The following is a 72,089-nucleotide window of genomic DNA, read 5'->3' as shown; positions in this document are numbered from 1 at the left end:
GCTCCCCGTAAATTTTCAGGACGTTTGGAGAAATTTGATTTCTGCACAAAAATAACACCAAGGCAATTCTGCTGAAAACAGCGTAAGTCTAGGTTAGTTCCATTCAAATCATGCAAATTATAGTCCAAAACAAGGGCAAAAGAGTTTGGAAAACTAGATACGTTGGAGACGTATCAACTCCCCCAAGCTTAAAACCTTCCTTGTCCTCAAGCAACTCAGTTGATAAACTGAGAGAGAAAGAAAAACTTTGACAAACTCTGTTTGATCTTGTTGTTGCAACTATGTCTAACTCATAACCAGAATTTCAGCAAGATCACAAGTTAACCACATAAGCAAATTACACAAAGGTCTCACGGTAAACTAATATCAATGGCATAATCAGCTAACGAGCAAATAATAATGAGTTTCAAATACCAACACTTCAATCAAAACAAGCATGAAGCAATATGAATAGGTGGTATCTCGCTAGCTCTTTCTGAGACCGCAAAACATATATGCAGAGCACTTTCAAAGATCAAGGGCTGACTAAACATTGTAATTCATAGCAACGAAGATCCAGTCATAGTCATTTTGGGTGGCATGCTTTCATTGTCAACGCAATGACCAAGAGTTCTCAATATCTTCCATGCTACTCATGCTATAGGAGGTTCCCAAACAGAAAAGTAAACTTTTAACTCCCCCACCACCAATCAATCACACTCCATGGCTAGCCGAATCCTCGGGTACCGTCCATACTAACATCAATCCGGGGGGAGTCTTGTTTTACAGTTATGTTTTCGATTTAAGCATGGAACTGGGCATCCCAAATACCGGCCCCTTTCTCGGGACTGACTGTGAATAAACACATGTCGAGGATAACACTCCTAGCATGGAAGATACCAATAGCCCTCTATCACCACATGAGCAGTTCGGGCATGCAAAGCAGATTTATTTCTTGAAGGTTTAGAGAATGGCACATGCAAATTTACTTGGAACGGCAGGTAGATACCGCAAATAGGTAGGTATGGTGGACACTCATGGAAAAACTGTTTGGTTCATGGAAGTGGATGCACAAGTAGCATTCCCGCTTAGTACAAGTGAAGGCTAGCAAAAGACTGGGAAGCGACCAACTAGAGAGCGACAACAGTCATCAAGATGCAATGAGTTTGGCTAACATTAATCACAAGCATGAACAGGATATAAATCACCATGAATACGAACATCATAGAGGCTATGTTGATTTTGTTTCAACTACATGCATGAACATGCGCCAAGTCAAGCCACTTGAAACATTCAAAGGAGAATACCATCCTATCATACTACATCACAGTCATCTCAAAATCTATGTTGGCAATCAAGACAAACCATTATAAGCTCTCAGCTAAATAAGCATGGCATCATAAACTATGATCTCTAAGTTGTCATTGCAAACATGGTTCTCTCACAACAAAGCTCAATCTGGGTCGACAAGCTAGTCATATTTACAAAAACAAAATAGATAGAGTTCATACCAGCTTTTCAGTCTCAGTCACTTCATCATATATCCTCATTGTTGCCTTTCATTTGCACGATCGAACGATGAAAATGATAATAAGCGCATTGGACTAAGCTGAATCTGCAGGCAAACACAAAGGAGAAGACAAAATAATATGGCTAAACAGGTAAGCATGTAAGAACCACTAAACATTGTAACCAATATCTTCTACCTTGACACAAAGAAAAAGAAAGCTATTTACACGGGAAAGCTCCCAACAAGCAAAAGAAGAAAGCAAAATCCTTTTGGGTTTTCTCAAAAGGACACAAAACAAGAAAACAAAAATAAACTAGCATGGATAATACAGTGGCAAAGTGTAAACACCGGCTAACAAAGTGAAAGCATAAGCATGAATGTAAAGTCGGTGAGAACACATACTCCCCCAAGCTTAGGCTTTTGGCCTAGCTTGGTCTACTCCCATGGTGGGTCCTGGCGATACCCAAAGTCATAATGGGTGTTATACGGGAGTGCTGCAGCCACTACCTGAATAGCTGCCTCACGAAGTCGAGCAGCCGTCGCCTCCCTCTCATATTCCTCAGCCTCTCCTATGTTTATGTAGTATCTTCGTTTAACCTGAAAGTCAAAGAAAGCAAGAGCAGGAAGGGTAATATGGAAAACACGATGCCGGTTAAATATCAAGCGGTATAGGAGGTATCCATGATCTCTCTCAAGGAACTGGTAGCGTGTTAGAGTGACACGATCAAGGTAGGCTGTACGGAGAGGAGGGTATTCTGGATGGATGGATACCCCAAGAAAATTTGCTAAGCGTGTAGCATAAACTCCACCAAAGAAGTCCCACTCACTTTCATTTTTATTCAGCCTCCTTGATATAATAGCTCCCATATTGAAGCTCATGTCACCTGTTACTGCGCTCTTAAGGATACTAAGGTCGGAAGAGCATAGGTGACAATGTGCACCCTTGCCGTTAATGCACCTACCAATGAAGAGGGCAAGGTAGTGCAAGGCAGGGAAATGGATGCTTCCTATGGTGGCTTGCGTGATATCTCTAGTTTCTCCCACAGTTATACTGGAGACAAAGTCTCTGACCGAAGACTTAGGATGATCAATAACACTACCTCCATCGGGTATCTTGCAAATCCTATTGAAATCCTCCAGACCCACGGTATAGGACTTATCGTACAGATCAAACAGTATGGATGATTCATGGCCAGCTAAACATTTAAATCTGCGCACGAAAGAGGTAGTGAGCATAGCATACTGTTCACATTTATCTGAGAGGAATTCTTCTAACCCGGCATTGAGGACAAGTGCATCAAACTCATCCTTGAAGCCTGCTTCGATCATGAACTCATCGGAAGGCCATTCACATGGTTGCACCGGTGCGTCCCTTAGTTGAAAAGGTTCGGGCTCCCGAAAGGAGAGACGAGGACCCTTCTTACTTGAGGAACCACCATGAAACTTCCTATTGAACATAATTTCCTTATGCTGAAATTTTTGAAGTTCAAGAGAAAAGTGAATGAGAACCAATCATACCTTGTAGCAACTGCTCCTACTAGTGCCTAGAGACCGTATCACGCGCTAAAACTACTTGGGACCAGCTAAAATCAACTTTTCTAGCTCAAGAACAGGGTCACCAAGGTCGCAAGAATTCGCGAAGGATAAAGCATTAGAACAAAAACTAATTGGACGAATGGAGGAGTCACTTACCAAGGAGTAATTTCCCCAAAACGGTTCGAAGAACGGTGCTTTGAGCAAAGAGATCAAAAATCACAGCCTAATGAGCAAGAACACGAGTTTGAGCTGCGAAACAATTTTTTCTGGAGGTGGAAGAAGAGGCTGAGAGCTGGAGTGAGTGGAGGGGGTGCCTGTGGGCCCCACAAGCTTGCACCCCGCCACCAGGGGGTAGGTGGTGGTGGCAGGGCTTGTGGCCCACTGGTCAGGCCCCCTGACCAGCTCTCAGGCCCAGAAATTTTCAAAAATTCCAGAAAAAATCATACTAAATTTTCAGGACCATCAGAGAAGTTTTATTTTCGAGGTATTTTTCTCCGGGACGCTAAAACAGAAAACAGGAAAAGCTAAACTAATTCTATCATTTTTCTTCTAAGCAACAGAAAAAGAGAACTCAAAACAGAGGTATGTGACTCTCTGCTTCATCCGTTTCATGGTCATAGGAAGAAATTCGTCAATGGGGTTGATCAAATCCTTATGACAAACCTTCTGGAATCGCAAGAGAGAACGGAGAATTTTTGAATAGCCACTAAGCCACCTCAATGTGGATATGTATCTCCCCAACAAGCAAATCATACTTCATCTTGACATGAGGAATAGGGCATTCAAAGCTCCCAATAAGATTCGATGAAGTCTTTTCGATAGCATTGATGCAATGTACTGGATATCGTTCCTTCGGAAAGTGCACTGTGTGCTCATTACCGTTGATATGGAAAGTGACATTTCCTTTGTTGCAATCTATAACAGCCCCCGCAATGTTTAAAAAAGTTCTTCCGAGGATGATAGCCATTGCATCGTCCTCGGGAATATCCAAGATAACAAAGTCTGTTAAGATAGTGGTATTAGCAACCACAACTGGCACATCCTCGCAAATGCCGATAGGGAAAGCAATTGATTTGTCGGCCATTTGCAGAGAAATTTCAGTGGGTGTCAACTTATCCAACTCAAGTCTAAGATAAAGAGAGAGTGGCATAACACTAACACCAGCTCCAAGGTCACATAAGACATTTCTTACGTAGTTTCCTTTAATGGAGCAAGGTATAGTGGGCACTCCGGGATCGCCAAGTTTCTTAGGAGTTCCACCTTTGAAAGTATAATTCGCAAGGATGGTGGAGATCTCAAGATCTGGTATCTTCTATTTATTAGTCATGATATCTTTCATGTACTTGGCATACGGAGACATCTTGAGTATATCAGTTAACCGCATGTGCAGACAGACGGGTCTTATCATCACAACGAAGCTCAAAATCCTCATCATCCTTTTTCTTGGATGGCTTAGGAGGAAAGGGCATAGGTCTCTGAACCCATGGCTCTCTTTCTTTACCATGCTTCCTAGCAGTGAAGTCATTCTTGTCGTATCTCTTAGGTTGCGGGTTATCAGGATTACCCATAGGTTCAATCTCCACATCCTCATCATTGCTAGGTTGAGCATCATTATGAACATCACTTTCCATATTGTCACCAGGTTCATGTTCATCACCTGATTGTATTTCTGCATCAGACGCAGAAATATCATTAGGTTCTTCAAGTGTGACAGTATTTGGTGAACTGGCGTGCAGGTTTCTATCATCCTTCTTCTTCTCCTTAGGATGACTAGGGGTAGCAGCATTGATTCCTTGAGAATCTTGATCAATTCTCTTAGGATGACCTTCAGGATACAAAGGTTCCTGAGTCATTTTGCCTCCTCTAGTAATGACTTTGACAGAGTTGTCATTTAATTCATTGAGCAGGTCATTCCGAGCTTTAAGTACTTGTTCTACCTGAGTAGTAATCATAGAGGCATGTTTACTCAGAAGCTTCAGATCATTGACATTTCTGTCTACACAAGCAATTAGATGGCTAAGCATACGAGCACTTTGTTCCAAATGTCTGCTAACATAATCATTGAAACTCTGTTGTTTGGCAACAAAGTTGTCAAATTCATCAAAGCATAGGCTATAAGGTTTATCAAAAGGAATATCACTCTCCTCAAACCTACGCAGAGAATTCACTTCTACTACCTGTATCGGGTTATCGAGACCGTGGGTCTCTTCGATAGGTGGTAGATTTTTGACATCTTTAGATCTAATGCCTTTCTCTTGCATAGATTTCTTGGCTTCTTACATATCTTCGGGACTGAGGAATAGAATACCTCTTTTCTTAGGAGTTGGCTTAGGAGGTGGTTCGGGAATATTCCAAGCATTATTGTTGATCAAGATGTGATTCAGTAGGGTCTCATCTTATTCTATAGTTCGTTCCCTAAAAACACAACCGGCACAACTATCTAGGTGGTCTCTAGAGGCATCGGTAAGTCCATTATAGAGGATATCAAGTATCTCGTTCTTCTTAAGAGGGTGATCAGGCAAAGCATACTGTAGCTGGACGAGCCTCCCCCAAGCTTGTGGAAGACTCTCTTCTTGGAGTTGAGCAAAGTTGTATATTTCCTGCAAGGCAGCTTGCTTCTTATGGGCAGGGAAATATTTCTCACAGAAGTAATAGACCATCTCCTGGGGACTACGCACACATCCAGGAGCAAGAGAGGTGAACCAGACTTTAGCGTCATCCTTTAGAGAGAAAGGAAACAACTTAAGGATATAGTAGTGGCGGATCTTCTCCTCATTAGTGAAAAAGTTGGCTATTTCGGATAGTTTGGCAAGATGGGCTATGACCGTCTCAGACTCATAACCGTGAAAAGGATCAGATTCGACTACAGAGATTATCTCAGGGTCGACAGAGAATTCATAATCCTTATCGGTGACAAAGATAGGCGAAGTGGCAAACTTCGGATCATTTTTCATCCTAACTTCCCGAGATTTTTCCTTCCACTTGAGAATTAATTTCTCAGCGTCATAGGCATCCTTACACGCAAGAAAATCCTCAGCTATCTCTCCCTCCATAATGTAACCCTCAAGTATATCAGGAAATTCATATCTAGGAGAGCTAGATCTAACAGGAGCAAAAGTAGGTTCTATCTCAATAGTATCGGTAGTTTCACAAACATCACGAGCATTGGCAGTAACTCTAGCAATATGAGCATCAAGGAACACTCCTAATGGAACATCAGGCAAAGGAGTATCTCTAGCAGTATCAAGCATAGCATCATCAGGCAAAATAGCATCTCTAGCAGCATAAGGCAAAGCAGTATCAGGCATAGCATCTCTAGCAGTATCAAGCATAGCATCTCTAGCAGTATCAAGCATAGTATCATCAGGCATAGTATCAAGCATAGCATCTCTAGCAGTAGTATCACAAGCATCATCAAGCACAGGCGACATATCAAGATTTCTAGCACGAGGTGATGTCGCAAACTTACTCATAACTGAAGGTGAATCAAGTGCAGAGCTAGATGGCAATTCCTTACCTCCCCTCGTAGTTGAGGGCAAGACTTTGGTCTTCGGATCCTTCAGATTCCTCATAGTTATCAGCAGATATAAATCTCAAGTGACTCAGAGAATATAGCAATACCTCCCCGGCAACGGCGCCAGAAAAATGCTGATGTCTGCTATGCTTCCCTAGCAATGGCGCCAGAAAAGGGCTGATCCTGCAATCTCTGGTGTTAGCTAGACGAATGCTTATGACAACAAACCTTCCCCTGCAACGGCACCAGAAGAATGCTGAAAGCACTCCCCAGTAATGAGACTAGAAGAATGTTGTTGATGGCCCACCAGCGCGTGGGTTCACAGCAGCTTTCGAGGGTAGAGTATTCGACCCAAATTTGTAGGTAAGCCAGTCAGGAGGTGAGAGTATGCTCTCAAGTATTAGCAGCTGAATTTGTTGGATTCAACAACACCTGAAAGATTAGTATCTGCAAGCACAGTAGAAACAACAAAGTAGTATGATAACAACGGTGTCAGAAACGATCTGTTGACAGCACACTATTCCTAACAATTGTATCAATGGCACCTCCGTTGCCGCGTCGACGGAAGTTGTCAATTCCAGTCAACTGTGTGGAGAATCAACAGTGTAGCAGGTAGTAGCAGTGTAACGAGCAATAGAAGTGGCAAGGAATAGCATTAGTGACAGCAGTAGCAAGTAGCAACAGTAGCAAGGAACAGTAGTAGCAGCAGCAGCACAGCAAAACAAGTAACAACAGTAGCAACAGTAGTAGCAGCAGCAGAGCAGGACAAGTAACAGCAGTAGCAACAGTAGTAGCAGCAGCACAGCAAGACAAGTAACAACAGTAGGACAAACTAGTAGGCAATGGGTCGGTGATTTGTTTGGATGATATTCATCATGCAACGGCTATGACACGGAGAGATATGTGGCTAGCTCCCGTTCGTCAATGTGATGTAGTCATGCATTCCGTATATCGTCATACGTGCTTAGGGAAAAGAACTTGCATGACATCTATTGTCCATCCCTCCCGTGGCAGCGGGGTCCAAAAGGAAACTACAGGATATTAAGGTTCTCCCTTTAATAAAGAACGTGACCACGCATTAGCACTTGGTGAACACATGAACTCCTCAAACTATGGTCATCACCGGGAGTGGTTCCGGTTATTGTCACTCCAGGGTTGCCAGACCATAACACATAGTAGGTAACTACAACTTGCAAGATCGGATCCGAAACACACATATATTGGTGACAACATAATAATTTCAGATCTGAAATCATGGCACTCGGGCCCTAGTAACAAGCATTAAGCATGGCAAAGTAGTAGCAACATCAAATCTCAGAACATAGTGGATTCTAGGGATCAATCCCCATCAAAACTAACTCGATTATATGATAGATCTCATCCTACTCATCACCGCCCAGCGAGCCTACGAATAGATTACTCACGAACGATAAAGAGCTTCATGGAATTGTAGAGGGAAGAAGGTTGATGATGACGATGGCGATGATTTCCCCTCTCCGGGGCCCAAGATGGACTCCAGATCTACCCTCCATATGAAGAACAGGAGGTGCGGCGCCTCCATATCGAAAACGCGACGAAAAGTTCTCTTTTTATTTTTTCTGGGACGAAAGACAACTTATAGAGCTGGAGTTGGGGGCGGCGGGTGCCTGTGGGCCCCACAAGCCTGCCTACCGCCACTAGGGGGTGGTGGTGGAGCAGGGGCTTGTGGCCCATTGGCCCACCCCCCGAGGTGGAACTTGGCGCAGATATTTTTGATATTTTCCAAAACTTCTCCCCTAAATTTTTAGGACGTTTGGAGAACTTTGATTTCTGCACAAAAATAACACCAAGGCAATTCTGCTGAAAACAGCGTCAGTCCAGGTTAGTTCCATTCAAATCATGCAAATTATAGTCCAAAACAAGGGCAAAAGAGTTTGGAAAAGTAGATACGTTGGAGACGTATCGGTGACCTTTCCCAGTGACAGTAGGGGCAGCAAGGCACACATCAAGTAGTTGCCATCAAGGGTAAAAATATGGGGTTTTTATCATTGGTTTGAGATTATCCCTCTACATCATGTCATCTTGCTTAAGGCATTACTCAATTCTTATGGACTTAATACACTAGATGCATGCTGGATAGCGGTCGACGTGTGGAGTAATAGTAGTAGATGCAGAAAGTATCGGTCTACTTGTTTTGGACGTGATGCCTATAGATATAATCATTGCATAGATATTGTCACGACTTTGCGCGGTTCTATCAATTGCTCGACAATAATTTTTTCACCCACCATCTACTTGCTTTCATGAGAGAAGCCACTAGCACTACTGGAATCAGAGAATTTGCCATCTGCTGCTTCTTTGCCGTCTGCTGGCTGATGGCAAAGACACTCTTTGCCAAAGACACTCTTTGCCATCAGCTACCCAAAACCAGACGGCAAAGAGCAGGCTGATGGAAAACATCCTCTTTGCCATAAGTGTACTCTTTGTCGTCTGCCAGCTGACGGCAAAACACATGCAGGCAGACGGCAAAGAACCCACCCCACAACATCCTCTAACCCATAACGGTCCAACACTTTGCCGTCAGCCTATTACCACTTTGCCGTCGGGGGCAAACGGCAAAGAGGCAACTAGACCTAACGTCGTCAACCCCCACCCCACCCCCTCTCTCTTCCCCATAACGGTTCACCACAGCCCCCTTCTCTCTCCCCGCGCCACCGCTGGAGCTCGCCCCCTCCTCCTCCCCGTGACCTGCGCCCGAGCTCGCCCTTCTCCTCGTGACCCGCCGCCAGAGCTCGCCCCCTCCTCCTCCCTGTGACCCCCTCCTCCACCACCGTGCCCCTGCTCCACCACCACCCCCTCCTCTCCGTGCCCTGCTCCACCACCGCCCTGGTGCCCTCCACGCCTCGACCCCCTCTCATCCACCATTGCGCCACCCCTCGCCCTGGTTCCCTCTCCTCCCCGCGACCCCCTCCTCCACCAGCTCCGGCCAGGTCACCCACCACCCCGACCCGTCACCACCCCGGCTGCCCACTACTAACCAAGGTGATTTTTTTTCTTTTTTTGCTAATTAATAGATTTAGTGGTATATATTTTAGTTGGTAGGTTAGTTAATTAGTAGATTTTGTGGTAGTTGGTAGTTTAGTTAGTTAGTAGATTTAGTTAGTTAATTAGTAGATTTAGTAGGTAGTTTAGTGGTAGATTTTGTTTTGTTAATTAGTGGTAGCTAGATTCTTTTTTAGTTACTTAGTGGTAGATTATGTTTTTCTTTTTTTTTGCTGTTTAGTGTTGTATAGGTTTGGCGATAGGTTTAGTAAGCTTGGTTAGTTAGGTTAGTTAGTTAGTTAGCTTAATAGAAAGAAGAGGAAGAAGTAGAAGAAGAGGAGGAGGAGAAGAGGAGAGGACGAGGAGGAGGAGGAGGAGGAGGAGAAGAAGAAGAAGAAGAAGAAGAAGAAGAAGAAGAGGAGAAGAAAAAACAAGAAGGAGAAGAAGAGAAGAAGAGAAGAACAGAAGAAGGCATAATTAGCCCATTTAGCTCCAAAATGCCATAATAAGTCCAAAATGGCATAAGAACCTTGGTTAGCTCATAAATATAATATTCTTAGCTTGTTTTCCTCTAAATTGACATAATTAGTCCATATAGCTCCAAAAAGACATAATTAGATAATTTAGCTCCAACAAGAGGAGAAGAGGAGAAGAAATGGGAAAAATGAAAAGAAAGAAGAAGAAGAAGAAGAAGACAAGAAAAATACCTTCTCCTTCTTCTCCTCCTTCTCCTCCTCCTCCTTCTCCTTCTTCTTGATATCTTCTTCTTCTTCTCCTCCTCCTCTTTCTTCTCCTCTATCTTATTCTCCTGACCTTATTTTCCCCAACAATGAGATAATTAGCCCATTTAGCTACAAAATGGCATAAAAACCTTCGGTAGCTCATGAATATTATATTCTTAACTCGTTTTCCTCTAAAATGGCATAATTAGAATATTTGTGTTGATCGGGGGGATTTACATGTGATAGTTGTCTCGTCACTGTGAGGTCTGCTGTGCGAAGACCTGCCCATGCGTTGTACGAGCTCCGCCCCTGCATTCGTGGGTCAGTACAAATTTCATCTCCTCCCCGCCCCTTCATTTACTGTGGCTCGGTTTCCGGATGAAACTTTCTAGATTTAGGTAATTAAATTAATTTATCACTATGCGTGACCAGTATGCGTCTTCCGTTCGAGGGGCGACATCTATAAATATGCATGTCTTTGCATATTTATAACCGCCATCCTTTCAAATTGTCCAACATTATCCATGGACAACCCGAGTATGTGTAGATTGGGTTCGTTTTCCCGTATGCTGTGCTCTGGATCCGATGCGGAATTTCGTCAGTGCCTCCCTGTTGTTCTCCGGATGCACATCCTCTCTATTTATTGCGGAGACGTGTATCAGGAGAACAGCGGGGAGGTGCTGCCCAAATTTGGCGTTGGATCCAGAGCAGAGCATCGGAAAACGAACCAATCTACACATACTCGGGTGGGATTAGGACCTATCTTTACCTATTAGCGTGTAGGTTGCCTGGACGTAATGAAAATGGCGAACCTGATTAACCGATGAATATAAATGCTAAATTATATATAAATATATTTCTTCTGTATTTAGTAGCTACGCAAGATGAGTGATCGTGCGTGGATGTATACCGGTCACCCTAGTCAGAAAGAGATGACGAAAGAATCGTTTGTAAAAACAAAGGAATTTGTGAAAGCTGCATTCGCAAATGGCCAGGAAAGAAACTATTGCTCCTGTCCCGGATGCGACAACTATAAAAATACGACAGAGGTTGTAATGATTAAACACCTGCAGAGGAGGGGTTTTAAGCCTAATTATACGGTGTGGACATTTCATGGTGAGTCTATACAACGCACAAGAGCTGAGGTGGTCCGTCGTCGCACGAACGAGCATGGTACCGGGATCGAAGACATGGTGCAAGACTTTGATGATGCTCGGGATTCGGAAGATGAGATGGAGGAATCTGCAAAGGCCTTTTATGAAATGTTGGAGTCTTCAAAACTTCCTCTCCATGAGCACACTGAGCTCTGTCAGCTGTATGCAATTGCACAAGTAATGGCTCTGAAGCCTCAGTTCAACTTGGGAAGAGAATGCTATGACGCGATGATGACACTATTTGGACGCTTCCTACCCAAAGGCCATGTCATGCCTGCAAACCTGTACCAGTCGGACAAAATACTTCGTGTACTTAAGATGCCCTAAGAGAAGATAGATGCATGTGAGAAAGGATGTGTCTTATTTAGGAAGGAGTATGCACACTTGGACTATTGTCCCAATTGCGAGTCTTGCAGGTATCTTCTGGTAGACAACGGTATGGGTGAGAAGAGGGAGACCCAAATAGCAGTTAGTGTTCTTTGTTATATGCCAATCGTACCAAGACTTCAATGTCTTTTCATGGTCAAAGAGACAGCCAAACAGATGACATGGCACAAATTGGGCAAAAGAACCGAACTAGATGCGGATGGGAATAAGATGATGGTACACACATCGGATGGGGAAGCGTGGAAACATTTCGATGGATTGCATCAGGATAAAGCGACAGATCCAAGGAATCCTCGAGTCTGCGCCGCCACGGATGGTTTTAATCCCTTCGGCATGACGGCAACCCAATACAGTTGTTGTACTGTATTTGTCATTCCACTCAATCTCCCCCCCGGGCAGATTATGCAAAGAAAGAACATATTTCTGACGTTGATAATTCCAGGGCCCAATTATCCGGGGAAGAATATGAATGTGTACCTGCAACCACTTAAGGATGAATTGGAAGAAGCTTGGGATAATGGGGTCAAGACATACAATGCCGCTAGAAAAGAAAACTTCAAAATGCATGTGTGGTACATGTACTCTATGCATGACTTGCCAGCGTATGCGCTATTCTCTGGATGGTGTGTGCATGGAAGGTTCCCGTGCCCCCAATGCAAGGCAGCTCTTCAGTTTCATTGGTTGCAGGAGGGTCGGAAGTATTCTTGCTTTGACTTGCATAGATAGTTCCTGGATCCTGACCATCAGTTCAGAAAAGACAAGAAGAACTTTACCAACGGTAAAGTTGTCAAAAACTTGGCACCACCTGCGTTCACAGGCCAACAGATCCTGGATCAGTTAAACGCCCTCGATCCTGATCCAGAGCATCCAGGGTATTTCAAGGGGTATAATTCAAAACACGCCTGGACTCACAAGCCATGCTTCTGGGATCTGCCTTACTTCAAAGACCTCCTTCTTCCACACAATATCAACATGATGCACACTGAAAAGAATATCGGAGAGGCTATATTTTGTACATTGCTCGACATAGATGGGAAGACAAAGGATAATACTAAGGCTAGAGTCGATCAAGAGACACTATGTCATAGACCGTTACAAAACATGCGAGAAGGCAAAGGAAAGCAGAAGTGGTCGAAGCCAAAGGCCTGGTTCAATCTTGGAAGGCCAGCTATGAGAGAAATTATCTTGTGGGTCAAAATGCACTTGATGTTCCCCAATGGGTATGCAGCGAATCTAAAGAGGGGAGCGAGTCTTGAAAAATTAAAAATCTTTGGTCTCAAGAGTCATGATTGGCACATATGGCTAGAGCGGGTAATGTCGGTGATGTTATGTGGCTTTATTCCTGAGGATGAATGGCTAGTACTGGCGGAGCTGAGCTATTTCTTCCGTGTTCTTTGTGCGAAAGAATTTTCGCCTGGCGTGGTAGAAGACATGGAGGAGTTTGCACCGGAGTTGTTGTGCAAGTTAGAGAAGATGTTTCCACCGGGCTTCTTTAATCCAATGCAGCATTTGATTTTACATCTACCGACCGAGGCAAGATTGGGTGGGCCCGTGCAAGATCGTTGGTGCTATGCAACTGAGAGGATGCAGAAGACCCTTTGAGCTAAATGTAAAAATAAGCATAGAATTGAAGCATCTATGGCTGAGGCATTCATTACTGAGGAGGTGGCAAACTTTGTGACATCACACTACGAAGCCAAAAATCATCATTTGCATAATCCGAAGCCTCGGCACAATGATGCAGACCCTAAAAAGGTGGGTCCAACCTCAGCCTATTCAAAGGGAAGCTCGCACCAGCCGGTGCTTCGAAACCAATAAAGTTGGATGTCGAAGAATGGCAGAACATTTCGTTGTATATCTTCAACAACCTAACAGAAGTGCGGCCGTACATCGAGTTAGTTCTCGGCACATTTTCCCATAACTTCTAATTCATTTGAACTGCTCTTATTCCCGGATATTTCAATCAACCGTTACGTCGCCAAATTCTCGGATGGAGCGGTGATCGAAAATGATTCCGTCGAAGAGTATGAGCTTCTGTCAAAGACAGGAGGTGGCTATCCCGGTTTCATATCTTGGTTCAAACAAACGGTAACTATCAATAATGGACCATTTCATTTCTTGGTCTAACTTGCGGCTAATGCAACAATCGTTTCGTATTAAACTTGTAGGCTAATTCAGAGTCTATGGACGCCGAATTGAGACAAGTCGCTAATGGTTTTGACTATAAGGTCCGTTCATTTGAGAAATACAACATCAACGGGTACCTCTTTCGTACCTTTGGCAAAGAGCTATCTATGCTCGACCAGAAATCTACAAATTGTGGTGTCTCTGCTATCGGCGAAGGTGTTATAGAGTATTGTGGAAGAGTTGAAGCAATTTATGAACTTCAATTCTATGGTGAAAACCCACCGAACGTCGTAGTCTTCAAATGTTATTGGTTCCAGCCGAAGAAGACTAGAAGGACTCATGAACATATAGGACTAGTCAAAATCAATCCAAACACCCATTTAGATGTTCCCGATGTCTATATTACGGCTCAACACGGCCCAAGTTTACTATCTACCGTGGGCATGCCAAACAGATAAGAATCTGGAAGGTTGGTATGTTGTTTATGAAGTGCCGCCACATGTCAGACCACCTCTCCCAAATGAACAGGATTATGAACCTCACATTAACCCAGACACATATGATGGAGAATTCTTCCAAGAAACACGTCTTTCCAAGAAACGTTTCAAGAACCGCCGTGCTTCACCCAAGAACATGGAAGTAGACAGCGACAATGAATCCGACTCCAGCCCTGAGCCGGAACCAGAAGACCTGGAACTCGTAGAGGTTACTGATGCGGATGACCTGTCAATGCTTCAACGATTAAAGGAAGGCCTTTCACTACATCACGCCGTTGAACCCGACGAGCACGTCATTCATGAAGACATGCGTGATAGTGATGATGATGATGCATTTATTGATGATGATTATTAGTTTGTAAGATTCACAACTAAAATTATATATATATTAATCTTTATTATTCATGGCAGACGGCAAAGAACAGGGGGGGCAGATGGCAAAGCCTCCGTTAGCCCCTAACGGAGGCAACGCCTGTCGGCTGCCGTCTCGATCACTTTGCCGACTGCTCCTATGAGGCTGACGGCAAAGCTCTTTGTCGTCCGCTTTGGGGAGATAGGCGGCAAAGAAGCTACGATGTCGTCGTAGGCTGACGCAGAAATTTTGCCGACCGTGAGATTCTTTGACGTTTGTGATATTCTCTTTGCCGTCCGGGATTTACTCTTTGCCGTCTGTGATGGCAGACGACAAAGAAGCTAATTCCTGTAGTGTAGTAAACACTATGGCCCCCGGGTCTATTCACATCCATCGTTTACACCTCCGCTTTCACTTTGCTTTGTTACTTTGTTGCTTTCAGTTCTCACTTGGCAAACAATCTATAAGGGATTGACAACCCCTTCATAGCGTTGGGTGCAAGCTTTTGTGTTTGTGTAGGATCCTGAGATACTCCTCCGCCGGATTAATACCTTGGTTCTCAAACTGAGGGAAATACTTACCACCGCTGTGCTACATCACCCTTTCTGCTTCGAGGGAACACCAACGCAAGGCTCCAAGGCCACAGGGGAAATCCTTTGCATACTTGCCCAGGAAGTCCCTTAAGGCATAGCCGCAGCTGAAGGATTCCTGGTGCCATCGACACGATTATTTCTGGCGCCGTTGCAAGGGATACACAGCAGACATCAGAAGTATTTCTGGCGCCGTTGCTGGGGATACACAGCAGACATCAAATGCCAACATAGATTTTGAGATGACTATGATGTAGTATGATAGGATGGTATTCTCCTTTGAATGTTTCAAGTGGCTTGACTTGGCGCATGTTCATGCATGTAGTTGAAACAAAATCAACATAGCCTCTATGATGTTCGTGTTCATGGTGATTTATATCCTGTTCATGCTTGCATTCAATGTTAGTCAAACTCATTGCATCCTGATGACTGTTGTCGCTCTCTAGTTGGTCGCTTCCCAGTCTTTTGCTAGCCTTCACTTGTACTAAGCGTAATACAGCTTGTGCATCCACTTCCATAAACCCAAAAGTTTTTCCATGAGAGTCCACCATACCTACCTATTTGCGGTATCTACGTGTCGTTCCAAGTAAATTTGCATGTGCCATTCTCTAAACCTTCAAGAAATAATCTGTTTTGCATGCCCGAACTGCTCATGTGGTGACAGAGGGCTATTGGTATCTTCCATGCTAGGAGTGTTATCCTCGACATGTGTTTATTCACAGTCATTCACGAGAAAGGGGCCGGTATTTGGAATGCCCAGTTCCATGCTTAAATCGAAAACATAACTGTAAAACAAGACTCCCCCCGGATTGATGTTAGTATGGACGGTACCCGAGGATTCGGCTAGCCGTGGAGTGTGATTGATTGGTGGTGGGGGAGTTAAAACTTTACTTTTCTGTTTGGGAACCGCCTATAGAATGAGTAGCATGGAATATATTGAGAACTCTTGGTCATTGCGTTGACAATGAAAGCATGCCACCCAAAATTATTATCTCTGTTTTCAAAGCTTGAGCTCTGGCACCTTTGCAAATCAATGCTTCCCTCTGCGAAGGGCATGCTTATTTATTTTCCTGTCGAGTCATCCTCCTCTTATATAAGCACCAATTAGAGAGCACCTCTGTCATTTTTATGCTCTGCTTTTGATTGATATTGAGTATGACTATGACTGGATCTTCGTTGCTATGAATTACAATGTTTAGTCAGCCCTTGATCTTTGAAAGTGCTCTGTATTTATGTTTTGCGGTCTTAGAAAGAGCTAGCGAGATACCACCTATTCATATTGCTTCATGCTTGTTTTGATTGAAGTGTTGGTATTTGAAACTCATTATTATTTGCTCGTTAGGTGATTATGCCATTGATATTAGTTTACCGTGATACCTTTGTGTCATTTGCTTATGTGGTTAACTTGTGATCTTGCTGAAATTCTGGTTATGAGTTAGACATAGTTGCAACAACAAGATCAAACAGAGTTTGTCAAAGTTTTTCTTTCTCTCTCAGTTTGTCAACTGAGTTGCTTGAGAAGAAGCAAGGTTTTAAGCTTGGGGGAGTTGATACGTCTCCATCGTATCTACTTTTCCAAAGTCTTTTGCCCTTGTTTTGGACTCTAATTTGCATGATTTGAATGGAACTAACCTGGACTGACGCTGTTTTCAGCAGAATTGCCTTGGTGTTATTTTCGTGCAGAAATCAAAGTTCTCCAAACGTCCTGAAAATTTACGGGGAGCAGTTTTGGAAAATAAGAAAAAATATCTGCGCCAAGTTGCACCTCAGGGGGTGGGCTAGTGGGCCACAAGCCCTGGCTCCACCACCACCCCCTGGTGGCGGTGAGCAGGCTTGTGGGGCCCACACGACTCTTCCGCCCCCAATCTCAGGTCTATAAGATCCCTTTCGTCCCAGAAAAAATAAAAATAGAAGTTTTCGTCACGTTTTTAATACGGAGGCGCCGCCACCACCTGTTCTTCATCTGGAGGGCAGATGTGGAGCCCGTCTTGGGCTCCGGAGAGGGGAAATCGTCACCATCATCATCATCAACCTTCTTCCCTCTCCAATTCCATGAAGCTCTTCGTCGTTCGTGAGTAATCTATTCGTAAGCTCGCTGGGCGGTGATGAGTAGGATGAGATCTATCATGTAATCGAGTTAGTTTTGATGGGGATTGATCCCTAGTATCCACTATGTTCTGAGATTTGATGTTGCTACTACTTCGCCATGCTAAATGCTTGTCACTAGGGCCCGAGTGCCATGATTTCATATCTGAAATTATTATGTTGTCACCAATATATGTGTGTTTTAGATCCGATCTTGCAAGTTGTAGTTACCTACTATGTGTTATGATCCGGCAACCCCGGAGTGACAATAACCGGAACCACTCCCGGTGATGACCATAGTTTGAGGAGTTCATGTGTTCACCAAGTGCTAATGCGTTGGTCCGGTTCTTTATTAAAAGGAGAACCCTAATATCCCGTAGTTTCCTTTTGGACCCCGCTGCCACAGGAGGGATGGACAATAGATGTCATGCAAGTTCTTTTCCCTAAGCACGTATGACGACTAACGGAATGCATGCCTACATCAAATTGACGAACGGGAGCTAGCCACATATCTCTCCGTGTTATAGCTGTTGCATGATGAATATCATCCAAATAAAACACCGACCCATTGCCTACGAGTTTGTCCTACTGCTGTTACTTGTCTTGTTCCACTGCTGCTACTACTGTTGCTACTGTTGTTACTTGTCTTGCACTGCTGCTGCTACTACTGTTCCTACTGCTGTTACTTGTTTCGCTCTGCTGCTGCTACTACTGCTGCTATTACTGTCGCTTGCTACTGTTGCTGCTTGCTACTGCTGTCACTACTGTTGTTCCTTGCCGCTGCTATTGCTCGCTACACTGCCGTTACTCGCTACTTTGCTGTTACTACTGTGCTTGCAGATACTAATCTTTCAGGTGTGCTTGAATCTGAAAAATTCAGCTGCTAATACTTGAGAGTATTCTCTCACCTCCTGTCGTGCGAATCAACAAATTTGGGTTGAATACTCTACCCACGAAAACTGTTGCGAACCAACGCGCTGGTGGGCCATCAAGAACATTATTCTAGTTCCGTTGTCGGGGAGTGCTAGCAGCATTCTTCTGGTGCCGTTGCAGGGGAAGGTTTGTTGTCATTAGAATTCGTCTAGCCATCGCCAGAGATTGCAATCACCCATCTTACCAAACTGCACGATATAGCCACCCTATTCACTAGTTAGGAAAAGATTCGCCACTACTATATCCTCAAGCTGTTTCCATTCTCACTAAAGGATGATGCTAAGACTTGGTTCACTTCTCTTGGTCCTGGTTGTGTGCGTAGTCCCCAGGATATGGTCTACTACTTCTCTGAGAAATATTTCCCTGCCCATAAGAAGCAAGCTGCCTTGCAGGAAATATACAACTTTGCACAAGTTGAAGAGGAGAGTCTCCCACAAGCTTGGGGGAGGCTCGTCCAGCTACTGAATGCTTTGCTTGATCACCCTCTTGAGAAGAATGAAATACTTGATATCTTCTATAATGGACTTACTAATGCTTCCAAAGACCACCTAGATATTTGTGCTGGTTGTGTTTTTAGGGAACGAACCATAGAACAAGCTGAGACCCTACTAAATAATATCTTGTGCAATGAGAATGCTTGGTCTATTCCCGAACCACCTCCTAAGCCAACTCCGAAGAAAAGAGGTATTCCATTCCTCAGTCCTGAAGATATGCAAGAAGCTAAGAAATCAATGAAAGAGAAAGGCATTAAATCTGAAGATGTCAAAAATCTACCACCTATCAAAGAGATCCATGGTCTTGATAACCCGATACATGCAGTAGAAGTAAATTCTCTATGTAGATTCGATAAGAGTGATATTCCTTTTGATAAGCCTGCTAGCTTATGCTTGGATGAATTTGATAACTTTGTTGCCAAACAACAGAGTTTCAACGATTATGTTAGTAGACAATTGGAACAGAATGGTCGTATGCTTAGTCATTTAAGTGCTTGTGTGGAAAGAAATGTCAATGATCTTAAACTTCTGAGTAAACATGCCTCTATGGTTACTACTCAGGTAGAACAAGTACTTAAGGCTCAGAATGACTTGCTCAATGAGTTGAATGACAATTCTTTCAGAGTCGTCACTAGAGGCGGTAGAATGACTCAGGAACCTTTGTATCCTGAGGGTCATCCTAAGAGAATTGAACAAGATTCTCAAGGAGTTAGCACTGATGCACCTAGTCATCCTAGGAAGAAGAAAGATGATAGAGATTAGCACGTTGGCAACCCTGTTGCTGCTACACCTGAGAGTCCAAACGATGTCTCTGTCTCTGATGCTGAAACACAATCTGGTGATGAACATGAGCCTAATGATAATATCAATAGTGATGTTCATGATGATGCTCAACCTAGCAATGATAAGGATGTGGAGATTGAACCTAGTGTTGATCTTGATAACCCACAGCCTAAGAATAAGAGATACGATAAGAATGATTTCGTTGCTAGGAAGCATGGTAAAGAAAGGGAACCATGGGTTCAGAAACCCATGCCCTTTCCTCTCAAACCATCCAATAAAAAGGATGATGAGGATTTTGAGTGATTTGTTGAAATGATCAGACCTATCTTTCTGCAAATGTGTTTGACAGATATGCTCAAGATGTCTCCATATGCTAAGTACATGAAGGATATTGTGACTAATATGAGGAGGATACCTGAGGTTAAGATTTCCACCATGCTTGCTAACTATACCTTCAAGGGTGGAACTCCTAAGAAACTAGGTGATCCCGGTGTGCCCACTATACCTTGCTCCATTAAAGGTAACTACGTTAGAACTGCTTTATGTGACCTTGGAGCCGGTGTTAGTGTTATGCCTCTTTATCTTTATCGTAGGCTTGAATTGGATAAGTTGACACCCACTGAAATGTCTCTGCAAATGGCCGACAAATCAACTGCTTTCCCTATCGGCATTTGCAAGGATGTGCCTGTTGTGGTTGCCAACGTCACTATCTTAACAGACTTTGTTATTCTGGATATTCCCGAGGACGATGCCATGGCGGTCATCCCTAGAAGACCCTTTTAAACACCACAGGGGATGTTATAGATTGCAACAAAGGCAATGTCACTTTCCATGTCAACGATAATGAGCATACGGTGCACTTTCCAAAGAAACAATATCTAGTACATTGCATCAGTGTTATCAAAAAAACTTCATCGATTCTTATTGGGAGCTTTGAATGCCCTACACCTCCTGTCAAGATGAAGTATGATTTGCTTGTTGGGGAGATTCACATCCCATTTGAGGTAACCTAGTGACTATTCGAAAATTCTCCGTCTTCTTTTGTGATTCGAAAAAGTTTGTCGAGGAGACTTGATCAACCTCTTTGACGTATTTCTTTCGATGACCATGAGATGGATGAATCGAGGAGTCACAAACCTCCGTTCCAAGCTTTCACCTTCGGTTGCTTAGAAGAAAAATTATTGATTTAGTTTAGTTTTCCCTGTTTTCTGTTTTAGCGTCCCGTAGAAAAGTACCCCGAAAAAGAAAAGTTCTCCGAATGTCCTGAAAATCAAGTATGATTTTTTCTGGAATTTTTGAAAAATACTGAGACGAAGAGCTAGTCTGGGGGCTGCAATAGTGGGCCACAAGCCCTGGAGGCGCGGGCACCCTCCCTGGCCACGCCTACCAGGCTTGTGGGGCCCACGTGCACCCCCTCCACTTATTCTAGCTCCCATCTGCTTCTCCTACCTCCAGAAAAAATTGTTTCGCAGCTCAAACCCGTGTTCTTACTCTTCTTGCTGGGATTTTCGATCTCCTTGCTCAAAGCACCATTCTCCAAACTGTTTTGGGGAAATTACTCCTTGGTAAGTGACTCCTCCATTGGTCCAATTAGTTTTTATTCTAGTGCCTTATACTTCGTGTATTTTTGCTGCCTTGGTGACCCTGTTCTTGAGCTTTGCATGCTAATTTTAGCTGGTCCCAAGTAGTTTTGATGCGTAATATCGCCTCTAGGCACTTGTGGAAGTAGTTGCTACAAGTTTAGTTGAGCCTTGTTCACTTTTCCTTAGAGTCACTAAAAATTTCAGAAACTTTCAGAGATAGAAAAGGGAAAAGATGAGGAGGTTCTTAGGAGGCTCTTCAAGCCGTGACCCCAAGAATGATGGAAGTGAGAAGAATCCCAAGTATCCGGTCCCTCGAGTTGCACAAGTTCGAGCGTGCGAATGGCCAAGCGATGTGTTCTTACGCGCCGCCGGACTTTATGAGGACTTTTATCACTTGGTGGAGAACGCAGGCCTTACCGCCTTCATTGAAGATAAGTGTCCGCAATACCTCCTCCTCACGAATATCTTCGTACAAAGCTTTAACTTATATCCTAGGAAGAATCCTCCTATGGTTGAGTTCAAATTATATGATATCCCCCAGCGCATGTCACTACAGGATTTTTGGAATGTTTGCAAATTGCCTTTTGTTGGGGATATTCATGAGCCTCGCCCACAGGACTTGGAGGCTTTCATCTATACAATTTTTGTAGGAGAGGAGAGAGGAGTGTCTTGCGCTAGAGCTGCTAGCATACATTTTCCCGTGCTTCGGTACTTCTCACTATTCATGGGAAATGTTTGATTGGCTGTGGGAAAGCTGGGTCCCTTAGCTCCCCAGATCTTGCGGTCTTGCACGAAGCCCTTTATAACAACAAAACTTATAGCTTGGGCGCTATAGTAGCTCAACGGTTGAACATTGTGACAGCCCGAGACCGATGTTCCAAAAGATTCCCCTTTATTCCCGTTTTCGTCGTGTGGTTATTTTTATTTGTCACATCATCATCGCATCATGTGCATCATCAACATTGCTTCGGTGTTCCGTTGCCGCCAGTTTTCAAAAACATGCATCCGTTAGTAGTTGCCGGTTCTCGTCGTTGTCCGTTCTGAGCCCGACCGCACAAGCACGCGCCCGCGGCATCGTTCGAATCTTGTTTTTAAAAGTGTGCATAAAACTTTCTCTAATTGGGGTGAGATTTGACGTGCGGTATAATTTTAATATAGGTAGGCCACCTGTCAAGTTTCGTCGCAATCGGAGTCCATCTGGTACCCGAACGGACGACCGTAGCGGCACCGACTTTGGTTATTCGTCGGACGTTTGTCGGTGTTTTAAAACTCGTTGCCGCGCTGCCTGTTTTTCCTGTCGTCTCCGGATAACTACTCTTCACACCAAACGCTAACCCGCCTCTCCAATCGGACCGTACGATCGTGATCGGAGGGTCAAAAAACCCCCAGATACCCTCTAACCTAGCCCCTTCCTATAAATAGATGCTCCCCCCTCCATTTTAGGCAAAACCCTAGCCCTACCTCGGGATCCGTGCCCGCAGCTCTCTCCCACCTACCACCCAGCCACCTCAGCCTCTCCCACCGCGCTCCAGGCCCGCCATGGCCCGGATCGGGCCCTCTCGGGCCCATCTGGCCACCGCCGCCGTGGCCCGAGCACCCCCTGCTCCCGTCAAGGCCGCAGTCCCGCGCCGCCCCGCCGCGTGGATCCCACGCCAGCACTAAGCCCCACCGTCGCCGGTGCTCGTCCCCTGCCGCCGCGGTCGCCGGAACGAGCCACTGCAGCTTCTCCTGAGCCCAGATCCCGCTGCAGCTCGGAGCGCCGCCCCGCCGCCGTTTGCCCGCGTGGCCGCCCGCAGCTTCTCCCGTCGCCGGATTTGGAACCCTCACCTCCGGATCCATCCGTTCCCGGCGTCCCCTCGCCTTGCCAGGGCCCCAACCGCCGGTGCCGTCTCCCTGGCGAGCCGCCGCCGCGACGTCGTTCCCTGTCTCGGGCACGAGGACACGGACGAGCGTCCCCTCGTCAATCCGCAGCTGGGCCTCGCCCCGACCAGGCCAGCCTGAGCCGGGCCAGCTCCCTTCGCCCTAGGCCCAGCCGGCGCCAGCCTCGGCCCAGTGGCCAATGCCTAGGCGCCTCCGAGCAGGCCTGCCTCCTCCTCCAGATCTGGGCCAAGCCCATGGGTGAGCACCTCCTCCCTGCTATCCAGCACCCGTGCACTCGTTGCTATATTGTGCCCCCTGTTAGGCCCGTTAGTAATTAGGAATTTTTCGGAATTAATAAATTCCAGAAAAAAATAGACGATAATAAAACGTCCATAACTTTTATTCCGTAAGTCGGATCGTGACATGTAGCATATGGTTTTCGTGTAGTTTCTCGCGTAGAATACGATTTCACAACTTGCATATTTGTTTGACGATGTTTAGCGTGTCGTATGCATATATTAACGTGTTGTCCTAATATGTTTGTGTCCCGTATTTATTTTTCGCGCGTTTCCGGTTTGCCCGAATGCCTTAGATAAAATATTCGTGCTCTAGGGACCCATTTGCCATGTATTTTAGAGTAGCCGATGGTATTTTTGCACGTAGGGATTTGCCGCTAGATTATTTTCCGTGTTTAGGACGTTCTCTCACATTTACGTGTGGTGAAATTAATGTTGTGCAACCCCACATATTTTATATGTTTTCGGGATAGAAAAATCCATGGGATTTTTCTGTGCAATTAGTTTTAGCTATTGAGGAAGTTAGTTCGCACGATATTTTGCCAACTAGGGAGTTGTTCTTGGGTGTTTAGACTAGCCCCTGGTAATTTTGGTTGCAATAGAAATGCATGTTTAGGAGTGGTTTGCTTCCTCTCAAGTTGCTAGAAATAGTGCTGATTTGGAGGAGCTGAAATATTTCTATGTCTCGAATCTGTTATATTTTGTTGTTGTTTTGTTTTGCTTCTATCTTGTGATCTGTAGCTCTTTTGAGGTTGGTCCAATGGAGTTAGTTGTGAACCTTGTGTTTCTCTAGCATGTTGTGAATTTTCATGCCCTTTGGAGTCATGTAGCTTATGGTTTTGCTACTGTCAATATGCCTTCAGATCGAAAACTGCACTTTCATGAAGTGTAATTTTCACCAAGTCTGAAATATTGTGTGAGATGCCATTTTGTGTCTTCTTTTCCTAGTGTTCCTTGCTGCCATGCTAGTTGTTGTTAGTTGTTTTTTGTAGTGCTTCTTACCCTATTTCGTGTCATGCCTTGGTTGATTATATTTGAGTTGAGTAGCTCGTAGTTGTGTGGTATAGAAAATGCTATGTGGTTGATTTTGGCAGATTGTAGTGATATCTTGTTTTGCTTGTAGTTTTTGATCCGTAGCTCCGTTTTGATCGTGTCCTACATGAAACTTGCTTAGTATCTCGGGTAGTTTCTTTTTGTGTTGCTGGTTGTATGTTTTGAAGCGCCCGTGACCGTCGTTGCACACATATTGCATTCATGCCATCATGTCTTGCGGTGCTTGTAACTTTTGACCCGTAGCTCCGTTGGAGATGATCTCTATGTGTAAATTGCTTGTCACGACACGTAGAATCACGTAAACCTATTTGTTTTTCTGTTTAACAACTAATTACACGCGCTAGTTCAGATCTGGACAGAATTGTAAATTAACATGTGAGGTCGTTTCGGAGGTGCTATATGTCATTTCCGACCTCATTTAAAATGCCTAGATAGGTAGTTTAATTGCGCTTCACCTCTTGCCATGTTTAATCACATTAGTATTGTCGTATACCAATTCGGGATAGAACTAAATAAATAAACGTGGAGTTTCGTCAATATACAACTCGCTGCATATTGAACTTCACTTAATCTGTAGTGTTTGGTTGTGTGAATTGTCATGCCGTGACTTGCATGTATTCAGCTGCTCATGCATCATATGTGTTGTGCATCGTGTGGTGAAATCCGTGTGTTGATTTGTGTTTCCGGTTTGCTTCGTCTTGATAGAGTTCCGCAGCGTGGCGGATTGTGAGGACCCGTTCGACTACGTCGGTTCGTCTGCTTCACGGAGTCATTCTTCTTCCAAGCGGGATCTCGGGCAAGATGACCATTTCCCCAGATACCATTACTATCATTGCCATGCTAGTTATTTCGATGCTATCGTTATGTCTCGTTGCCTACCACATGTTAAATATCAGCCTCTCAACAATGCCATGAAAACCTTCAACCTGTTCAACCTAGCAAACCACTGAATGGATATGTTACTGCTTGCTTAACCATGTATTAGCGTTGCTAGTTGCAGGTGCAGTTGCTTCCATGTGATAACATGGGTCCCTTTTCATATCACCATATTTAAATGCTATTTAACTTAATACACCTATATACTTGGTAAAAGGTGGAAGGCTCGGCCTTTCTAGCCTGGTGTTTTGTTCCACCTTTGCCCCCTTAGTTTCGGCTACCGATGTTATGTTCCATAATTGAGTGCTCCTACAACGATCGGGGTTGTTATGGGACCCCTTTGATAATTCGTTTTAGATTAAAGCTGGTCTGGCAAGGTCCAACTTTGGTACTACATTTGCCTAATCACCTAATAAAATTGCATAGGGACTTTCCGGACACCGAGGATAATTTAATCAACCCCCGGGGCAGTGCTCCTCATGAGTGTTGGCCCCATCTGAGCGATGTCCGGCGCCCCTCTGGTCACCCATAGGTTTAGCGATCCCGACGTCTAGCTCATCCATCGTGTCCTGAGAACGAGATACGCGGCTCCTATCGGGATCGTCGACACGTCGGGCGGCCTTGCTGCATTAGTTTTACCTTTGATGAAATATGTTGTGCATCGGTATTCCGGTGATGCTTTGAGTAATCTCAGAGTTGAGGTTTTCCACTAGGGAATCCGACGAGATCGCGAGCTTCGTGATTGAGGATTTCTATGCGGCTTGTGGTAATTTGTGATGGACTAGTTGGAGCAACCCTGCAGGGTTTAATCTTTTCGGAAAGTCGTGCCCGCGGTTATGTGGCAACGTGGAAACTTTGTTTAAACTAGCTCTAGATAACTTGAAGTTAACTTAAATAAAACTTGACAACTGTGTGCGTAACCGTGACTGTCTCTTTCGTGAGTTCCTTCTCCGATCGAGGACACGGTGGGGTTATGTCTGACGCAGGTAGGTGTTCGGGATCATTCATTTGATCATCAGTAGTCACGTTCGTTATGCGTATATCTTCCCCACTCTTATTCTTGTACTCGTAAGTTAGCCACCAAATATATGCTTAGTCGTTGTTGCAACCTCACCACTTAACCTTACCTCACCCATTAAGCTTTGCTAGTCTTGATACCTTTGGAAATGAGATTGTTGAGTCCCCTGTGGCTCACAGATTACTACAACACCAGTTGCAGGTACAGTTAAAGGTTACTTGATGCGAGCGCGTTGATTGTTCATTCGAATTTGCTTCTTCTTCTTCTTCTTCATCGATCTTGTATGGGTTCCAGGCCGGCAGCCTGGGATAGCAAGGATGGACGTCGTTCTTCTTTTCTCGTTTGTTTTCATCCGTAGTCGGACCCTGCTCTTACTCTTGATGATTATGTAATGTACTGATGTGACTCTGATGAAGCTTGTGGCGAGTGTAAGCCAATTCTATTATATATCTCTTCTTTTCAGTACATGTACTTGTAACGATATCCATTCTTGCGACACGACGAGATGCGCTTCTATCCCTACGACGCCTTCGTGCCAAATTGAGGATAGGGTCGCATCATGGGCGTGACAAGTTGGTATCAGAGCAGTACCGACCAAGGAGCCCCCTTGATTGATCGAACTTGGCCGAGTCGAGTCTAGTGAAAAACTACTTTGAGTCTAGTTATATATCGGAGTGTAGTATTCTTTGTTCTCCTCCTCTATGCTCTCGTGAGGAATCTTGGCGTAATAATTTATTCTACTCCTCTTCCCACTCAAAAAAAAAAATTAGGATCACGCGGATATTTTTGGAATCTATATGATGCCGATGTGACGGAGTTATGTCTTGGTGCCTCCTGTCTGACTTGATTTTCTTCCGGGGAGTTGAGCTCCAGGGGATTCTTGAGCACATCGTTATCATTCAGATTTCTTAGTATCTAAGAACGAAGGATGTTCGTAATTGCTTCAATACTAGTAGTGGCGAGATAACCCCGATGTCCCCAGTACTAGTGCAGATTGTTCAGGAGTATTGTCATACTTTGTGTCATTGTGATCACGAGGGTCTGTAGTAGATAAAAGTTCGAGATTCTGGTTGTGTGTTGACAGATGTGATACAGGTGACGGGTTAGTATAGGAGTTGTGTGATATTACTCCTTATATCCGTGTACCAGATTGCATGACCAGATATTTCAGGAATTCTTAGGTGGGAATTATAGTAGTTGCTTATAGGACAATCTTCTAACAAATGCATGATGTTAGGTTGGGGTTCAACATCTAGTGGATTCGTTTGTTGACGGTCGACTTACAGCGGTACACGTTGTGTCTTAAAGAGTCCTTGTAGCTTGCTACAACTCGGGGATGCTTCGTATGTCGGGTGCACTGCCTTGCACTTGATGGCTACTGTAAGGATCGAGCCCGTGCGATCCTGTCGACGAAAATATCGAACGAAATCTTTCTCATGAGTTTGTTCTGGCTTGTTTCATAAGCGACACCCTTTGTTTTGTTGAAATATGGTAATTCAGTTGCTTCGATGTCAAGTGGTGATTTCAGATCTTTTCAAGAGGCGTTCTCATATTTTCATGAGTACTAATCCTTTTGCTCAAATCAGATTGTCATGTCAATTCTTGTCAACCGGAGTCATCTTGTCAATTCTTTTCCAACCAGTGTGCTTCTCTTCAAGTGAATTCTATCCTCTCCAGATTCGTAAGATCATTCTCTCATTCTTACCGGAGTTGTCTCATGTGTCTCAAGTTGACTTTGTTTTTCCCCGCCCTCCCACCCTTTTCTTCAGTGATTCAATTTTTATCCAAGAGTTTTCTTTTCATTGTGCTCCGTTGTCTGTTCTTTTCTCTCTTACCCGGGGATTCATTGTGAAGATTCTCAGGAGCTTCATGTTCACCTTTATTCATTCTTGTCATCTTTTCCGGTGAATTCAGTTCAGTTATCCATGGTCATCATATCCTTTTCAACCATTAAATTATTTCCGACATTGGAAATTCTTTGAGCCTATCTTGCTATTCATTCCTCTTTTTCTATCCGGAGTGTTGAAGATATTTTGGAACTCCTGATTCTCATTCTTTCAATTATTTTGAGGTGCTATCCTCATCTAGTTTTCTTTATACCGATGCAATCGATCTTTCTAATGTATTATTTCAACGGTGGTTTCTTTGAGTGTGCCCATAACCCACAGGTTTTCCCAGGATCTTATCTGGCTCTTGTAATCTTTTCCGGAGATCCTAATTCTTTTTAACTATGACGTAAGTATGAATTTCATCATTTATATCCCTTATCCAAGGCCTATTCAAATTAATTCTCATATTTGGCTCAATCTTGCATTCTTATTTATTCCGGAGTGTCTCAGTTATTCTTGGTGTTGTTTCTCGTCATCATTCTCAGCTTGCAATTCGAAGGAGTGTTCCTCTCAAATCTTGGTTCATTCTCTTGCAGATTCATCATTTCAGCCTTGTGTTATCATCTTGATTTGTTGTCAATCATGAGTACCCCTTTCTTGCTATCCGGTGCATTTCTGAGTTGTTTTTTATTTCTCGTTCCTCCGAAGGCCATCATTTCAGAAGATTCTTCGTTCTCAGCTTTCAGCTTTCATCCTCAATTCTTCTCAATTGTTGTCTCTTCGTTCGTCTCTCGATTATCCGGTGCCTTGTTCGAGTTTTCTCTCAGGTGGCTTATGATCCCTTCATTCTCTTGTTTCTCCATTAATTCGTGGTGTTCCCTTTCAATTGTGAATTCTTACCGGTGCTTCCTTCAATTATGCTTCAAGTGGTGCTTATCTCTCTGTCTCTTCAACATCATTTCAAGAAGAATAAGTGGTATGCTAAATCCGCTGCTTGTCATCAATTAAACTTGATGAAGGACAAGCATAACATAATTCTTATTCTTGTTCGTAGTAATCTAAATTCTTCTTATGGGGCGGCTCATTATGTCAATTCATTCTCAAGTGTTCTTCAAGATTCTTATTGGAGAACCTCAAGTTTTCTTATCTTGCTTTTCCAAGTGCATTTGTTCTTCCTTTACCCTTTGAGGTGGTATTATAGCATTCTTGTTAGTGTAGGAGTTTCGAAGAGATTTCCTTTCAAGAATGAGATAATTAAACCCACCAACTCTATGTTCATGGGATATTTTTTCAACCCACATTTTCTTCATTGAGCTATCTTGGTTTGGATTTGACCTAAAGCTTTTCCTATGGATTGTTGCTATCATGGGGCTTGTCATTAATCCAAGTTTTCAATGTATCCGCTTGCTGTAAGAAATTGTTCATATCTTGTTTCTCCCAATCAATCCTTGTTTCTGTTAGTGGCTGGTTGTCACTTCATTAGTTTGAAAAGGTTTCCATAAGCCCACTACTATCTTGTTCTTTTCGTTGTTGTTTTTCCAACAACTCCGTTCAATTCTTCTTGCAAGGATGCTTGCCAAGTTCATTTGAGATAATAGGTGTCATTCTTTTCTTCATTCTCTTCTTCCATATGAGCTAGTTCATATTCTCTACTTCCGGAGGCATTGTGATGTTGCTCTTTTGGGTCAATTATGTTGTTCTACCAAGATCATGGTGTTCCCTTGCTCTACTTAGTTGTTTGTTACGAATATTGTCTAATTCTCCTATCTTATCGAATTTTTTGTCCCATTTTCCTACCGAAGTGCTGCCGAAATTTTCCGTGAATTCTTGCTTCTTTCTCTTACCATCCCTCATTTCTTTGCAACCTTCAAGGATCGTTGGTTTCACTCATTTGTCTAAGAATCGACAAAGTTTTTACCTCTTGTTCTTTCTCATCCTATCCCCCTTTCATTCTTGGATCTCGGGGCGAGATCCTCTTGTAGTGTAGGAGAGTTGTGACAGCCCGAGACCGACGTTCCAGAAGATTCCCCTCTATTTCCGTTTTCCTCGTATGGTTATTTTTATTTTTCGCATCATCATCCCATCATGCACATCATCAACATTGCTTCGGCGTTCCGTTGCCGCCAGTTTTCAAAAACTTGCATCCGTTAGTAGTTGCCGGTTCTCGTCGTTGTCCGTTCTGAGCCCGACTGCACACGCACGCGCCCGCGGCATCGTTCGAATCTTGTTTTTAAAAGTGTGCGTAAAACTTTCTCTGATTGGGGTGAGATTTGACGTGCGGTATTATTTTAATATAGGTAGGCCGCCTGTCAAGTTTCGTCGCAATCAGAGTCCGTCTGGTACCCGAACGGTCGACCGTAGCGGCATCGTCTTTGGTTATGCGTCGGACGTTTGTCGGTGTTTTAAAACTCGTTGCCGCGCCGCCCGTTTCCCCTCTCATCTCCGGATAACTACTCTTCACAGCAAACGCTAACCCGCCTCTCCGATCGGACCGTACGATCGCGATAGGAGGGTCGAAAAACACCCAAACACCCTCTAACCTAGCCCCTTCCTATAAATAGATGCTCCCCCCTCCATTTTAGGCAAAACCCTAGCCCTAGCTCGGGATCCGTGCTCGCAGCTCTCTCCCACCTACCACCCAGCCGCCTTAGCCTCTCCCACCGCGCTCTAGGCCTGTCCGGGCCCGGATCAGGCCCTCTCGGGCCCATCTGGCCGCCGCCGCCCCGCACCCCCTGCTCCCGTCAAGGCCGCAGCCGCCCGAGCTGCCGCAGTCCCGCGCCGCCCCGCCGCCTGGATCCCGCGCGAGCACCGAGCCCTGCCGCCGCCGGTGCTCGTCCCCTGCCGCCCCGGTCGCCGGAACGAGCCATGCAGCTTCTCCCGAGCCCAGATCCCGCTGCAGCTCGGAGCGCCACCCCGCCGCCGTTTTCCCGCGTGGCCGCCCGGAGCTTCTCCCGTCGCCGGATCTGGAACCCCCACCTTCGGATCCATCCGTTCCGTGCGTCCCCTCGCCTTGCCGAGGCCCCAACCACCGGTGCCGTCTCCCTGGTGAGCCGCCGCCGCGACGTCATTCCCTGTCTCGGGCACGAGGACATGGACGAGCGTCCCCTCGTCAATCCGCAGCTGGGCCGCGCCCGGACCAGGCCAGCCTGAGCCGGCCCCGCTCCCTTCGCCCTAGGCCCAGCCGGCGCCAGCCTCGGCCCAGTGCCCAGGCGCCTCCGAGCAAGCCTGCCTCCTCCTCGAGATCTGGGCCAAGCCCATGGGTGAGCACCTCCTCCCTGCTATCCAGCTCCCGTGCACTCGTTGCTATATTGCGCCCCCTGTTAGGCCCGTCAGTAATTAGGAATTTTTCGGAATTAATAAATTCCAGAAAAAATAGATGATAATAAAACGTCCGTAACTTTTATTCCGTAAGTCGGATCGCGACATGTAGCATATGGTTTTCGTGTAGTTTCTCGCGTAGAATACGATTTCACAACTTGCATATTTGTGTGACGATGTTTAGTGTGCCGTATGCATAGATTAACATGCTGTCCTAATATGTTTGCGTCCCATATTTATTTTTCGCGCGTGTCCGGTTTTCCCGAATGCCTTAGATAAAATGTTCATGCTCTAGGGACCCATTTGCCATGTATTTTAGAGTAGCCGATGGTATTTTTGCACGTAGGGATTTGCCGCTAGATTATTTTCCGTGTTTAGGATGTTCTCTCGCATTTACGTGTAGTGAAATTAATGTTGTGCAACCCCACATATTTTATATGTTTTCGGGGTAGAAAATCCATGGGATTTTTCTGTGCAATTAGTTTTAGCTTTTGAGCAAGTTAGTTCACGCGATATTTTGCCATGTTGCCCTCTTGTCTATTTCGTAGGAATTATTACGTGCTTCGTTTGATTAAGTTGTCAACTAGGGAGTTGTTCTTGGGTGTTTAGACTAGCTCCTGGTAATTTTGGTTGCAATAGAAATGCATGTTTAGGAGTGGTTTGCTTGCTCTCAAGTTGCTAGAAATAGTGCTGATTTGGAGGAGCTGAAATATTTCTAAGTCTGGAATCTGTTATATTTTGTTGCTGTTTTGTTTTGCTTCTATCTTGTGATCTGTAGCTCTTTTGAGGTTGGTCTAATGGAGTTAGTTGTAAACCTTGTGTTTCTCTAGCATGCTGTCAATATAACTTCAGATCGAAAACTGCACTTTCATGAAGTGTAATTTTCACTAAGTCTGAAATAGTGTGTGAGATGCTATTTTGTGTCTTCTTTTCCTAGTGTTCCTTGCTGCCATGCTAGTTGTTGTTAGTTGTTTGTTGTAGTGCTTCTTACCCTATTTCTTGTCATGCCTTGGTTGATTATATTTGAGTTGAGTAGCTCGTAGTTGTGGGGTATAGAAAATGCTATGTGGCTGATTTTGGCAGATTGTAGTGATATCTTGTTTTGCTCGTAGTTTCTGATTCGTAGCTCCATTTTGATCGTGTCCTACATGAAACTTGCTTATAATCCCGTGTAGTTTCTTTTTGTCTTGCTGGTTTTATGTTTTGAAGCGCTCGTGACCGTCGTTGCACACATATTGCATTCATGCCATCATGTCTTGCGGTGCTTGTAACTTTTGACCCGTAGCTCCGTTGGAGATGATCTCTATGTGTAAATTGCTTGTCACAACACATAGAATCACGTAAACCTATTTGTCTTTCTGTTTAACAACTAATTACACGCGTTAGTTCAGATCTGGACAGAATTGTAAATTAACATATGAGGTCGTTCCGGAGGTGCTATATGTCATTTCCGACCTCATTTAAATTGCCTATATAGGTAGTTTAATTGTGCTTCACCTCTTGCCATGTTTAATCACATTTAATATTGCCGTGTACCTATTCGGGATAGAACTAAATAAATAAACGTGGAGTTTCGTCAATATGCAACTCGTTGCATATTGAACTTCACTTAATGTGTAGTGTTTGATTGTGTGAATTGTCATGCCGTGACTTGCATGTATTCAGTTTTTCATGCATCATATGTGTTGTTCATAGTGTGGTGAGATCCGTCTGTTGATTTGTGTTTCCGGTTTGCTTCGTCTCGATAGAGTTCCGCAGCGTGCCGGATTGTGAGGACCCGTTCGACTACGTCGGTTCGTCTGCTTCACGGAGTCATTCTTCTTCCAAGCGGGATCTCAGGCAAGATGACCATTTCCCAATATACCATTACTATCATTGCCATGCTAGTTATTTCGATGCTATCGTTATGTCTCGTTGCCTACCACATGTTAAATATCAGCCTCTCAACAATGCCATGAAAACCTTCAACCTGTTCAACCTAGCAAACCACTGAATGGCTATGTTACTGCTTGCTTAACCATGTATTAGCGTTGCTAGTTGTAGGTGCAGTTGCTTCCATGTGATAACATGAGTCAATTTTCATATCACCATATTTAAATGCTATTTAACTTAATGCACCTATATACTTGGTAAAAGGTGGAAGGCTCGGCCTTTCTAGCCTGGTGTTTGGTTCCACCATTGCCCCCTTAGTTTCGGCTACCGGTGTTATGTTCCATAATTTAGCGCTCCTAACACGATCGGGGTTGTTATGGGGACCCCTTTGATAATTTGTTTTAGATTAAAGCTGGTCTGGCAAGGCCCAACTTTGGTACTACATTTGCCTAATCATCTAATAAAATTGCATAGGGACTTTTTGGACCCCGAGGATAATTTAATCAACCCCCGGGCCAGTGCTCCTCGTGAGTGTTGGTCCCACCTGAGCGATGTACGGCGACCCTCTGGTCACCCAGAGGTTTAGCGATCCCGGCGTCTAGCTCATCCGTCGTGTCTTGAGAACGAGATACGCGGCTCCTATCGGGATCGTCGACACGTCGGGCGGCCTTGCTGGATTAGTTTTACCTTTGACGAAATATCTTGTGCATCGGGATTCCGGTGATGCTTTGGGTAATCTCAGAGTTGAGGTTTTCCACTAGGGAATCCGACGAGATCGTGAGCTTCGTTATTGAGGATTTCTATGCGGCTTGTGGTAATTTGTGATGGACTAGTTGGAGCACCCCTGCAGGGTTTAATCTTTTCGGAAAGCCGTGCCCGCGGTTATGTGGCAAAGTGGAAACTTTGTTTAACAATGGTTCTAGATAACTTGAAGTTAACTTAAATAAAACTTGCCAACTATGTGCGTAACCGTGACTGTCTCTTTTGTGAGGTCCTTCTCCGATCGAGGACACGGTGGGGTTATGTCTGACGCAGGTAGGTGTTCAGGATCATTCATTTGATCATCAGTAGTCACGTTCGCTATGCGTATATCTTACCCCCTCTTATTCTTGTACTCGTAAGTTAGCCACCAAATATATGCTTAGTCGCTGCTGCAACCTCACCACTTAACCTTACCTCACCCATTAAGCTTTGCTAGTCCCTGTGGCTCACACATTACTTCAACACCAGTTTTGGATACCTTTGGAAATGAGATTGTTGAGTCCCTGTGGCTCACACATTACTTCAACACCAGTTGCAGGTACAGTTAAAGGTTACTTGACGCGAGCGCGTTGATTGTTCATTTCGAGTTGCTTCTTCTTCTTCTTCTTCTTCTTCATCGATCTAGTATGGGTTCCAGGCCGGCAGCCTGGGATAGCAAGGATGGACGTGGTTCCTCTTTTCTCGTTTGTTTTCGTCCGAAGTCGAACCCTGCTCTTACTCTTGATGATTATGTAATGTACTGATGTGACACTGATGTAGCTTGTGGCGAGTGTAAGCCAATTCTATTATATATCTCTTCTTTTCAGTACATGTACTTATAACGATATCCATTCGTGCGACACGACGAGATGCGCTTCTATCCCTGACGAGGCCTTCGTGCCAAATTGAGGATAGGGTAGCATCATGGGCGTGACAAACATGAACTGTTCTAAAGGCATTGTCTATGGAGGTATCTATGCTACCCGTCTTGCCAGACACTTTGAGATACCTATTAGACTGGACGAGGAAGAAGAGATTCTTCTTCTTGAGAGATATCTAGATTATGATAGCATGGTTCGCCATGACTTTCTTGATAGAGATATAAATAGAAGGATGATTTATTACCTGGTATTTAGTCAGGGTACTCGTGAGACTATTACTTTGCCTGCTCCTTCTTTGTTCAATCTTCATGCAGGCAGGTACATTATTATGCCCTCGGACATCTACGCATATTGGGGCTTAGCCCAACCACAGGTGCCCGTGCCCGAGCCACCAGTCGAGTACCAGACGCCAGTTTATCAGTGGGAGCCAGAGGAGCTCACAAAGCAGTGGCACCCTCAGTCCACTCCGGAGTACCCCGTAGCTGGTTATTTCCCTCCTTGGGAGTAGACCAACTTAGGCCAAAATCCAAAGCTTGGGGAGTACGTGTTTCTCACCGACCTTACATTCTTGCTTACGCTTTCACTTTGTTTGTCCGTGTTCACACTTTGCCACTCTATCATCCATGCTATTTTATTTTCGTTTTCCCATTTTCTTTTCGTGCGTGTCTAGTTTGAGAAAACCCAAAAAGATTTTCTTTTTCTTCTTTTGCTTGTTGGGAGCTTTCCCGTGTAAATAGTTTTCTTTTTCTTTTGGTCAATGTAGAAGATAATGGTTACAATGTTTAGTGGCTCTCGCATGCATACCTGTTTAGCTGTCAAAGAGCCATATTACTTTGTCTTCTCCTTTGTGTTTGCTTGCAGATTCCAGATTAGTCCAATGCACGAGTATGCTTATTATTGTTCACATCGTTCGGTCGTGCAAGTGAAAGGCAATAATGACGATATATGATGAAGTGACTGAGCCTGGAAAAGCTGGTATGAACTCGATTTATTTTGCTTTTGTAAATATGACTAGCTCATCGTGCCTGATTCAGTTTTGTTGTGAGCGAAACATGTTTGCAATGACAACTTAGAGATCATAGTTTCTGATGCCATGCTTAATTATCTAGGAGCTTATAATGGTTTGTCTTGGTTGCCAACATGAATTTTGGGATGACTATGATGTAGTATGATAGGATGGTATACTCCTTTGAAAGATTCAAGTGGCTTGACTTGGCGCATGTTCACGCATGTAGTTGAAAAAAAATCAACATAGCCTCTATGATATTCATGTTCATGGTGATTTATGTCCTACTCATGCTTGCACTCAATGTTGGTTAATCTCAATGCATTTTGATGACTGTTGTCGCTCTCTAGTTGGTCGCTTCCCAGTCTTTTGCTAGCCTTCACTTGTACTAAGCGGGAATACTCCTTGTGCATCCACTTCCATAAACCCAAAGTTGTTCCATATGAGTCCACCATACCTACCTATATGCGGTATCTACCTGTCGTTCCAAGTAAATTTGCATGTGCCACTCTCTAAACCTTCAAGAAATAATCTGTTTTGCATGTCCGAACCGCTCATGTGGTGACAGGGGGCTATCAGTATCTTCCATGCTAGGCGTGTTATCCTCGATATGTGTTTATTCACTATCATTCACGAGAAAGGGGCCGGTAATTGGAATTCCCAGTTCCATGTTCAAATCGAAAAGATAATTGCAAACAAAACTCCCACTGGATTGATGTTGGTATGGACGGCACCGAAGGATTTCGCTAGTCGTGGAGTGTGATTATTCGGTGGTGAGGGAGTCAAAACTTCACTTTTCTGTTTGGGAACCGCCTATAGCATGTGTAGCGTGGAAGATGGTGAAAACTCTTAGTTATTGCATTGACAATGAAAGCATGTCACCCAAAATTATTATCTCTGTTTTCAAAGCTTGAGCTCTGGCACCTCTGCAAATCAATGCTTCCCTCTGCGAAGGGCCTGTCTATTTATGTTCCTGTTAAGTCATCCTCTTCTTATAAAAGCACCAATTAGAGAGCACCTCTGTCATTTTTATGCTTTGCTTTTAACTGTGATGAGTATGACTGTGACTGGATCTTCTTTGCCACGAAGTAAAATGTTTAGTCATCCCTTGGTCTTTGAAGGTGCTCTGCATTTATGTTTTGCGGTCTCAGAAAGAACTAGCGAGATACCATCTGTTCGTACTGCTTCATGATTGTTTTGATTGAAGTGTTGACGTTTGAGACTTATTACTATTTGTTCGCTAGTTGATTATGCCATTGATATGAGTTTACCGTGAGACCTAGATGTCATTTTCTTATGTGGTTTGCTTGTGATCTTGCTGAAATTCTGGTTATGAGTTAGACATAGTTGCAACAACAAGATCAAATAGAGTTCGAAAAAGTTTTTCTTTGGTCTCTTTCAGTTTGTCAACTGAATTGCTTGAGGACAAGCAAGGCTTTAATCTTGGGGGAGTTGATACGTCTCTGTCGTATCTACTTTTCCGAACTCTTTTGCCCTTGTTTTGGACTCTAATTTGCATGATTTGAATGGAACTAACCCGGACTAACACGGTTTTCACTAGAATTCCCATGGTGTTGTTTTTGCTCAGAAATAAAAGTTCTCGGAATGACCTGAAAATTTACGGAGAATTTTTTTGGAATTTATGAAAAATATTGGCGCAAGAATCAACGGAGGAAGTGGAGCCGTGAGCCCACAAGCCCACCAGGCGCGCCCCCCTGGCCGCGCCTAGCAGGCTTGTGGGGCCCACAACGCTCCACCGCCTCCAAATCCAGCTCTATTTAGTCTGTGTCGCCCGGAAAAAAATCAAGGAGAAGTGTTCATCGCGTTTTACGATATGGAGGCGCCGCCACCTCCTGTTCTTCATCTGGAGTTCAGATCTGGAGTCCGTTTTGGGCTCTAGAGAGGGGATATCGTCGCCATCGTCATCACCAACCTTCCTTCATCACCAATTCCATGATGCTCTTCACCGTTCTTGAGATGCGTTGGATGAGATCTATCATGTAATCGAGTTAGTTTTGACGGGGATTGATCCCTAGTATCCACCATGTTCTGAGATTGATGTTGCTACTACTTTGGCATGCTTAATGCTTGTCACTAGGGCCCGAGCGCCATGATTTCAGATCTGAACCTATTATGTTCTCGCCAATATATGTGTGTTCTTGATCCTATCTTGCAAGTTGTAGTCACATACTATGTGTTATGACCCGGCAACCCCGGAGTGACAATAGCCGGAACCACTCCCGGAGATGACCATAGTATGAGGAGTTCATGTATTCACCAAGTGTTAATGCGTTGGTCCGTTTCTTTATTAAAAGGAGAACCTTAATATCCCGTAGTTTCCATTAGGACTCCGCTGCCACGGGAGGGAAGGACGATAGATGTCATGCAAGTTCTTTTCCCTAAGCACGTATGACTACATACGGAATACATGCCTACATTAGATTGACGAACTGGAGCTACTTACTTATGTCATCGTGTTATAACTGTTACATGATGAATAGCAGCAGGCATAATCATCCATCACCGATCCAATGCCTACGAGTCTTTTCCTACTGGTCCTTGCTACGTTACTTTGCCGCTACTGTTGTCACTGTTGCTGCTGTTACTCTGTTGCTACTGCTGTTACTTTGCTGCTACTGGTTACTGTTGCTACTGCTGCTATCACCCTACTTTGCTAGTGATACTTTGCTGAAGATACTAAATCTTTCAGGTTTGGTTGAATTGACAACTCAACTACTAATACTAGAGAATATTATTTGGCTTCCCCTTGAGTCGAATCAATAAATTTGGGTTGAATACTCTACCCTCGAAAACTGTTGTGATCCCCTATACTTGTGGGTTATCAGTTCTCCATGATCTTCAGGGAGATCTATCCGATGTAATCTTCTTTTGCGGTGTGTTTGTCGAGATTCGGTGACTTGTGGATTTATGATCAGATTATCTATGAATATTATTTGAGTCTCCTTTCATCTCTTATATGCATGATTTCGTATCCTTGTAATTCTCTTCAAGTTATGGGTTTTGTTTGGCCAACCTGATCTATAATTCTTGCAATAGGAGAAGTGCTTGGTTTTGGGTTCATACCGTGCGGTGTCTGTTGGGAAACGTCGCATGGGAAACAAAAATTTTCCTACGCGCACGAAGACCTATCATGGTGATGTCCATCTACGAGAGGGGATGAGTGATCTACGTACCCTTGTAGATCGTACAGCAGAAGCGTTAGTGAACGCGGTTGGTGTAGTGGAACGTCCTCACGTCCCTCGATCCGCCCCACGGACAATCCCGCGATCAGTCCCACGATCTAGTACCGAACGGACGGCACCTCCGCGTTCAGCACACGTACAGCTCGACGATGATCTCGGCCTTCTTGATCCAGCAAGAGAGATGGAGAGGTAGAAGAGTTATCCGGCAGCGTGACGGCGCTCCGGAGGTTGGTGATGACCTTGTCTCAGCAGGGCTCCGCCCGAGCTCCGCAGAAACGCGATCTAGAGGAAAAACCGTGGAGGTATGTGGTCGGGCTGCCGTGGAAAAGTCGTCTCAAATCAGCCCAAAAACCTCCGTATATATAGGTGGGAGAGGGGGGACCTTGCCTTGGGGCTCAAGGAGCCCCAAGGGGTTCGGCCGAGTCCAAGGGGGGAGGACTCCCCCCCCCCAAACCGAGTTGGACTTGGTTTGGTGGGAGGGAGTCCCCCTTCCTTCCCACCTCCTCCTTTTTTTTCTTTTCTCTTGATTTTTTCTTCTTGGCGCATAGAGCCCTTTTGGGCTGTCCCACCAGCCCACTAAGGGCTGGTGTGCCACCCTCAAGGCCTATGGGCTTCCCCGGGGTGGGTTGCCCCCCCCCCCCAGTGAACTCCCGGAACCCATTCGTCATTCCCGGTACATTCCCGGTAACTCCGAAAACCTTTCCGGTAATCAAATGAGGTCATCCTATATATCAATCTTCGTTTCCGGACTATTCCGGAAACCCTCGTGACGTCCGTGATCTCATCCGGGACTCCGAACAACATTCGGTAAACAACCGGCAAGTCTCTTTACTCGTTCCACAATACAAGATCCCGCAACTTACACTAAGTTACATTGCTTGCAAGGCTTGTGTGTGATGTTGTATTACCGAGTGGGCCCCGAGATACCTCTCCGTTCACACGGAGTGACAAATCCCAGTCTTGATCCATACTAACTCAACTAACACCTTCGGAGATACCTGTAGAGCATCTTTATAGTCACCCAGTTACGTTGCGACGTTTGATACACATAAAGCATTCATCCGGTGTCAGTGAGTTATATGATCTCATGGTCATAGGAATAAATACTTGACACGCAGAAAACAGTAGCAACAAAATGACACGATCAACATGCTACGTCTATTAGTTTGGGTCTAGTCCATCACGTGATTCTCCTAATGACGTGATCTAGTTATCAAGCAACAACACCTTGTTCATAATCAGAAGACACTGACTATCTTTGATCAACTGGCTAGCCAACTAGAGGCTTGCTAGGGACGGTGTTTTGTCTATGTATCCACACATGTAAATGAGTCTTCATTCAATACAATTATAGCATGGATAATAAATGATTATCTTGATACAGGAATTATAATAATAACTATATTTATTATTGCCTCTAGGGCATAATTCCAACAGTCTCCCACTTGCACTAGAGTCAATAATCTAGCCCTCACATCACCATGTGAATTATATTGTAATAAATCTAACACCCATACAGTTCTGGTGTTGATCATGTGTTGGCCGTGGAAGAGGTTTAGTCAGCGGGTCCGCTACATTCAGCTCCGTGTGCACTTTGCATATATTCACGTCCTCTCCCTCGACGTAGTCGCGGATGAGGTTGAAGCGTCGTTTGATGTGTCTGGTCTTCTTGTGAAACCGTGGTTCCTTTGCTAAGGCAATGGCACCAGTGTTGTCACAGAACAAGGTTATTGGATTCAGTGCGCTTGGCACCACTCCAAGATCCGTCATGAACTGCTTCATCCAGACACCCTCCTTAGCCGCCTCCGAGGCAGCCATGTACTCCGCTTCACATGTAGAATCTTCTACGACGCTTTGCTTGGAACTGCACCAGCTTACCGCACCCCCATTAAGAATAAATACGTATCCGGTTTGCGACTTAGAGTCGTCCGGATCTGTGTCAAAGCTTGCATCGACGTAACCTTTTACGGCGAGCTCTTCGTCACCTCCATACACGAGAAACATCTCCTTAGTCCTTTTCAGGTACTTCAGGATATTCTTGACCGCTGTCGAGGGATCCACTCCTGGATTACTTTGGAACCTACCTGCCATACTTATGGCCAGGCTAACATCCGGTCTAGTGCACAGCATCGCATACATGATAGAACCTATGGCTGAAGCATAGGGGACGGAGCGCATATGCTCTCTATCTTCATTAGTTGCTGGGCACTAAGTCTTACTCAATCTCGTACCTTGTAGAACTGGCAAGAACCCTTTCTTGGACTGTTCCATTTTGAACCTCTTCAAAACTTTATCAAGGTATGTGCTTTGTGGAAGTCCTATCAGGCGTTTTGATCTATCCCTATAGATCTTAATGCCTAGAATGTAAGCAGCTTCTCCTAGGTCCTTCATAGAGAAACTTTTATTCAAGTAATCCTTTATGCTCTCTAAAAACTCTACGTTGTTTCCAGTCAGTAATATGTCATCCACATATAATATTAGAAACGCCACAGAGCTCCCACTCACTTTCTTGTAAATACAAGATTCTCCAACCACTTGTATAAACCCAAATGCTTTGATCACCTCATCAAAGCGTTTGTTCCAACTCTGAGATGCTTGCACCAGTCCATAAATGGATCGCTGGAGCTTGCACACCTTGTTAGCATTCTTAGGATCGACAAAACCTTCGGGTTGTATCATATACAACTCTTCCTTAAGGAAACCGTTAAGGAACGCCGTTTTGACATCCATCTGCCAGATTTCATAATCGAAAAATGCAGCTATTGCTAACATGATTCTGACGGACTTAAGCATCGCTACGGGTGAGAAAGTCTCATCGTAGTCAACTCCTTGAACTTGTGAAAAACCCTTTGCCACAAGTTGAGCTTTATAAACGGTCACATTACCATCAGCGTCCGTCTTCCTCTTAAAGATCCATTTGTTCTGAATGGCCTTGCGGCCCTCAGGCAGTACCTCCAAAGTCCACACTTTGTTCTCATACATGGATCCTATCTCGGACTTCATGGCTTCCAGCCATTTGTTGGAATCTGGGCCCACCATTGCTTCTTCATAATTCGCAGGTTCATTGTTGTCTAACAACATGATTGATAAGACGGGATTACCGTACCACTCTGGAGCAGCACGTGGTCTCGTCGACCTGCGTGGTTCGACAGAAACTTGAACTGGAGTTTCATGAGCATCATCGTTAACTTCCTCCTCAACCGGCGTCGCAATGACACAGGTTTCCCCTTGCCCTGCGCCACCATCCAGAGGGATCAGAGGTTCGACAACCTCGTCAAGTTCTATCTTCCTCCCACTCAATTCTCTCGAGAGAAACTCCTTCTCGAGAAAAGCTCCATTTTTAGCAACAAACACTTTGCCCTCGGATTTGAGATAGAAGGTGTACCCAACTGTCTCTTTTGGGTAACCTATGAAGACGCACTTTTCCGCTTTGGGTTCCAGCTTTTCAGGCTGAAGCTTTTTGACATAAGCATCACATCCCCAAACTTTAAGAAACGACAACTTAGGCCTTTTGCCATACCACAGTTCGTATGGTGTCGTCTCAACGGATTTTGATGGTGCCCTATTTAAAGTGAATGCAGTTGTTTCTAATGCATAGCCCCAAAAAGATAACGGTAAATCAGTAAGAGACATCATAGATCGCACCATCTCTAATAGAGTACGATTACGACGTTCGGACACACCATTACGCTGTGGTGTTCCAGGCGGTGTTAACTCTGAAACAATTCCACATTGTCTTAAGTGAGCACCAAACTCGAAACTCAGATATTCACCCCCACGATCAGACCGTAGGAACTTGATCTTCTTGTTACGATGATTTTCCACTTCACTCTGAAATTGCTTGAACTTTTCAAATGTTTCAGACTTGTGCTTCATCAAGTAGACATAACCATATCTACTTACATCGTCAGTGAAGGTGAGAAAATAACGATATCCGCCGCGTGCCTCCACGCTCATCGGACCACACACATCGGTATGTATGATTTCCAACAAGTCACTTGCACGCTCCATTGTTCTTGAGAACGGAGTCTTAGTCATCTTGCCCATGAGGCATGGTTCGCACGTGTCAAGTGAATCAAAGTCAAGTGACTCCAAAAGTCCATCAGTATGGAGTTTCTTCATTCGCTTTACACCAATATGACCTAAGCGGCAGTGCCACAAAAATATGGCGCTATCATTGTTAATTCTAACTCTTTTGGTCTCAATGTTATGTATATGTGTATTGCTATCAAGATTCAATATGAACAATCCTCTCACATTCGGTGCATGACCATAAAAGATGTTACTCATAGAAATAGAACAACCATTATTCTCTGACTTAAAAGAGTAACCGTCTCGCAATAAACAAGATCCAGATATAATGTTCATGCTCAACGCAGGCACTAAATAACAATGATTTAAGTTCATCACTAATCCTGACGGTAACTGAAGTGACACTGTGCCGACGGCGATTGCATCAACCTTGGAACCATTTCCTACGCGCATCGTCACTTCATCTTTCGCCAGCCTTCGCCTATTCCGCAGTTCCTGTTTCGAGTTGCAAATATGAGCAACAGAACCGGTATCGAATACCCAGGCACTACTACGAGAGCCGGTTAAGTACACATCAATAACATGTATATCAAATATACCTGATTTTTCTTTGCCCGCCTTCTTATCTGCCAGATACTTGGGGCAATTGCGCTTCCAGTGACCCATACCCTTGCAATAGTAACACTCCGTTTCCGGCTTAGGTCCAGCTTTGGGTTTCTTCGTCAGATTGGCAACAGGCTTGCCGCTCTTCTTCGAATTGCCCTTCTTGCCTTTGCCGTTTCTCTTGAAACTATTGGTCTTATTCACCATCAACACTTGATGCTCTTTACGGAGTTCAGACTCTGCGACTATCAGCATCGCAAACATATCGCCGGGAGACTTGTTCATCCCTTGCATGTTGTAGTTCAACACAAAGCCTTTATAGCTTGGCGGCAGTGATTGAAGGATTCTGTCAGTGATAGCTTCTTGCGGGAGTTCAATCCCCAGCTCAGCTAGACGGTTTGAGTACCCAAATATTTTGAGCACATGTTCACTGACAGATGAGCTTTCCTCCATCTTGCAAGCATAGAATTTATCGGAGGTCTCATACCTCTTGATCCGGGCGTTCTTCAGAAAGATAAAATCCAACTCCTGGAACATCTCAAATGCTCCATGACGCTCAAAGCGACGTTGAAGTCCCGGTTCTAAGCCATACAAGACTGCACATTGAACTATTGAGTAGTCCTTCTTACGTGCTAACCAAGCGTTCTTAACATCCTGATCAGCCGTAGCGGGTGGTTCATCTCCTAACGCCGCATTAAGGACATAATCCTTCTTCCCAGCTTGTAAGATTAGCTTAAGATTACGAGCCCAGTCTACAAAGTTGCTTCCATCATCTTTCAACTTAGCTTTCTCTAGGAACGTATTAAAACTCAGGATGACTGTCGCGTGAGCCAGGATCTACAACACAAATATATTCAAAGTGGACTTAGACTATGTTCAAGATAATTAGAGTTTAACTTAATCAAATTATACGCTATACTCCCACTCAAAAAGTACATCTCTCTAGTCATTTGAGTGGTTCATGATCCACTTACACTAGCTCAAGTCCGATCATCACGTGAGTTGAGTATAGTTTCACTGGTAAGCATCCCTATGCTAATCATATCATCTATATGATTCATGATCGACCTTTCGGTCTCATGTGTTCCGAGGTCATGTCTGCACATGGTAGGCTCGTCAAGCTTAACCCGAGTGTTCCGCGTACGCAACTGTTTTGCACCCGTTGTATGTGAACGTTGAGTCTATCACACCCGATCATCACGTGGTGTCTCGAAACGACGAACTGTAGCAACGGTGCACAGTCGGGGAGAACACAATTTCATCTTGAAATTTTAGTGAGAGATCACCTCATAATGCTACCGTCGTTCTAAGCAAATAAGGTGCATAAAAGGATTAACATCACATGCAATTCATAAGTGACATGATATGGCCATCATCACGTGCTTCTTGATCTCCATCACCAAAGCACCGCCACGATCTTCTTGTCACCGGCGCCACACCATGATCTCCATCAACGTGTTGCCATCGGGGTTGTCGTGCTACTCATGCTATTACTACTAAAGCTACATCCTAGCAAAATAGTAAACGCATCTGCAAGCACACACGTTAGTATAAAGACAACCCTATGGCTCCTGCCGGTTGCCGTACCATCGACGTGCAAGTCGATATTTCTATTACAACATGATCATCTCATACATACAATATATCACATCACATCATTGGCCATATCACATCACAAGCATACCCTGCAAAAACAAGTTAGACGTCCTCTAATTTTGTTGTTGCATGTTTTACGTGGTGACCATGGGTATCTAGTAGGATCGCATCTTACTTACGCAAACACCACAACGGAGATATATGAGTTGTTATTTAACCTCATCCAAGGATCTCCTCGATCAAATCCGATTCAACTAAAGTTGGAGAAACCGACACTTGCCAGTCATCTTTGAGCAACGGAGTTACTCGTGACGATGAAACCAGTCTCTCGTAAGAGTACGAGTAATGTCGGTCCAAGCCGCTTCAATCCAACAATACCGCGGAATCAAGAAAAGACTAAGGAGAGCAGCAAAACGCACACCACCGCCCACAAAAACTTTTGTGTTCTACTCGAGAAGACATCTACGCATGAACCTAGCTCATGATGCCACTGTTGGGGAACGTCGCATGGGAAACAAAAAATTTCCTACGCGCACGAAGACCTATCATGGTGATGTCCATCTACGAGAGGGGATGAGTGATCTATGTACCCTTGTAGATCGTACAGCAGAAGCGTTAGTGAACGCGGTTGATGTAGTGGAACGTCCTCACGTCCCTCGATCCGCCCCGCGATCAGTCCCACGATCTAGTACCGAACGGACGGCACCTCCGCGTTCAGCACACGTACAGCTCGACGATGATCTCGGCCTTCTTGATCCAGCAAGAGAGATGGAGAGGTAGAAGAGTTATCCGGCAGCGTGACGGCGCTCCGGAGGTTGGTGATGACCTTGTCTCAGCAGGGCTCCGCCCGAGCTCCGCAGAAACGCGATCTAGAGGAAAAACCGTGGAGGTATGTGGTCGGGCTGCCGTGGAAAAGTCGTCTCAAATCAGCCCTAAAACCTCCGTATATATAGGTGGTAGAGGGGGGACCTTGCCTTGGGGCTCAAGGAGCCCCAAGGGGTTTGGCCGAGTCCAAGGGGGGAGGACCCCCCCAAACCGAGTTGGACTTGGTTTGGTGGGAGGGAGTCCCCCTTCCTTCCCACCTCCTCCTTTTTTTTCTTTTCTCTTGATTTTTTCTTCTTGGCGCATAGAGCCCTTTTGGGCTGTCCCACCAGCCCACTAAGGGCTCGTGTGCCACCCTCAAGGCCTATGGGCTTCCCCGGGGTGGGTTGCCCCCCCCCCCGGTGAACTCCCGGAACCCATTCGTCATTCCCGGTACATTCCCATTAACTCCGAAAACCTTTCCGGTAATCAAATGAGGTCATCCTATATATCAATCTTCATTTCCGGACTATTCCGGAAACCCTCGTGACGTCCGTGATCTCATCCGGGACTCCGAACAACATTCGGTAACCAACCATATAACTCAAATACGCATAAAACAACGTCGAACCTTAAGTGTGCAGACCCTGTGGGTTCGAGAACTATGTAGACATGACCCGAGAGACTCCTCGGTCAATATCCAATAGCGGGACCTGGATGCCCATATTGGATCCTACATATTCTACAAAGATCTTATCGTTTGAACCTCAGTGCCAAGGATTCATATAATCCTGTATGTCATTCCCTTTGTCCTTCGGTATGTTACTTGCCCGAGATCCGATCGTCAGTATCCGTATACCTATTTCAATCTCATTTACCGGCAAGTCTCTTTACTCGTTCCATAATACAAGATCCCGCAACTTACACTAAGTTACATTGCTTGCAAGGCTTGTGTGTGATGTTGTATTACCGAGTGGGCCCCGAGATACCTCTCCGTTCACACGGAGTGACAAATCCCAGTCTTGATCCATACTAACTCAACTAACACCTTCGGAGATACCTGTAGAGCATCTTTATAGTCACCCAGTTACGTTGCGACGTTTGATACACATAAAGCATTCATCCGGTGTCAGCGAGTTATATGATCTCATGGTCATAGGAATAAATACTTGACACGCAGAAAACAGTAGCAACAAAATGACACGATCAACATGCTACGTCTATTAGTTTGGGTCTAGTCCATCACGTGATTCTCCTAATGACGTGATCCAGTTATCAAGCAACAACACCTTGTTCATAATCAGAAGACACTGACTATCTTTGATCAACTGGCTAGCCAACTAGAGGCTTGCTAGGGACGGTGTTTTGTCTATGTATCCACACATGTAAATGAGTCTTCATTCAATACAATTATAGCACGGATAATAAACGATTATCTTGATACAGGAATTATAATAATAACTATATTTATTATTGCCTCTAGGGCATAATTCCAACAGTGTCCTCACCTAGTGATAGAAGGGGTAGCGAGGCACGCATCGTGTTGTTGCCATCAAGGGTAAAAAGATGGGGTTTATATCATATTGCATGAATTTATCCCTCTACATCATGTCATCTTGCTTAAGGCGTTACTCTGTTTGTTATAAACTCAATACACTAGATGCATGCTGGATAGCGGTCGATGTGTGGAGTAATAGTAGTAGATGCAGAAAGTATCGGTCTACTTTTCTCGGACGTGATGCCTATAGGTGTGATCATTGCCTTAGATATCATCATGACTTTGCGCGATTCTGTCAATTGCTCGACAGTAATTCGTTCACCCACCGTAATACTTGTTATCATGAGAGAAGCCTGTAGTGAACACTATGGCCCCCGGGGTCTACTTCACATCATATTTTCAGATCTACACAATTACTTTGTTGCACTTTTCACCTCAGATCTCACCTTGCAAATAATTGTGAAGGGATTGACAACCCATTTATAGCGTTGGGTGCAAGTTTGTTTGTTTTTGCGCAGGTACATTGGTGCCTCATCTTGATACTCCTACTCGATTGATACCTTGGTTCTCAAACTGAGGGAAATACTTATCGCTACTGTGCTGCATCACCCTTTCCTCTTCAAGGGAAAAACCACCGCAAGCTCAAGAGGTAGCAAGAAGAATTTATGGTGTCGTTGTCGGGGAGTATCCAAGTGAAGCATATCCTAGTAACTATCGCAAACTCATCTCTTGCATTTACATTATTTGCCTTTTGCCTCTGGTTTTCCTCTCCCCCACTTCTAAAAAAACAAAATTTACAAAAATATTTGGCTTTTTCGTTTGCCTTTTGTAGCGACCCAACTCAACGAGTCAAGCCTCTGGTGTTTCCGTACCAACCCAAGATCATGCTAGTACACACACAGTACATAATGTATATATTCAAGAGTGCAATCACACAGCTTTATTAATCGAGATCTCATAAAGAGTACTTTATTACAATAAAGGAGTACAATAAAGTGGCTGAAGGCCAACTCATGAGATTATCTAACGAAGACTAAGCGGAAGCATCAGGTAGACGAGTCCATCCGACTCCAAGGGCATGTCGCTGAGCGTAGAATCGTAGCCTCACTCCTGGTCGGAAAAGTACTCTGCAACATGATACGTTGCAGCCGTGTAGGTCAGCATATTGAATATGCTGGCAAATCATCAAGAGAGGGAGTAAAATAATAATCATCTATCTCTACATGCATATTTGGCCGGTGGAGCTAAGTTTTGCATAAAGCCAGTTTTCTCCTACAACAAAAGGGGTCGGAAGCAAAATATTACTACATGTTTGTTGTTAACGAGTTGGTTCCGCCAACTAGTTCTCGTACCCGAATAGTTGTTAACACCCACATCATTATTAAGTTGTGTCGAGAGTTCAGGGGAAATTCAATGCCCTCGGCTCAAGTTGTCCATGACCGTGGACACGGCTAATCGATTAGGTTGGGTACTCTGCAGAGTTTTGCACACGTTCCCCACAAGATTTGATCGCCTTCGGGTTTGTCCTCGCACTTCACGGTGTTTGAAGACCGGATGATCAAAACATGGTCTTTCAACGGGTCCCTCTGAATCCCTGTCGGTGCCCATCCATTCCTACCGTTCGTCTACATCTGCTAGCACCGCCTGTCCAGAGTCGCCGCGTTGTCCAACCAAGCCAGAGCCCATAATGACTTGTGGCTGTGCAGGTAAGCCTTGGGTCTTGAAAATATCCGTCCGTCTCTTTGAGCCTGGGTGAAGCTTTCCGCAGGATGACATGGCCTCTCCAGCATCCCGGGCATCCACTGGGTTTTCCAGGGAGCCGATCAACCGTCCTTCACCCAGTGTTGCATTGTGTCCGAGGTCTTGAAAATCTTGTCTTAGTTCGGTCTTGATTATTATATCAACCTCGCATCACTCGTGATATACACTCAACCGGTAACCCGTCTACTTAAGCATAGCAAATATAACATTGTCGTCCCGGGGCCAAGTATCAGGGTTGTTGTGTGCCTACCACATGTTACTACAACTTATGCTAAAGTTTCCAAGTACCTAGGCAGCATGCAAATTTGGGCATAGGATGGTAGAACTACAATGCACAAAAACATAGGTCATAGTATGATCAAAGTGACTTGCCTGTGATGTTGACGAAGAAGAATTCCTTGAGAAAATAACTTGATAGACTACTCGTCACTCTCCGATGAAATCTATATAACAAACATATCATCCACATAAGCACACATACTAGCAATCATTCTAGCAATCAAACAAAAGAGAGAGAGCGAAACCGAAAGAAACTTCAAATAGAACTAAAGAGTCTTCTACTACGTCAACCACTAAATAGTTTTGTCTAACAGAAACAAAAATGGCAAAGAACTAAGTTATAAGTTTAACTAAGATAAAATAAAGTGTTTTTCACAAAACCTTTTGAAAGTATTCTCAAACGGGATTTGAAACAACGGTGAAAACAATTGCACGTTACTACGAAGCTAGAATTGATTTAATGAAAACAAATAAACATAAAATAAAGACTTGTTGCAAAACTACTGTTAACTAACTTAAACAAACAATAATAATCTTTCTGAAATGATAAAGAAAATATTCTAAAACAAAAGTAGAAAATGAATTAACCGAAAACCTAAAATCGGTGAAACAGAAATTGTTTCACATGAAATAATGAGTTAAGATACTCAAACAAATCCGAAATTTTTACCACTTACAAAAAGGATCACTAGTGATTAGTACCAAAAGTAATCAAATTAAAAGCTATTTTTAAACTCCTGTAATAGGCAAAACAGTGTTTAAACTAAATATGCTCTAACTTATATTTCAAAATTTCAAACACAGACAAATTATATGTTTTTAAAAACTACAGAAACATTGTAAGCTACTGGAAAAGGAATCAATGTCATTGGACTTTGGGATAAAACGTTGTGGCCAAAACAAGATTGAAAGTTGCTGTTTTTGCAGTCAAAACATAAAAAAAACTGCTGCTACTAGTACTAACAAAGGTACACGTGGCAAGCTGCGGTTGCTGTTTGTTTCTTGGTTTGGAGAAAACGTCCTATGGATAGCAAAACCACTGGCTAAATCTTAAGTGAATAAAAAAACCGTTGTTTTTCTAGACTAAACCGAAAGGGTATATATGATCTAATCTAGGCCACTGGTTAAGATCCAACGGTTAGGAAGCGAACAACAAAAGAATACAGAGAGTAGAGGAGGAAGGAATTACCTGGACGGTAGTAGCTTTGCACCGGCGAGGGACGTCGCTGCCGGCGAGGGAGGAGGGAGCTCCGGGGGCGGTGGGGCTTCGGGGGGAGGCGGCGGCGGGGTCCTCCTCCGCGGGGGGGGGTGGCGGTGGAGAGAGAGAGCTCGGGGGAGGCTCTCCCAGGCGAGGCCGAGGGTGGCTCAGCCTCAGGCTGATGTTGCTCCGGCGAGGCTCGTGGCGGCGGAGGCTCGTGGAGGCGGCGGCGGCTAGGGTTGGGGAAGGGGTGGCTCGGGGGTGGGGGTATATATAGGCTGGGTGGAGCTGGCAGCTATGGAAGGGGAGGGAGAGCTTTGGGAAAGAAATCGCTGGAGAAGGGCTCGGTTCGGTGCTTGTGCAGAGAGAGGGGGAAGGTAAGAGAGGGAGAGAAATCGGGGAGTGATCAGGGAAGGAATCGCTGGTTCCCTGGTCGGTCTTGGTGCAGAGAAAAAATAAGGAACGAGAGGAGAGAGGTAAGGGAAGGGTGGGGGTGACGTGGAGAGAGAGAGAAAAAAGAGACGTGGGGGAGAGGGGGCTCGGTGCATAGGGGATGTGGGGTGCTGGTGCACGTGGTGCATGGGCACATGCGGCTGGCTGGGTTGTGCCTAGCTCGGTGCTGGTACGTGGTGCTGGCTCGGCCTGGCCAGCTGGTTTCTATTTATTTTTTTTGAAAAAGAACAAACAGCAGCAAAAAAAAGTAAAATATATTTCCTAGCTAACAAATACTAGAAAATATGTACTAATATATATGTACACTAGAATACTTAGGGGAAAAAAAGCAGAATAATATATACAACTAAAATATATATATAATATATATATATATATATATATAATATATATATATATATATATATATATATATATATATATACATATACATATAATATATCTATGGGAACCCTAGTTCCACCTAATGCAAACTTTCGAAAATGAGTTTTATGCAATAGGTCACACAACGAGATTGAAAAACTCAACTAAAAATAATTCGGAGTTTAGAAAATTTGCAAAACCAAATTGGTGACTTCAAATAATATTCGAAACATTATGCACTTTAATTCGACAGGGGAGAAGTCATATTATCTCCACTCCAATAAATTGCCCACAGTTTTGGAGTGTCATTTTCCTCCGCTCTCTCTCTTGCGTGTAAGAGAGTTTTCTTCGGGCATTTCTCGTGCGATGGAAAAGAATTGGAAATGCAAAAGAATTCAATGCAAATATCTCCGTTCAAATTCCTTATAATTGAAGAAGTCACATCATCTTCTCTCTTGGCTTTTAAAAGCTTGAATTTGAATTCACCGGAGAAGGGGAAAGTCATTTTATTCCCTCTCATTCGAAAGTTTCGAAAAGTTTCAAATTTCACACAAGTTTCAGTCACTCAGCAAACAAACAAACAATCAATCTAATAATTATATTAACATTCCAAAATTTATAATTTTGGGATGTTACAAACTACCATACTTAAAATGAATCTCGTCCTCGAGATTCGAAGAGGCTAGAAAGAAAAGGTTAGGGTTTGGGGGTCTTCTAACAAATCCAATCTCCGGCAAGGTGGGGTGCTACCACACTTAAAATGAGAGGTACTGGTCCCTCAAAATGCTTTAGCGATTCTCTGGGGTTTTGGGGAACTGACATCGCACAGTCTTCATATTAAATCCTTTGGTGATGCTCTCCCGTTGATATAAGCTTCTTTCGTCACGGGGTCTTCTTAACTAAAAAGTATCGTGACCATTCTAATTAACCTATCGATGATTCTCATGGTGGTCTACCATTTGTGGTTATCCTGCAGAGAGAGGGGCCTTGGTTTCATTCTCACCGTAAAATTTCCTACGCGTGACAACAAATGCCATGTACTTGGGGCGTTCATCATACCGTTCTAAGGCTTAAACAAAAGCTTCAAAGAACATCGTCTCTCACTATGGGTAAGTCTCTCAGATTTACCATTCCGAATAGCAAGAGAATGATAATAGTAAGTCGTCATGGTGGCCAAGCCATGTCGCACTGAAATCATTACCTTGTATAAGGCTTAGTGAATCTCGTATTCTAACACTTGGGCATCCTCACAAGCATTGCAGAATTCCTCTTGTCCACGAACGAAGTTCGGATAATCCATTGGTTCTGCAAGCTGAACAAAACATCTATCCTATCTTCACAACTCTCTGGCTTTCGTATGTTCCTAAGAAAACGTTTGCTGGTGCATCATAGCTTATTCCTTCATGCTCTTGGGGCAACCTTCATGAAATCTTGAGATGCATCCTTGGTACCGGTTGTATTCCTTGAACTCATTTTTCCTTCCATTGGTGTGTGTACCAACAAAAGTGTTTATTCCTCATATTAAATCTCTCCTCAAATTTCCAATTCCAAGGTACACTATTCTTCTGTTGTCACCCCCATAGTTTGATATGATCCAACATTTCCTTCGACTGTATTCAGTGGGTTTGGCTTCTTGGTATGCATGGTACATTCGTACTCATTGGATCCTGTGGGTTTACCGATTACTACCACACTTAAAATGAATTATACTCATGCCTGCATAGACCATATTTCCTCATATCCTCCTAATTGTTCAGAGATCTTTGCTCGAAGAGAAACAACGCATACAGTTTCAACATAGACAATCATGAGACAATAAATTCCATTTATTCATGATGGTATTACAATCTCACGGACTTCTGTTACAAAATTTCACTCCATGATCTCATGAAAAACAAGAGTGCTTCGGATTACACTTATTGCCATGGTCAAAACTTAACTACTCCATTCTAGCTTTCTTCCTTTGAGGACAATCGCTAGCAAAATGTCCTGCTTCCCGGCAAGAAAAGCAAATGATTTCTGACAAGTCTCGAGGCTTCTTAGCTTCTGCTTTTGCTCCTTGGATTCCCGGCTTCCTTCCTGAGCACATGTATTTGTGGTGGCCAAATTTCATACACTTGTAACATCTGACATGACTCAGGTCTATGTCTGCAGGGATTTGGTTCTTCCGAGGGTACTTTTTCTTCTTTCCGGACTCCTTCATCTTGGCCAGTTCTTCTATTTCAAATGGATCAAACTCCACTTCTTCCGTCGGGAAGTATCCCAGACACTCTTGGCTTCTCTTCGTGCAGTCCTGTGAATAATGTCCTTCTTCTCCACATGAGTAGCATGCATTGGAGAAAAATCTGGTCAGACCTTGTCCATCAGGGTCTTCAATATTTTCGTTCATCACCGGTTCTTCCAGAATCTTCTTCTTGAGTGTTTCCTTCATTGCATATTTCTGCTGCTTGACAACTTGTTGCACCTTGGGGTAAATGTGACACTGAGCTGGGTAGTGGGTGGTTCCTTCGCACAAGAAACAAGTCACCTGACTACTTGGGCACTCCTCAGCTGGGTGATTTTCTTCACAATCAGTGCATCCATCCTTGTGTTCTTCCTGGGTGTGTCCTATTTCTCCACAGATCTTGCATGCACAAGTCTTCTTCTTCGGGTTATCATAGCACTTCTCAATAAGACGAGATCTTAATAGAGTCTTCTTGAATTCGTCCCAAGTTTCTGCTCCACTAAATCCTTGTATGGCATGGTACATTTTCCACCAGATTGCAGCACTTTGTGTAAAGTACTGAAGAGCGTGTGCCACTTCATATTTCCTTGAAATCAAATTGTTCCCGAAGTGGTTCTCCATGTTGTGAATCCATATTTCAGCCTCCGGCTGGGTCATTGGTCCAGAGACTACAAGTCTAGCTTCATACTCCATCTGGTAGGGTAGAGGTTTTGGGGATGAGACGGGTAAGAGAGGGAGGGAGATACACACAATACAAACAATATTTTTTTGAGATAGGTTTTAGTTGTGGCCGTCGGAAAACACACACCAATAACGGCTCACAAATCATCATATCTAACGTGGGTATATAAAAGGGGATTGGACTTCTAATGGTCATATAATTATTCGAACACTTCAGGGTCTTGAGAGTCTTCTATGGGTGTAGCTTCAATTCTTCAATTGCATGTGATATCCTCTTTACTTTGAAGTAGAACTCCGTTGATTCTTCATGAGGTCGAAGGGGTAAGGGTATTGTATAACTATTTGAGGTGAGAGAGAACATCTCATGAAGTCAGAAGAGATGAGAAGTAAAAGGTGTTCTTGAAAATAAAGTTTTTTTGAGAGATCCTTTCCTAAGAGAATTCCAATTTCTAGGGTCGCATCCTACAGTCAACATGTGCTCTGATACCATCTCTGTAGCGACCCGACTCAACGAGTCAAGCCTCTGGTGTTTCCGTACCATCCCAAGATCATGCTGGTACACACACAGTACATAATGTATATATTCAAGAGTGCAATCACACAGCTTTATTAATCGAGATCTCATAAAGAGTACTTTATTACAATAAAGGAGTACAATAAAGTGGCTGAAGGCCAACTCATGAGATTATCTAACGAAGACTAAGCGGAAGCATCAGGTAGACGAGTCCATCCGACTCCAAGGGCATGTCGCTGAGCGTAGAATCGTAGCCTCACTCCTGGTCGGAAAAGTACTCTGCAACATGATACGTTGCAGCCGTGTAGGTCAGCATATTGAATATGCTGGCAAATCATCAAGAGAGTGAGTAAAATAATAATCATCTATCTCTACATGCATATTTGGCCGGTGGAGGTAAGTTTTGCATAAAGCCAGTTTTCTCCTACAACAAAAGGGGTCGGAAGCAAAATATTACTACATGTTTGTTGTTAACGAGATGGTTCCGCCAACCAGTTCTCGTACCCGAATAGTTGTTAACACCCACATCATTATTAAGTTGTGTCGAGAGTTCAGGGGAAATTCAATGCCTTCGGCTCAAGTTGTCCATGACCGTGGACACGGCTAATCGATTAGGTTGGGTACTCTGCAGAGTTTTGCACACGTTCCCCACAAGATTTGATCGCCTTCGGGTTTGTCCTCGCACTTCACGGTGTTTGAAGATCGGATGATCAAAACATGGTCTTTCAACGGGTCCCTCTGAATCCCTGTCGGTGCCCATCCATTCCTACCGTTCGTCTACATCTGCTAGCACCGCCTGTCCAGAGTCGCCGCGTTGTCCAACCAAGCCAGAGCCCATAATGACTTGTGGTTGTGCAGGTAAGCCTTGGGTCTTGAAAATATCCGTCCGTCTCTTTGAGCCTGGGTGAAGCTTTCCGCAGGATGACATGGCCTCTCCAGCATCCCGGGCATCCACTGGGTTTTCCAGGGAGCCGATCAACCGTCCTTCACCCAGTGTTGCATTGTGTCCGAGGTCTTGAAAATCTTGTCTTAGTCCGGTCTTGATTATTATATCAACCTCGCATCACTCGTGATATACACTCAACCGGTAACCCGTCTACTTAAGCATAGCAAATATAACATTGTCGTCCCGGGGCCAAGTATCGGGGTTGTTGTGTGCCTACCACATGTTACTACAACTTATGCTAAAGTTTCCAAGTACCTAGGCAGCATGCAAATTTGGGCATAGGATGGTAGAACTACAATGCACAAAACCATAGGTCATAGTATGATCAAAGTGACTTGCCTGTGATGTTGACGAAGAAGAATTCCTCGAGAAAATAACTTGATAGACTACTCGTCACTCTCCTATGAAATCTATATAACAAACATATCATCCACATAAGCACACATACTAGCAATCATTCTAGCAATCAAACAAAAGAGAGAGAGCGAAACCGAAAGAAACTTCAAATAGAACTAAAGAGTCTTCTACTACGTCAACCACTAAATAGTTTTGTCTAACAGAAACAAAAATGGCAAAGAACTAAGTTATAAGTTTAACTAATATAAAATAAAGTGTTTTTCACAAAACCTTTTGAAATATTCCCAAACGGGATTTGAAACAACGGTGAAAACAATTGCACGTTACTACGGAGCTAGAATTGATTTAATGAAAACAAATAAACATAAAATAAAGACTTGTTGCAAAACTACTGTTAACTAACTTAAACAAACAATAATAATCTTTCTGAAATGATAAAGAAAATATTCTAAAACAAAAGTAGAAAATGAATTAACCGAAAACCTAAAATCGGTGAAACAGAAATTGTTTCACATGAAATAATGAGTTAAAATACTCAAACAAATCCGAAATTTTTACCACTTACAAAAAGGATCACTAGTGATCAGTACCAAAAGGAATCAAATTAAAAGCTATTTTTAAACTCCCGTAATAGGCAAAACAGTGTTTAAACTAAATATGCTCTAACTTATATTTAAAAATTTCAAACACAGACAAATTATATGTTTTTAAAAACTACAGAAACATTGTAAGCTACTGGAAAAGGAATCAATGTCATTGGACTTCGGGATAAAAAGTTGTGGCCAAAACAAGATTGAAAGTTGTTGTTTTTGCAGTCAAAACAGAAAAAAAAAACTACTGCTACTAGTACTAACAAAGGTACACGTGGCATGAGAGGGGGCTCGGTGCATAGGGGATGTGGGGTGCTGGTGCACGTGGTGCATGGGCACATGCGGCTGGCTGGGCTGAGGCTGGCTCGGTGCTGGTACGTGGTGCTGGCTCGGCCTGGCCAGCTGGTTTCTATTATTTATTTATTTTTGAAAAAGAACAAACAGCAGCAAAAAAAAGTAAAATATATTTCCTAGCTAACAAATACTAGAAAATATGTACTAATATATATGTACACTAGAATACTTAGGAAAAAAAAGCAGAATAATATATACAACTAATATATATATATATAATATATATATACATATACATATAATATATCTATGGAAACCTAATGCAAACTTTCGAAAATGAGTTTTATGCAATAGGTCACACAACGAGATTGAAAAACTCAACTAAAAATAATTCGGAGTTTAGAAAAATTGCAAAACCAAATTGGTGACTTCAAATAATATTCGAAACATTATGCACTTTAATTCGACAGGGGAGAAGTCATATTATCTCCACTCCAATAAATTGACTGCAGTTTTGGAGTGTCATTTTCCTCCGCTCTCTCTCTCTTGCGTGCAAGAGAGTTTTCTTCGGGCATTTCTCGTGCGATGGAAAAGAATTGGAAATGCAAAAGAATTCAATGCAAATATCTCCGTTCAAATTCCTTATAATTGAAGAAGTCACGTCATCTTCTCTCTTGGCTTTTAAAAGCTTGAATTTGAATTCACCGGAGAAGGGGAAAGTCATTTTATTCCCTCACGTTCGAAAGTTTCGAAAAGTTTCAAATTTCACACAAGTTTCAGTCACTTAGCAAACAAACAAACAATCAATCTAATAATTATATTAACATTCCAAAATTTATAATTTTGGGATGTTACACCTTTCCTTTGCTTGTGTGATATGTGCCTTCAATATGCTTGCATCTTCGCTTGCTGAAAATCTATTGATATGGATCCTCATCCACTTGCTAATCTTTTCAAGAGATCCAATTATGTTGAACCAATTGCTAGTGATTTTTGTGCACTATATTATCTTTATGAAGTTTTGCTTGAGATGCGTGAATCTGAATATTGTGATGAAGAAATATATGAAGTGATTCACGAGGGCCCCTTGAATGAAAAGCATGATTGCAATGGTTTCACTGTGAATTCTATTAATGTCAATCATGCTAAAAATATGCAAAACCCTAAGCTTGGGGATGCTAGTTTTTCTATGTCCACTACTTGTTGCAATGATCATGATTGGGGTGATGATTTTTCTTATGATCTTGAAAACTTGTTTAAGCCTCATGATGAACATGATATTGATAATAAGGTTTCCCATAGGATTGAAAGTGGGTTTGGAGAAGTCATGACTTTAGTTGATGATAATCCCACTATTTTTGAAGAGCGTCAACTCTGCATGCATGTGGATCATGAAAAAAATATCCTATGTGAGAGCTATATTGTTGGATTTGAATATGATCCCACATGTAATTATTATGAGAGAGGAAAATATTGTGGTAGAAACTTTCATGTTACTAAATTACCTCTCGTTATGTTGAGATTGATATTGACTCTTTCTTCTTCCTTGCATATGGTAGCTATTGCTTGTCTTGATAATTTGTTTTCCTATAAAATTCCTATGCATAGGAAGTATGTTAGACTTAGATGTGATTTTCGCATGCTTTATGATGCTCTCATTGTGCTTCAATTCTTGTCTTTTATGTGAGCATCATTGAATTATCAATGCCTAGCTAAGGGCGTTAAATGATAGCGCTTGTTGGGAGGCAACCCAATGAATAAATTTATTTTTTCTTTTCACTTTCTGTTTTGTTGTGTCCACACCATCATGATTCTGTTATGATTGTGTTTTTATGTTTCTTTTAGTGTTTGTGCCAAGTAGAACCTTTATGATCAGTTTTGGTGATGGTTATTTGATCATGCTGAAAAAGACAGAAACATTGTGCTCACAAAATTACTTTTAGTTCCTCTCAAGAAAGAGCTTTTGAGTTGACTCGTTTTTCTGCTAGTTGATATGCGAATTGCACTAAATGTCATAATTTTTCAGAATTTTTGGGATCCATAGGTATACGAAGTATACACATTGCTACAGACTAGTCTGTTTTTGACAGATTCTGTTTTTGTTGTGTTGATTGCTTATTTTTATGAAACTATGGATAGTATCGGGGGTACTAGCCATGGAAAAGTGATAATACAGTAATATAACATCAATCTAAGTAGAAATCAAGTTTACTACAATACCTAAAGAGTTGTTAGTTTGTTTTCTTATGCTAATGATATCACGACTTTCTGTTTAAGTTTTGTGTTGTGAAGTTTTCAAGTTATGGGTGATGTTCTCATGGACAATGGGATAAAGAGTGGAAAGAGCTTAAGCTTGGGGATGCCCAGGGCATCCCAAGCCAAATTCAAGGACACTAAAAAGCCTAATCTTGGGGATGCCCCGGGAAGGCATCCCCTATTTCGTCTTCAATCCATCGGTAACGTTACTTGTAGCTATATTTTTATTCACCACATGATATGTGTTTTGCTTGGAGCGTCGTGTATTGTAGGAGTCTTTTCTTTTTGTTTTGTCACGATCATCCTTGCTGCACACCTTTTTGAGAGGGACATGCACTCATCGTGAATTCGCTAGAATACTCATTGAGTTTCACTTATATCTTTTGAGTTAGGCAATTTAGCTCGCATGTGCTTCACTTATATCTTTTGAGCTAGATAACTTTGCTATAGTGCTTCACTTAAATCTTTGTAGATCATGGCGGTGTCATATTTTTAAGAAATAAAAACTCTCGATCTTCATTTATATCTTTTTGAGAGTGCTCTCTCTAAGTAACTTGGTAATTGGCGTGTGCTATGAAATTAGTCCTAAAGATGATAGGCATCCAAAGAGGATATAATAAAAACTTCCATATTCTTGTGCATTGATTAGTAAGAGAAGTCTGATTCCTCACAATTAGTTTTGAGATATGGATATGGTAATATTAGAGTTATGTGAGTAGGGTGTTGTGAATCTAGAAATACTTGTGTTGAAGTTAGTGATTCCCATAGCATGCACGTATGGTGAACCGCTATGTTAGGAAGTCGGAGCATAATTGATTTATTGATTGTCATCCTTTGTGTGGCGGTCGCGATCGCGCGATGGTTAACACCTACCAACCCTTCCCCTAGGAGTATGCGTTTAGCACTTTGTTTCTATTACTAATAAAACTTTCACAATAAGTATATGAGTTCTTCATGACTAATGTGAGTCCATGGTATAGATGCATTTTCACTTTCCACCATTTCTAGCCTCTCTAGTGCCGCGCAACTTTTGCCGGTGCACAAACCCACCATATACCTTCCTCAAAACAGCCACCATACCTACCTATTATGGCATTTTCATAGCCCTTCCGAGATATATTGCCATGCAACTCCCACCGTTCCGTCTCATGACTTGTGCTGTCACTTTCATATTGCCATAGCATGATCATAAGATAGCTAGCGAGATGTTTCAACGTCATACGCTAAGCTAGATCGTTGCATCCCGGTACACTACTGGAGGCATTTCCTATAGAGCCATCATTGTTCTAAGTATTTAGTTGTAAGTAAATAAAAGTGTGATGATCATCATTATTAGAGCATTGTCCCATGTGAGGAATATTAAAAAAAGAGGCCAAAGATGCCCACCAAAAAAAAGAGGTCAAAGAGCCCAAACAAACAAAAAAAGAGAGAAAAAGAGAGAAGGAACAATGTTAGTATCTTTTTCCATACTTGTGCTTCAAAATAGCACCATGTTCTTCATGATAGAGAGTCTCTTGTTTTGTCACTCCATATACTAGTTGGAATTTTCATTATATAACTTGCTTGTATATTTCAATGATGGGCTTCCTCAAGATTGCCCTAGGTCTTCGTGAGCAAGCAAGTTGGGTACACACCCACTAGTTTTCCTTTTGAGCTTCCACACACTTATAGCTCTAGTCAGGGGCGGGCCCACCTCAATTCAAGGGTATTCAACTGAATACCCATTATTTTTGGCCAGAAACTAGGTATATGTGATATATATATATATATATATATATACATATATATATATATATATATATATATATATATATATATACTCTGCATGCATAAAGGAAAAAACAAAAGTGATACATCAGAAGTCCAGAACATGTTAGTCCATCATCTAAGCCCAGAAAGAGAGGCTCCCCACGGTATAGCCCAGTAGACCACCATGAGTTGGCCCAAATGGATGACGCACAGTCGCACACCTCCGTCGTTGCCCAAAATATCAGTCGATCGAATCGTAATATGCAAAGACGAACCGACCCCGTCCTTTCCCCTCAACCCATGTTCCGCTATTCTTTTTTGCCCTAGTTCTTTTCCCAGTCGCAGATCATACAAGAGCCGCCAGGCGGCCAGAGTTGTTGCTGTCGGCTGATTGACGATCGCGCGTGTACCCGGCAGAGCGCACGGCGCCAAGAATCCATCCCTCGTTGGCTTGCTCCCTGCCCCCCTTTGGTTCTGATCTTTGCAGTTGCCAGTGGGCAACACGCCACATCAATTCAGTTTCACATCCACAACTCACAGATTCAAGTACTGAAGGTATAATTGCTAATTAGATGTACTGATCCTTTCATTTATAAAATTAGGATCTCTTCTCTCATGTAGCCATGCTTATGCTTAGTTGAACTATGGACATGCTAATTCGATTTCTGAATTTATCTACCATTGCAGGGTGTAGGCAGGGGCACATTTTTGAGCTTGATGTCCAATACGGTGTAGTATAGACATACAAGATTAAGTAAGTTAGTCTGACCAATTGATGCTTGTTCTTCCTGTTGCAATGGTCGAGTTGAGATGGTATTTTCATCAATGAACTATATATAACAAACAAGCTAAGAAGCAAGATGGGGCAAAATTACTTGAATGATTGCTGGGTCACATTCGTTGAAAGGGAATTTTTCTAGCAAGTTAACGATGAGGACATTTTCACAGCATCAAGGATCACAAAGTTATTTGTAAATTGTAAGGTTTCTTATCATTTGATATTTTCTCTCCTCTATATACATTAGATTTTGCAAACTTCTACTTTTATATGTTAAACATTACAAAGTGATGATCAATTTTTATCTATATAATATATTATTCAATATCTTTATATAGTTTAGAACTAGTACAATGCTCCTATAATCGGTTATATGCACCAAAAGAATGGCTATAGGATTTCAGAAAAAATCCTAAATTTTTTAATACAGAACCCTCAATTCCTAGGCCCACCCCTGGCTCTAGTGCATCCGTTGCATGGCAATCCCTACTCATTCACATTGATATCTATTGATGGGCATCTCCATAGCCCATTGATACTCCGAGTCGATGTGACCATCTCCTCCTTTTTGCCTCACAACCTCCACCACACTCTATTCCACCTATAGTGCTATATCCATGGCTCACGCTCATGTATTGCGTGAGAGTTGAAAAGGTTTGAGAAAGTAAGAGTGCGAAAACAATCACTTGGCCAATACCAGTGTTGTGCATGATTTAAATTCGTTGTGTGGGGATGATGGAGCATAGCCAGACTATATGATTTTGTAGGGATAACTTTCTTTGGCCTTGTTATTTCAAAAGTTCATGATTACTTTGCTAGTATGCTTGAAGTATTATTGTTTTCATGTCAATAGTCAACTATTGTTTTGAATCTTACGGATCTGAACATTCATGCCACAAGAGAGAAGTTACAAAGGACAAATATTATAGGTAGCATTCCACATCAAAAATTCGGTCTTTATCACTTCCCTACTCATGGACGAGCAGTTGTTAAGCTTGGGGATGCTTGATACGTCTCCAACGTATCTATAATTTTTTATGGTTCCATGCTATTATCATGTCAACTTTGGATGTTTTATATTCATGAATATGCTATTTTATATCTTTTTTGGGACTAACCTATTAACTCAGTGCCAAGTGCCAGTTTCTGTTTTTCCGTGTTTTTGACCTTTTTCGGAGAAGAATATTAAACGGAGTCCAAACGGAGTAAAACCTGCGGGATGATTTTTTCATAACAGAAGATACGCAGGGGACTTGAGAACGAAGGCAGGAGACCTCGGGGGAGATCACAAGCCCCCTAGCCACGGTCTGGGGGGGCCGCGGCCTAGGGGCCGCGCCTGGCAGGCTTGTGGGCCCCACGTGGCTCCTTTGCCCTACCCCTTTCACCTATAAATTCTCTAAAAATCCAAAACCACCAGAGAGAGCCAGGAAAATACTTTTCCACCATCGCAAGCTTCTGTCTCCGCAAGATCCCATCTGGGTACCGTTCTGGTGCCCTGCCGGAGGGGGGATTCAGACACGGAGGGCTTCTTCATCAACACCATTGCCTCTCCGATGATGCGTGAGTAGTTCAACACAGACCTTTGGGTCCATAGCTAGTAGCTAGATGGCTTCTTCTCTTTCTTGGATCTTAAATACAAAATTCTCCATGATCTTCATGGAGATCTATCCGATGTAATCTTCTTTTGCGGTGTGTTTTTCGAGATCCGATGAATTGTGGATTTATGATCAGATTATCTATAAATATTATTTGAGTCTCATATTGCATGAATTTATCCCTCTACATCATGTCATCTTGCATGAATTTATCCCTCTACATCATGTCATCTTGCTTAAGGCGTTACTCTGTTTGTTATGAACTCAATACACTAGATGCATGCTGGATAGCGGTCGATGTGTGGAGTAATAGTAGTAGATGCAGAAAGTATCGGTCTACTTGTCTCAGACGTGATGCCTATATGTATGATCATTTCCTTAGATATCATCATGAGTTTGCGCGATTCTATCAATTGCTCCATAGTAATTCGTTCACCCACCGTAATACTTGCTATCATGAGAGAAGCCTGTAGTGAACACTATGGCCCCCCGGGTCTACTTCACATCATATTTTCATATCTACACAATTAATTTATTGCACTTTTCACCTTCAGATCTCACCTTGCAAATAATCATGAAGGGATTCACAACCCCTTTATAGCGTCGGGTGCAAGTTTGTTTGTTTTTGCGCAGGTACATTGGTGCCTCATCTTGATACTCCTACTCGATTGATACCTTGGTTCTCAAACTGAGTGAAATACTTATCGCTACTCTGCTGCATCACCCTTTCCTCTTCAAGGAAAAAACCAACGCAAGCTCAAGAGGTAGCATATACCAGTAGCGCTACATAAAACAGTGCTACTGCTAACAGATTAGTTGTAGCGCGATTGTAGTAGCGCTGGCACCAGCGCTACTAGTAAGGCACAAACTAGCGCTACTGGTATCCTTTCTCCTACTAGTGTTATATCCATTCTTGATTATTATTTCCATAGATTTCTTCTCCGATATTTGTGTTTTGTTTATCCAACTTGATCTTTTTATCTTGCAATGGTAAGAGGTGCTTTCTGATGGGTTCGATCTTGTGGTGCGAAATCTTAGTGATAGAAAGAGACATGTCACACATGTGTCATTGATATTGAGGATAAAACGATGGGATCTATTCTTACATGAATAGATCTTGTCTATATCATGTCATCATTCTTAAAGCATTACTCCATTTATCCATGAACTTAATACACCAGATGCATGATGTATAGCGGTCGATGTGTGGAGTAATAGAAGTAGATGCAGAAAGAAGTCGGTCAACTTCTCTTGGACATGATGCCTATATACATGATCATTGTCTTGAATATCGTCATAATTATTTCCTCTTCAATCAATTGCCCAACAGTAATTTGTCTACCCACTATGTGCTATTTTATCGAGAGAAGCCACTAGTGAAACCTACGGCCCCCAGGTCTATTTTACTTCATCTATTTGCAATCTCTATTTTTCTATTCGCGTTTCCATTTTATTTGCTCTTTTATTTTCAGATCTATATTACCAAAAACCCAAAAATACCTTTTTGTGTTTTATTTACCATCACTTTATTTGCATCTATCAATCTATCCTTTTACCGTTTCATTTCACCCACGAGGGATTGACAACCCCTACATGCGTTGGGTTGCGAGGATTTGTTATTTGTGTGCAGGTACGACTTAGATAGTCTTGTGGATCTTCCTGCTGGATCGATACCTTGGTTTCTCCCTTGTCCCTATCGTGGGCTCGCGACACATCTTGGCGAAGCCCTGCCGGACAGCTCCACCACTACCGCCACCATGTCATTGTGCTGCCGGAGAGCTCAAGCTACTACTTCACCTTCACTCACTAGATCGAGGTGGTGAAGGCGTCATCGAGTTGTACGTGTGCTGAATGCGAAGGTGCCATTCGTTTGGCACTTGATCGGGACGTTCATGATTGGATCACGGGGCGGATCGTGATTGGATCGCATAGACGTTCGACTACATCAATTGTGTTTCTTAACACTTTTGCTTAGCGATCTACAAGGGTATGTAGATGCACTCTCCCTCTTGTAGTTGTTGACATCCATAGATAGATCTTGGGTGTTCGTAGGAATTTTTTTTTCTCATGCAACACCACCCAACAGACGGCAGCCAGCAAGAAAGAACAAGTAGGAGGTGGTGAGGGAGATAAACTAGAGCTCACTGGGTCTTGGAGAGCAGTCGAGCAAGGTCGGGGATGTCCTGGATGGCACAAATCAACGACGATGGATCTCGGTTGCCTACGGGAAGAAATAGTCGATTCGCTCATCTCCGTTCGCTTCTTCTCTAACACGCCGGTGTGGAGATGAAGCAGAGTATGGCGGATCCACAGGATATATACAACATCACGGCCAGGCAGTGGCTATGGCACGAGAGCAGCAAAACGCGGCGATGGTGGCGCTCGGCCATGGCAGGCAGAGGGTGCGAGGGAATGAGAGCGACGACACAATCTGGACGCCTCTCTTAGGTTATCCACAGTGCCTTGCTGGCCAGGGGAGGCCAGGCAGGCTGCTGGCGTGGCGCTCCCGCACGCGTCGTGCCCTCCTTCGCCTCTGCCTTCTGGAAGAATTAGGAGATGATTGGCACTCGGCTAGTGGGCCGCCCAAGTAAGTTGGGCCAAGTAGGTAAGATGTGCACTTTTTTTTATTTTTTCTATGTTCTTTTTTAGACCATTTTACACTATTTAGCAAATTCAAAGAAGTCAAAACCAGTGTCGAACTTCCCTCTGAATATATTTATGTTGCAGAATGGAATATTCGATATGCACATAAAATGTTTCACGGATTTTGAAAACATATTCATTAATTAATAATATAGATCCAAATTCAAATACAATATTGATTTATTTTCCAGGTCCAAATTGTCCCTAAAAATTGTTCCTAAATTTTGGTTTCAAATATTTATCTTTCCAAAATTCCCATGACATTTTTAGAGCATTTTGGATTCACTGAAAGCAATTTTTGAGGGTTCTTTGCCCTCCTTTTAGAGGCTTTCGCTTCCCACAATTCAACTTTCAAAATAATAAACATGATGACATGATGTTGTTGATCCAATTAATCACACCAAAAATAATTATTTGCACAAAAAGTTCTAGGACTGTGACTACTCACCCCCATTAAACAAGAACCTTGTCCCAATATTCAAGCACAGGGTAAGAGGACATAGGGGACAAAAACTAAAACAATATTTACGATCTAATTACCCTTCTCGAAGATAATGATTCATTGCATCATGTTGATATTGACATCTTTGCCTTCGAGGTCTTCATCCAAACACGGTGACAGTGTGAACAAGGAAAATTCTACAAGAGACGATCTTCTCGAAGATCGAGCAACTCATGATCAAATCATGGAATGAGATGTGATAACATCTCTTGAGCTGAGACACAAAACGCACAACGAGGACGATGGAATGAGGTAAATTAGAGAGGTTCAATTGGTAGGCCACAATTCCACACTTAATACAGATGATGAAAAGGTTTCAAAATAGCGAGGAGTTAAGTTGCTCTCCATACCATAACGGTGCATCTTAGGAAGGTGACTCATAGAGTTATTACCTTAAGTGTCAAAAATAATTAACTTTGATTTAGAGATCATTTAAACTCTTCATACCATGCTAAGGCAATTCACAAATGATCGTTTGAAGGAGTTCGGAGAAATGTCATACTCAGCTTGGAACGGAGACTAGAGTTATAGAAAAACTCTTCCAACGGAAGGCACATTCCAATTGACACCCAGGATATAACCCAGTATCTCTATGCGCTCTTAAGAAATTTAGCATCTCCATATTCATCAAGGTCTTGCCAACATCGATGCCAAGGATCCTTACAACACATCATACTACCATGATGAATAATGATGGAGGATGCCGATGCAAAGATAGACCACATTTTCTTAGGTTTCACCTTTGCTATGCCAAGGGAATGAAATCTCGATGATCGATCGAGATACATTTAGCACTCCGCTTCTAATGTTCTCCTTGATGAAATAGCGCAACCCGACTATATGGAGAAGTGGTCAAATTTTCTGAATCAAGATACTACAATGATAGATTTTTCATCTAGGTGTGTCGGTCAAAATGTCATATTTATGGGACCTACATCAAAGATCTTGGGAAAAATTCCAACCATCATATCTGCCTGAGATTCAGATCTGGTTAGTGACTGGATATTTCAGACCAAGCATGTTTGAAAAGAAGGATTACTACACGATTTAACGAGATGACGTTGCGAGATTCTCGGGAAATGAACTACGGAAGACAGCTCAAAACATGAGTTGGATTGAAAGATACATGTGAACACATTATCCAGGATAATCATGACCACATAGAAGTCTTAAACAAAACACTACCGAGTTTGGGTTAGGAACCATCATTGTGATATCAAGATATGTGCGGAAGTCCAAGGATTATCTCTCACGCATAGACTTATCTTTCTTGAACAAATAAATAAATGGCTTGGGGCGCTAGGTAATACATATGGAATGGAGGTAGCTAATATCTAAAATGATAGGATACTTCGCACATGCATGGATGACTTGGAATGGTTCCAAAGAAAGAAAAATAACTTTTCCCGAATTCATGGCGGCAACTTACATCAAATGCTCGTGAACTGAGAGGGTGTTACTTCTTGCACCTAAAATATACTTCGTCTATGGAACACAAAGATATTTCCTACAAAGTTTCCAACACTAGCTTAATGTCCAACATGATTCATGGAGAAAATGAAATTATTGCTGATGGGCTCAACAACAATTCATCGACATATCCATATAAATGGAATTTCACAACTATGTGAACAAGATAATAGCATTAGTGAGATCAGAAGATATAATGGTGTATGCTCCAGGAAGAATCCACAAGTAAGACAACACTTGGAAAGTCTTTGGTTCTGATTTCGATTTGATGATAGCCCACACTCAAATCAAGGATTGGACAAGATAATAGATTCAACAACTGACCACAAGGATCAACCAATCAAAATATCATATTTCTTCAGCACACACAAACATAAAGGATATCCCTTTGACATGAACTAAGTTAGGACAAGATTTTGTTTTCCAACCCTCCACGTTATTGTTTAGCTTAACCAACTAGTCCAAGGGCATCCAACACGGATTCTTGGGAAGGAGTGGTTTACCGAAAAACAAACTTGATCACGAACCCAACATAACGGTCAGGGAACAACCTGGTAATACTTCCAAGAAGATATTCAAAAAATCATGAACCACCGATATATTACTAAGTTTGAGAACAATCTTTCTTTTGAGGGAAATATGATATGATCATAATAGCGAAGGATTAACACAATCCTAACCCATTGATCGAGGAGTGCACCAAGAAAGATGGACCAGGTAGCACGATCAATCTTAGAATGATCATTCAATAACCAACACGATAAGAATGAAATTATTGTCCACTAATTACCAAGCAACATGGTTGCTAGGAGTATTGATTTCACACACCACGGTTCACTTGTCCGCATTTCGGTTACAACAACACGGGAACCAAGGAATGACCAATGATGGCAAGAAGTACCACTGTATCAACAATTCATTAGAGGTTGTGCAATTCTCATGACATTCCTGATATAAAGAGGGTAATACTTTAAGGTAGAACAAATCAAAGGCTGGATTGGCATTTTGATCTGCGGAATACAACTACTTTGACCTAATCCTACAAATGGACGAGGTACTAGAATTTGCTTCTCCTAGTCATTCTGAAATTAAAATGGCTTGAGAGACCATAAGAATAATATGCATCGATGAACACGGTTGCACGATTACACTTGACTATCCACTCATAGATAAAGGTCAAAATACAATTGAAGGGGGAAACTCAAAAGAACATGTTTTTTAGATGCATACATTAGCATGTCGAATGAGCTCAACATAATTCTTTTGGATAACTCATGCAAGAAGAAAGGATTTGCAGAGTCACAACATAGACTACAGAACTCACCAAGAGCACTCTTATTGTGATGTTTTGGTCCAATAAGAAATCCTGCCATCACTGGTTCATGGTATTGGAAGAGTGATATACCATGAACCTCGAATACTAGCCCAAGGTTACTAATATCCTAAAGGAACGATCATACACTATCAACGGGAGGGATCAGAATGTTCCTGGGGTTCAAGAACCCAGAAGTGGAATACCTACTACTATATAACATCACAGGATGCTTTCCATAATGAGGGCTAGAATTATCACACTCAGAACACAACACATAGCTAAGTTATTGGGTGGTTCTCTTAAGATACCATAGATTCCTAACACTTCAATACATACATTAAGGTAATGGACTACCTCAACACAGCAATTAGTGTGATTTGTCTGGCCCAAAAAGACATCGATTCGAGATGAAATGATTTGCAATTGCATGAGATTATTTATCAACCTTGGATAACTCGGACATCATGACGGTTGTACGGGCGTGAGATATGAGGCAACCTACATGAAACTAACAACATAACATTGAATTCCTGTGGAGACATCGATCCAAGAATAGCATGACTTTCCTATAAGTCTCCAGCATAGTAACTCACCATTCTCATAGATAGATGAGAAAGCCTAGTTCTTAAACGACGTAAAATAAAGAAGAGGGTGACTCGAAATGATAATGACACAAGAAAAGGAGTAAAAAGAGTCTTACATCCCTTCCACAATCAATTCCCTTATATAACTAAAGAATTGCTACTCAACATCGACTAGTTTGGCTTGGTAATACTACACGTAATGAAGCTCTGATACAGATCCATAATGGTGTATGGATGTGGTGAATATGTGGACTCGGGTCCACCCTCTTACTCCAAAGATACTACTTTTAGTCGTAGTACGGGTTAGCCAAGAGTGAAAGTTGGCTTGCTGCAATAAACTCCACAACCCCTTTGTTGATAGTGATGCATATGTAGATAGTTCTCGTGTAATTCTTGCTGAGTACCTTTATACTCACGGTTTCTTAATTATGTTTTTGCGGAGCAGACCTTAGTCTCACAAATGGTTTCTGCACGAAGTTCGACATTGACCGATTAGCTTGGGAATCCCAGATAGAGGTCTGGCTTCTTTGGGAGGGTTGTTGTAGATTTTGAGGCTCCTCCAGTCACTTTTAGTAGATGTCTGTACTCAGACATGTTGTGCTTCTGCTTGTTGCTTCTATGAATTTGAGTGTTGGGTCATGTGACACTGTTCATAATATCACACTATGTTGGCTCTTACGGGTCTTCAATAACACTTTGAGTCATACACTTGTGTTGCGATGTCATGTTGTATCTACACATATCGTGCCTATTGCGTGTATGTTTTGAAATGCATTGTATGTGTGGGATTCAACACCTGGTTGTGTGCCTTTAGTGGCCCTCTTTATAAGGAAATGCCTCTTTGTGATTCCATCGAGCCATGGTAGCTTGCTACTACTCCGAACACATTGATTGACATGTGTGTATCCTTCTTTGTTGTTGTCTCCGTCCCCACGGGGAAATGTCACATAATATAATGAAGTCCATGTAGCCTGCTATGACTCTTCTACACGCAGTTGATGACAGAAATGTCTCACGGTGTAATGGAGTCCGTGTAGCTTGATATGACTCGTCTACACACAGTTGATGGCTGACACCTGCATTGCTGGGTTATGTATGCTTATTCCTGTACGGATGTGCAACTTGGGTTTATAACTAGTCATGTCGACCCGTGTTCTCCGACATATGATTTCTAGCGACATATTCATATAGTTGAGCCAAAAGACTCAAACGGTCCCGACCAAGGTAAAGTGGCAGCCATGGAGTTTACCATGCATGGGGCCCAAAGTGATATGATGTGTTACATGCTAGATTCGTATGGCTTAGGATCGGGGTCCTGATAATTGGTATCACAGCCTACCCTTGCGGTTACACGGGCATGTGTGGACCAGGTGTGCGGGCATGTGACGCATGGTACGTGTGGCCCATTGTTGCACACGACATGGCCGATGTGCTGGACTGGACACACACATGTGTGCCAAGAGGGTACGTTCCTAATGGGCCAATGAGGACGTCAGATCTTTTGAGTGAAGAAGTATGTGAGAGCCTAGCTTAATAGGAATGATAGACTACTCATATCAACAAGATTTTTTTTTCAAGAGCTCATTCGTAAATAACTCCAAAATTGAGGGTGCTTGGCTTGGAGTAATTTTAAGATGGGTGATGGATCCGAAAGTTGGTCCCGGGTGCGCATGAGTGAGGATAAAATATGCAGAAAAGATTAGTGTTGATCTATGCAGCTAGTCAAAATCCTGCCAAGCGTAATAGGGTGGTACAGATGCACAGGAGATTTTCGTTGGAGGTTGAAG

Source organism: Hordeum vulgare, chromosome 6H, assembly GCF_904849725.1.
Source record: "Hordeum vulgare subsp. vulgare chromosome 6H, MorexV3_pseudomolecules_assembly, whole genome shotgun sequence".
Lineage (NCBI taxonomy): Eukaryota > Viridiplantae > Streptophyta > Magnoliopsida > Poales > Poaceae > Hordeum > Hordeum vulgare.
This window is presented reverse-complemented; position numbering follows the sequence as displayed.